Below are 72,089 nucleotides of genomic sequence, written 5' to 3' on the forward strand. Positions count from 1 at the left end.
AATGTCTGTAATAAGGCAATTTTGGTCACATTGAGGCTTTAAAAAGTAGTTATTCAAAATGAGGCACAATCCAAATGACATTTTGAATCAATTTTTCAACAGTCCAAAAAATCAATTTTCTGATGAAAAACGATGACCCGTGACCTGTCGAAATTTCTCCAGATGGTCAGAAATGGAAATTTTTTTATGTTTAATTTTTTGACTGCAAATGACTATTCCATGTAAATTATCACTTTTGGAACAAAAACAAGTGTGTTTAGAGTCACTGTAATGCCTTAAATTGGTCGAAATAAAAGCTTCTGAATAGGAGAAAAAGTCTGTAATAATGGCAATTTTGGTCACATTGAGGCTTTAAAAAGTAGTTCTTCAACATGAGGCACATTACAAATGACATTTTGAATCAATTTTTCAACAGTCCAAAAAATCAATTTTCTGATGAAAAACGATGACCCGTGACCTGTCGAAATTTCTCCAGATGGTCAGAAATGGAAATTTTTTAATGTTTAATTTTTTGACTGCAAATGACTATTCCATGTAAATTATCACTTTTGGAACAAAAACAAGTGTGTTTAGAGTCACTTTAAAGCCTGAAATTGTCGAAATAGAAGCTTCTGAATAGGAGAAAAAGTCTGTAATAATGGTAATTTTGGTCACATTGAGGCTTTAAAAAGTAGTTCTTCAACATGAGGCACATTGCAAATGACATTTTGAATCAATTTTTCTACAGTCCAAAAAATCAATTTTCTGATGAAAAACGATGACCTGTGACCTGTCGAAATTTCTCCAGATGGTCAGAAATGGAAATTTTTTAATGTTTAATTTTTTGACTGCAAATGACTATTCCATGTAAATTATCACTTTTGGAACAAAAACAAGTGTGTTTAGAGTCACTGTAATGCCTTAAATTGGTCGAAATAAAAGCTTCTGAATAGGAGAAAAAGTCTGTAATAAGGCAATTTTGGTCACATTGAGGCTTTAAAAAGTAGTTATTCAAAATGAGGCACAATCCAAATGACATTTGAATCAATTTTTCAACAGTCCAAAAAATCAATTTTCTGATGAAAAACGATGACCCGTGACCTGTCGAAATTTCTCCAGATGGTCAGAAATGGAAATTTTTTAATGTTTAATTTTTCGACTGCAAATGACTATTCCATGTAAATGATCACTTTTGGAACAAAAACAAGTGTGTTTAGAGTCACTTTAATGCCTGAAATTGGTCGAAATAGAAGCTTCTGAATAGGAGAAAAAGTCTGTAATAATGGCAATTTTGGTCACATTGAGGCTTTAAAAAGTAGTTCTTCAACATGAGGCACATTCCAAATGACATTTTGAATCAATTTTTCAACAGTCCAAAAAATCAATTTTCTGATGAAAAACGATGACCCGTGACCTGTCGAAATTTCTCCAGATTGTCAGAAATGGAAATTTTTTAATGTTTAATTTTTTGACTGCAAATGACAATTCCATGTAAATTATCACTTTTGGAACAAAAACAAGTGTGTTTAGAGTCACTTTAAAGCCTGAAATTGTCGAAATAGAAGCTTCTGAATAGGAGAAAAAGTCTGTAATAATGGTAATTTTGGTCACATTGAGGCTTTAAAAAGTAGTTCTTCAACATGAGGCACATTGCAAATGACATTTTGAATCAATTTTTCTACAGTCCAAAAAATCAATTTTCTGATGAAAAACGATGACCCGGACCTGTCGAAATTTCTCCAGATGGTCAGAAATGGAAATTTTTTAATGTTTAATTTTTCGACTGCAAATGACTATTCCATGTAAATTATCACTTTTGGAACAAAAACAAGTGTGTTTAGAGTCACTTTAAAGCCTGAAATTGTCGAAATAGAAGCTTCTGAATAGGAGAAAAAGTCTGTAATAATGGTAATTTTGGTCACATTGAGGCTTTAAAAAGTAGTTCTTCAACATGAGGCACATTGCAAATGACATTTTGAATCAATTTTTCTACAGTCCAAAAAATCAATTTTCTGATGAAAAACGATGACCCGTGACCTGTCGAAATTTCTCCAGATGGTCAGAAATGGAAATTTTTTAATGTTTAATTTTTCGACTGCAAATGACTATTCCATGTAAATTATCACTTTTGGAACAAAACACAAGTGTGTTTAGAGTCACTTTAATGCCTGAAATTGGTCGAAATAGAAGCTTCTGAATAGGAGAAAATGTCTGTAATAATGGCAATTTTGGTCACATTGAGGCTTTAAAAAGTAGTTATTCAACATGAGGCACATTCCAAAAGACATTTTGAATCAATTTTTCTACAGTCCAAAAAATCAATTTTCTGTTGAAAAACGATGACCCGTGACCTGTCGAAATTTCTCCAGATGGTCAGAAATGGAAATTTTTTTATGTTTAATTTTTTGACTGCAAATGACTATTCCATGTAAATTATCACTTTTGGAACAAAAACAAGTGTGTTTAGAGTCACTGTAATGCCTTAAATTGGTCGAAATAGAAGCTTCTGAATAGGAGAAAAAGTCTGTAATAATGGCAATTTTGGTCACATTGAGGCTTTAAAAAGTAGTTCTTCACCATGAGGCACATTCCAAATGACATTTTGAATCAATCTTTCAACAGTCCAAAAAAATCAATTTTCTGATGAAAAACGATGACCCGTGACCTGTCGAAATTTCTCCAGATGGTCAGAAATGGAAATTTTTTAATGTTTAATTTTTCGACTGCAAATGACTATTCCATGTAAATTATCACTTTTGGAACAAAAACAAGTGTGTTTAGAGTCACTTAATGCCAGAAATTGGTCGAAATAGAAGCTTCTGAATAGGAGAAAATGTGTGTAATAAGGCAATTTTGGTCACATTGAGGCTTTAAAAAGTAGTTATTCAAAATGAGGCACAATCCAAATGACATTTTGAATCAATTTTTCTACAGTCCAAAAAATCAATTTTCTGATGAAAAACGATGACCCGGGACCTGTCGAAATTTCTCCAGATGGTCAGAAATGGAAGTTTTTTTTATGTTTAATTTTTTGACTGCAAATGACTATTCCATGTAAATTATCACTTTTGGAACAAAAACAAGTGTGTTTAGAGTCACTTTAATGCCTGAAATTGGTCGAAATAGAAGCTTCTGAATAGGAGAAAATGTCTGTAATAAGGCAATTTTGGTCACATTGAGGCTTTAAAAAGTAGTTATTCAAAATGAGGCACAATCCAAATGACATTTTGAATCAATTTTTCAACAGTCCAAAAAATCAATTTTCTGATGAAAAACGATGACCCGTGACCTGTCGAAATTTCTCCAGATGGTCAGAAATGTAAATTTTTTAATGTTTCATTTTTTGACTGCAAATGACTATTCCATGTAAATTATCACTTTTGGAACAAAAACAAGTGTGTTTAGAGTCACTTTAAAGCCTGAAATTGTCGAAATAGAAGCTTCTGAATAGGAGAAAAAGTCTGTAATAATGGTAATTTTGGTCACATTGAGGCTTTAAAAAGTAGTTCTTCAACATGAGGCACATTGCAAATGACATTTTGAATCAATTTTTCTACAGTCCAAAAAATCAATTTTCTGATGAAAAACGATGACCCGTGACCTGTCGAAATTTCTCCAGATGGTCAGAAATGGAAATTTTTTAATGTTTAATTTTTCGACTGCAAATGACTATTCCATGTAAATTATCACTTTTGGAACAAAAACAAGTGTGTTTAGAGTCACTTTAATGCCTGAAATTGGTCGAAATAGAAGCTTCTGAATAGGAGAAAATGTCTGTAATAAGGCAATTTTGGTCACATTGAGGCTTTAAAAAGTAGTTATTCAAAATGAGGCACAATCCAAATTACATTTTGAATCAATTTTTCTACAGTCCAAAAAACCAATTTTCTGATGAAAAACGATGACCCGGGACCTGTCGAAATTTCTCCAGATGGTCAGAAATGGAAATTTTTTTATGTTTAATTTTTTGACTGCAAATGACTATTCCATGTAAATTATCACTTTTGGAACAAAAACAAGTGTGTTTAGAGTCACTGTAATGCCTTAAATTGGTCGAAATAGAAGCTTCTGAATAGGAGAAAAAGTCTGTAATAATGGCAATTTTGGTCACATTGAGGCTTTAAAAAGTAGTTCTTCACCATGAGGCACATTCCAAATGACATTTTGAATCAATTTTTCTACAGTCCAAAAAATCAATTTTCTGATGAAAAACGATGACCCGGACCTGTCGAAATTTCTCCAGATGGTCAGAAATGGAAATTTTTTAATGTTTAATTTTTCGACTGCAAATGACTATTCCATGTAAATTATCACTTTTGGAACAAAAACAAGTGTGTTTAGAGTCACTTTAAAGCCTGAAATTGTCGAAATAGAAGCTTCTGAATAGGAGAAAAAGTCTGTAATAATGGTAATTTTGGTCACATTGAGGCTTTAAAAAGTAGTTCTTCAACATGAGGCACATTGCAAATGACATTTTGAATCAATTTTTCTACAGTCCAAAAAATCAATTTTCTGATGAAAAACGATGACCCGTGACCTGTCGAAATTTCTCCAGATGGTCAGAAATGGAAATTTTTTAATGTTTAATTTTTCGACTGCAAATGACTATTCCATGTAAATTATCACTTTTGGAACAAAACACAAGTGTGTTTAGAGTCACTTTAATGCCTGAAATTGGTCGAAATAGAAGCTTCTGAATAGGAGAAAATGTCTGTAATAATGGCAATTTTGGTCACATTGAGGCTTTAAAAAGTAGTTATTCAACATGAGGCACATTCCAAAAGACATTTTGAATCAATTTTTCTACAGTCCAAAAAATCAATTTTCTGTTGAAAAACGATGACCCGTGACCTGTCGAAATTTCTCCAGATGGTCAGAAATGGAAATTTTTTTATGTTTAATTTTTTGACTGCAAATGACTATTCCATGTAAATTATCACTTTTGGAACAAAAACAAGTGTGTTTAGAGTCACTGTAATGACTTAAATTGGTCGAAATAGAAGCTTCTGAATAGGAGAAAAAGTCTGTAATACTGGCAATTTTGGTCACATTGAGGCTTTAAAAAGTAGTTCTTCACCATGAGGCACATTCCAAATGACATTTTGAATCAATCTTTCAACAGTCCAAAAAAATCAATTTTCTGATGAAAAACGATGACCCGTGACCTGTCGAAATTTCTCCAGATGGTCAGAAATGGAAATTTTTTAATGTTTAATTTTTCGACTGCAAATGACTATTCCATGTAAATTATCACTTTTGGAACAAAAACAAGTGTGTTTAGAGTCACTTTAATGCCAGAAATTGGTCGAAATAGAAGCTTCTGAATAGGAGAAAATGTGTGTAATAAGGCAATTTTGGTCACATTGAGGCTTTAAAAAGTAGTTATTCAAAATGAGGCACAATCCAAATGACATTTTGAATCAATTTTTCTACAGTCCAAAAAATTAATTTTCTGATGAAAAACGATGACCCGGGACCTGTCGAAATTTCTCCAGATGGTCAGAAATGGAAGTTTTTTTTATGTTTAATTTTTTGACTGCAAATGACTATTCCATGTAAATTATCACTTTTGGAACAAAAACAAGTGTGTTTAGAGTCACTTTAATGCCTGAAATTGGTCGAAATAGAAGCTTCTGAATAGGAGAAAATGTCTGTAATAAGGCAATTTTGGTCACATTGAGGCTTTAAAAAGTAGTTATTCAAAATGAGGCACAATCCAAATGACATTTTGAATCAATTTTTCAACAGTCCAAAAAATCAATTTTCTGATGAAAAACGATGACCCGTGACCTGTCGAAATTTCTCCAGATGGTCAGAAATGGAAATTTTTTAATGTTTAATTTTTTGACTGCAAATGACTATTCCATGTAAATTATCACTTTTGGAACAAAAACAAGTGTGTTTAGAGTCACTTTAAAGCCTGAAATTGTCGAAATAGAAGCTTCTGAATAGGAGAAAAAGTCTGTAATAATGGTAATTTTGGTCACATTGAGGCTTTAAAAAGTAGTTCTTCAACATGAGGCACATTGCAAATGACATTTTGAATCAATTTTTCTACAGTCCAAAAAATCAATTTTCTGATGAAAAACGATGACCCGTGACCTGTCGAAATTTCTCCAGATGGTCAGAAATGGAAATTTTTTAATGTTTAATTTTTCGACTGCAAATGACTATTCCATGTAAATTATCACTTTTGGAACAAAAACAAGTGTGTTTAGAGTCACTTTAATGCCTGAAATTGGTCGAAATAGAAGCTTCTGAATAGGAGAAAATGTCTGTAATAAGGCAATTTTGGTCACATTGAGGCTTTAAAAAGTAGTTATTCAAAATGAGGCACAATCCAAATTACATTTTGAATCAATTTTTCTACAGTCCAAAAAACCAATTTTCTGATGAAAAACGATGACCCGGGACCTGTCGAAATTTCTCCAGATGGTCAGAAATGGAAATTTTTTTATGTTTAATTTTTTGACTGCAAATGACTATTCCATGTAAATTATCACTTTTGGAACAAAAACAAGTGTGTTTAGAGTCACTGTAATGCCTTAAATTGGTCGAAATAGAAGCTTCTGAATAGGAGAAAAAGTCTGTAATAATGGCAATTTTGGTCACATTGAGGCTTTAAAAAGTAGTTCTTCACCATGAGGCACATTCCAAATGACATTTTGAATCAATCTTTCAACAGTCCAAAAAAATCAATTTTCTGATGAAAAACGATGACCCGTGACCTGTCGAAATTTCTCCAGATGGTCAGAAATGGAAATTTTTTAATGTTTAATTTTTCGACTGCAAATGACTATTCCATGTAAATTATCACTTTTGGAACAAAAACAAGTGTGTTTAGAGTCACTTTAAAGCCTGAAATTGTCGAAATAGAAGCTTCTGAATAGGAGAAAAAGTCTGTAATAATGGTAATTTTGGTCACATTGAGGCTTTAAAAAGTAGTTCTTCAACATGAGGCACATTGCAAATGACATTTTGAATCAATTTTTCTACAGTCCAAAAAATCAATTTTCTGATGAAAAACGATGACCCGTGACCTGTCGAAATTTCTCCAGATGGTCAGAAATGGAAATTTTTTAATGTTTAATTTTTCGACTGCAAATGACTATTCCATGTAAATTATCACTTTTGGAACAAAAACAAGTGTGTTTAGAGTCACTTTAATGCCAGAAATTGGTCGAAATAGAAGCTTCTGAATAGGAGAAAATGTGTGTAATAAGGCAATTTTGGTCACATTGAGGCTTTAAAAAGTAGTTATTCAAAATGAGGCACAATCCAAATGACATTTTGAATCAATTTTTCTACAGTCCAAAAAATCAATTTTCTGATGAAAAACGATGACCCGGGACCTGTCGAAATTTCTCCAGATGGTCAGAAATGGAAGTTTTTTTTATGTTTAATTTTTTGACTGCAAATGACTATTCCATGTAAATTATCACTTTTGGAACAAAAACAAGTGTGTTTAGAGTCACTTTAATGCCTGAAATTGGTCGAAATAGAAGCTTCTGAATAGGAGAAAATGTCTGTAATAAGGCAATTTTGGTCACATTGAGGCTTTAAAAAGTAGTTATTCAAAATGAGGCACAATCCAAATGACATTTTGAATCAATTTTTCAACAGTCCAAAAAATCAATTTTCTGATGAAAAACGATGACCCGTGACCTGTCGAAATTTCTCCAGATGGTCAGAAATGGAAATTTTTTAATGTTTAATTTTTCGACTGCAAATGACTATTCCATGTAAATTATCACTTTTGGAACAAAAACAAGTGTGTTTAGAGTCACTTTAATGCCTGAAATTGGTCAAAATAGAAGCTTCTGAATAGGAGAAAAAGTCTGTAATAATGGCAATTTTGGTCACATTGAGGCTTTAAAAAGTAGTTCTTCAACATGAGGCACATTCCAAATTACATTTTGAATCAATTTTTCAACAGTCCAAAAAATCAATTTTCTGATGAAAAACGATGACCCGTGACCTGTCGAAATTTCTCCAGATGGTCAGAAATGGAAATTTTTTAATGTTTAATTTTTTGACTGCAAATGACTATTCCATGTAAATTATCACTTTTGGAACAAAAACAAGTGTGTTTAGAGTCACTTTAAAGCCTGAAATTGTCGAAATAGAAGCTTCTGAATAGGAGAAAAAGTCTGTAATAATGGTAATTTTGGTCACATTGAGGCTTTAAAAAGTAGTTCTTCAACATGAGGCACATTGCAAATGACATTTTGAATCAATTTTTCTACAGTCCAAAAAATCAATTTTCTGATGAAAAACGATGACCCGTGACCTGTCGAAATTTCTCCAGATGGTCAGAAATGGAAATTTTTTAATGTTTAATTTTTCGACTGCAAATGACTATTCCATGTAAATTATCACTTTTGGAACAAAAACAAGTGTGTTTAGAGTCACTTTAATGCCTGAAATTGGTCGAAATAGAAGCTTCTGAATAGGAGAAAATGTCTGTAATAAGGCAATTTTGGTCACATTGAGGCTTTAAAAAGTAGTTATTCAAAATGAGGCACAATCCAAATGACATTTTGAATCAATTTTTCAACAGTCCAAAAAATCAATTTTCTGTTGAAAAACGATGACCCGTGACCTGTCGAAATTTCTCCAGATGGTCAGAAATGGAATTTTTTTAAAGTTTAATTTTTTTACTGCAAATGACTATTCCATGTAATTATCACTTTTGGAACAAAAACAAGTGTGTTTAGAGTCACTTTAATGCCTGAAATTGGTCGAAATAGAAGCTTCTGAATAGGAGAAAATGTCTGTAATAAGGCAATTTTGGTCACATTGAGGCTTTAAAAAGTAGTTATTCAAAATGAGGCACAATCCAAATTACATTTTGAATCAATGTTTCTACAGTCCAAAAAACCAATTTTCTGATGAAAAACGATGACCCGGGACCTGTCGAAATTTCTCCAGATGGTCAGAAATGGAAATTTTTTTATGTTTAATTTTTTGACTGCAAATGACTATTCCATGTAAATTATCACTTTTGGAACAAAAACAAGTGTGTTTAGAGTCACTGTAATGCCTTAAATTGGTCGAAATAGAAGCTTCTGAATAGGAGAAAAAGTCTGTAATAATGGCAATTTTGGTCACATTGAGGCTTTAAAAAGTAGTTCTTCACCATGAGGCACATTCCAAATGACATTTTGAATCAATCTTTCAACAGTCCAAAAAAATCAATTTTCTGATGAAAAACGATGACCCGTGACCTGTCTAAATTTCTCCAGATGGTCAGAAATGGAAATTTTTTAATGTTTAATTTTTCGACTGCAAATGACTATTCCATGTAAATTATCACTTTTGGAACAAAAACAAGTGTGTTTAGAGTCACTTTAATGCCTGAAATTGGTCAAAATAGAAGCTTCTGAATAGGAGAAAAAGTCTGTAATAATGGCAATTTTGGTCACATTGAGGCTTTAAAAAGTAGTTCTTCAACATGAGGCACATTCCAAATTACATTTTGAATCAATTTTTCAACAGTCCAAAAAATCAATTTTCTGATGAAAAACGATGACCCGTGACCTGTCGAAATTTCTCCAGATGGTCAGAAATGGAAATTTTTTAATGTTTAATTTTTTGACTGCAAATGACTATTCCATGTAAATTATCACTTTTGGAACAAAAACAAGTGTGTTTAGAGTCACTTTAAAGCCTGAAATTGTCGAAATAGAAGCTTCTGAATAGGAGAAAAAGTCTGTAATAATGGTAATTTTGGTCACATTGAGGCTTTAAAAAGTAGTTCTTCAACATGAGGCACATTGCAAATGACATTTTGAATCAATTTTTCTACAGTCCAAAAAATCAATTTTCTGATGAAAAACGATGACCCGTGACCTGTCGAAATTTCTCCAGATGGTCAGAAATGGAAATTTTTTAATGTTTAATTTTTCGACTGGAAATGACTATTCCATGTAAATTATCACTTTTGGAACAAAAACAAGTGTGTTTAGAGTCACTTTAATGCCTGAAATTGGTCGAAATAGAAGCTTCTGAATAGGAGAAAATGTCTGTAATAAGGCAATTTTGGTCACATTGAGGCTTTAAAAAGTAGTTATTCAAAATGAGGCACAATCCAAATGACATTTTGAATCAATTTTTCAACAGTCCAAAAAATCAATTTTCTGTTGAAAAACGATGACCCGTGACCTGTCGAAATTTCTCCAGATGGTCAGAAATGGAATTTTTTTAAAGTTTAAGTTTTTTTACTGCAAATGACTATTCCATGTAATTATCACTTTTGGAACAAAAACAAGTGTGTTTAGAGTCACTTTAATGCCTGAAATTGGTCGAAATAGAAGCTTCTGAATAGGAGAAAATGTCTGTAATAAGGCAATTTTGGTCACATTGAGGCTTTAAAAAGTAGTTATTCAAAATGAGGCACAATCCAAATTACATTTTGAATCAATGTTTCTACAGTCCAAAAAACCAATTTTCTGATGAAAAACGATGACCCGGGACCTGTCGAAATTTCTCCAGATGGTCAGAAATGGAAATTTTTTTATGTTTAATTTTTTGACTGCAAATGACTATTCCATGTAAATTATCACTTTTGGAACAAAAACAAGTGTGTTTAGAGTCACTGTAATGCCTTAAATTGGTCGAAATAGAAGCTTCTGAATAGGAGAAAAAGTCTGTAATAATGGCAATTTTGGTCACATTGAGGCTTTAAAAAGTAGTTCTTCACCATGAGGCACATTCCAAATGACATTTTGAATCAATCTTTCAACAGTCCAAAAAAATCAATTTTCTGATGAAAAACGATGACCCGTGACCTGTCTAAATTTCTCCAGATGGTCAGAAATGGAAATTTTTTAATGTTTAATTTTTCGACTGCAAATGACTATTCCATGTAAATTATCACTTTTGGAATAAAAACAAGTGTGTTTAGAGTCACTTTAAAGCCTGAAATTGTCGAAATAGAAGCTTCTGAATAGGAGAAAAAGTCTGTAATAATGGTAATTTTGGTCACATTGAGGCTTTAAAAAGTAGTTCTTCAACATGAGGCACATTGCAAATGACATTTTGAATCAATTTTTCTACAGTCCAAAAAATCAATTTTCTGATGAAAAACGATGACCCGTGACCTGTCGAAATTTCTCCAGATGGTCAGAAATGGAAATTTTTTAATGTTTAATTTTTCGACTGCAAATGACTATTCCATGTAAATTATCACTTTTGGAACAAAAACAAGTGTGTTTAGAGTCACTTTAATGCCTGAAATTGGTCGAAATAGAAGCTTCTGAATAGGAGAAAAAGTCTGTAATAATGGCAATTTTGGTCACATTGAGGCTTTAAAAAGTAGTTCTTCAACATGAGGCACATTCCAAATGACATTTTGAATCAATTTTTCAACAGTCCAAAAAATCAATTTTCTGATGAAAAACGATGACCCGTGACCTGTCGAAATTTCTCCAGATGGTCAGAAATGGAAATTTTTTAAAGTTTAATTTTTTTACTGCAAATGACTATTCCATGTAAATTATCACTTTTGGAACAAAAACAAGTGTGTTTAGAGTCACTTTAATGCCTGAAATTGGTCGAAATAGAAGCTTCTGAATAGGAGAAAATGTCTGTAATAATGGCAATTTTGGTCACATTGAGGCTTTAAAAAGTAGTTCTTCAACATGAGGCACATTCCAAATGACATTTTGAATCAATTTTTCTACAGTCCAAAAAATCAATTTTCTGATGAAAAACGATGACCCGTGACCTGTCGAAATTTCTCCAGATGGTCAGAAATGGAAATTTTTTAAAGTTTAATTTTTTTACTGCAAATGACTATTCCATGTAAATTTTCACTTTTGGAACACAAACAAGTGTGTTTAGAGTCACTTTAATGCCTGAAATTGGTCGAAATAGAAGCTTCTGAATAGGAGAAAATGTCTTTAATAATGGCAATTTTGGTCACATTGAGGCTTTAAAAAGTAGTTCTTCAACATGAGGCACATTCCAAATGACATTTTGAATCAATCTTTCAACAGTCCAAAAAATCAATTTTCTGATGAAAAACGATGACCCGTGACCTGTCGAAATTTCTCCAGATGGTCAGAAATGGAAATTTTTTAATGTTTAATTTTTTGACTGCAAATGACTATTCCATGTAAATTATCACTTTTTGGAACAAAAACAAGTGTGTTTAGAGTCACTTTATTGCCTGAAAATGGTTGAAATAGAAGCTTCTGAATAGGAGAAAATGTCTGTAATAAGGCAATTTTGGTCATATTGAGGCTTTAAAAAGTAGTTATTCAAAATGAGGCACAATCCAAATGACATTTTGAATCAATTTTTCTACAGTCCAAAAAATCAATTTTCTGATGAAAAACGATGACCCGGGACCTGTTGAAATTTCTCCAGATGGTCAGAAATGGAATTTTTTTTATGTTTAATTTTTTGACTGCAAATGACTATTCCATGTAAATTATCACTTTTGGAACAAAAACAAGTGTGTTTAGAGTCACTTTAATGCCTGAAATTGGTCGAAATAGAAGCTTCTGAATAGGAGAAAATGTCTGTAATAAGGCAATTTTGGTCACATTGAGGCTTTAAAAAGTAGTTATTCAAAATGAGGCACAATCCAAATGACATTTTGAATCAATTTTTCAACAGTCCAAAAAATCAATTTTCTGATGAAAAACGATGACCCGTGACCTGTCGAAATTTCTCCAGATGGTCAGAAATGGAAATTTTTTAATGTTTAATTTTTTGACTGCAAATGACTATTCCATGTAAATTATCACTTTTGGAACAAAAACAAGTGTGTTTAGAGTCACTTTAAAGCCTGAAATTGGTCGAAATAGAAGCTTCTGAATAGGAGAAAATGTCTGTAATAAGGCAATTTTGGTCACATTGAGGCTTTAAAAAGTAGTTATTCAAAATGAGGCACAATCCAAATGACATTTTGAATCAATTTTTCTACAGTCCAAAAAATCAATTTTCTGATGAAAAACGATGACCCGTGACCTGTCGAAATTTCTCCAGATGGTCAGAAATGGAAATTTTTTAATGTTTAATTTTTCGACTGCAAATGACTATTCCATGTAAATTATCACTTTTGGAACAAAAACAAGTGTGTTTAGAGTCACTTTAATGCCTGAAATTGGTCGAAATAGAAGCTTCTGAATAGGAGAAAAAGTCTGTAATAATGGCAATTTTGGTCACATTGAGGCTTTAAAAAGTAGTTCTTCAACATGAGGCACATTCCAAATGACATTTTGAATCAATTTTTCAACAGTCCAAAAAATCAATTTTCTGATGAAAAACGATGACCCGGGACCTGTCGAAATTTCTCCAGATGGTCAGAAATGGAAATTTTTTAATGTTTAATTTTTTTACTGCAAATGACTATTCCATGTAAATTATCACTTTTGGAACACAAACAAGTGTGTTTAGAGTCACTTTAATGCCTGAAATTGGTCGAAATAGAAGCTTCTGAATAGGAGAAAATGTCTGTAATAATGGCAATTTTGGTCACATTGAGGCTTTAAAAAGTAGTTCTTCAACATGAGGCACATTCCAAATGACATTTTGAATCAATCTTTCAACAGTCCAAAAAATCAATTTTCTGATGAAAAACGATGACCCGTGACCTGTCGAAATTTCTCCAGATGGTCAGAAATGGAAATTTTTTAATGTTTAATTTTTTGACTGCAAATGACTATTCCATGTAAATTATCACTTTTGGAACAAAAACAAGTGTGTTTAGAGTCACTTTATTGCCTGAAATTGGTCGAAATAGAAGCTTCTGAATAGGAGAAAATGTCTGTAATAAGGCAATTTTGGTCACATTGAGGCTTTAAAAAGTAGTTATTCAAAATGAGGCACAATCCAAATTACATTTTGAATCAATTTTTCTACAGTCCAAAAAACCAATTTTCTGATGAAAAACGATGACCCGGGACCTGTCGAAATTTCTCCAGATGGTCAGAAATGGAAATTTTTTTATGTTTAATTTTTTGACTGCAAATGACTATTCCATGTAAATTATCACTTTTGGAACAAAAACAAGTGTGTTTAGAGTCACTGTAATGCCTTAAATTGGTCGAAATAGAAGCTTCTGAATAGGAGAAAAAGTCTGTAATAATGGCAATTTTGGTCACATTGAGGCTTTAAAAAGTAGTTCTTCACCATGAGGCACATTCCAAATGACATTTTGAATCAATCTTTCAACAGTCCAAAAAAATCAATTTTCTGATGAAAAACGATGACCCGTGACCTGTCTAAATTTCTCCAGATGGTCAGAAATGGAAATTTTTTAATGTTTAATTTTTCGACTGCAAATGACTATTCCATGTAAATTATCACTTTTGGAATAAAAACAAGTGTGTTTAGAGTCACTTTAAAGCCTGAAATTGTCGAAATAGAAGCTTCTGAATAGGAGAAAAAGTCTGTAATAATGGTAATTTTGGTCACATTGAGGCTTTAAAAAGTAGTTCTTCAACATGAGGCACATTGCAAATGACATTTTGAATCAATTTTTCTACAGTCCAAAAAATCAATTTTCTGATGAAAAACGATGACCCGTGACCTGTCGAAATTTCTCCAGATGGTCAGAAATGGAAATTTTTTAATGTTTAATTTTTCGACTGCAAATGACTATTCCATGTAAATTATCACTTTTGGAACAAAAACAAGTGTGTTTAGAGTCACTTTAATGCCTGAAATTGGTCGAAATAGAAGCTTCTGAATAGGAGAAAAAGTCTGTAATAATGGCAATTTTGGTCACATTGAGGCTTTAAAAAGTAGTTCTTCAACATGAGGCACATTCCAAATGACATTTTGAATCAATTTTTCAACAGTCCAAAAAATCAATTTTCTGATGAAAAACGATGACCCGTGACCTGTCGAAATTTCTCCAGATGGTCAGAAATGGAAATTTTTTAAAGTTTAATTTTTTTACTGCAAATGACTATTCCATGTAAATTATCACTTTTGGAACAAAAACAAGTGTGTTTAGAGTCACTTTAATGCCTGAAATTGGTCGAAATAGAAGCTTCTGAATAGGAGAAAATGTCTGTAATAATGGCAATTTTGGTCACATTGAGGCTTTAAAAAGTAGTTCTTCAACATGAGGCACATTCCAAATGACATTTTGAATCAATTTTTCTACAGTCCAAAAAATCAATTTTCTGATGAAAAACGATGACCCGTGACCTGTCGAAATTTCTCCAGATGGTCAGAAATGGAAATTTTTTAAAGTTTAATTTTTTTACTGCAAATGACTATTCCATGTAAATTTTCACTTTTGGAACACAAACAAGTGTGTTTAGAGTCACTTTAATGCCTGAAATTGGTCGAAATAGAAGCTTCTGAATAGGAGAAAATGTCTTTAATAATGGCAATTTTGGTCACATTGAGGCTTTAAAAAGTAGTTCTTCAACATGAGGCACATTCCAAATGACATTTTGAATCAATCTTTCAACAGTCCAAAAAATCAATTTTCTGATGAAAAACGATGACCCGTGACCTGTCGAAATTTCTCCAGATGGTCAGAAATGGAAATTTTTTAATGTTTAATTTTTTGACTGCAAATGACTATTCCATGTAAATTATCACTTTTGGAACAAAAACAAGTGTGTTTAGAGTCACTTTATTGCCTGAAAATGGTCGAAATAGAAGCTTCTGAATAGGAGAAAATGTCTGTAATAAGGCAATTTTGGTCATATTGAGGCTTTAAAAAGTAGTTATTCAAAATGAGGCACAATCCAAATGACATTTTGAATCAATTTTTCTACAGTCCAAAAAATCAATTTTCTGATGAAAAACGATGACCCGGGACCTGTCGAAATTTCTCCAGTTGGTCAGAAATGGAATTTTTTTTATGTTTAATTTTTTGACTGCAAATGACTATTCCATGTAAATTATCACTTTTGGAACAAAAACAAGTGTGTTTAGAGTCACTTTAATGCCTGAAATTGGTCGAAATAGAAGCTTCTGAATAGGAGAAAATGTCTGTAATAAGGCAATTTTGGTCACATTGAGGCTTTAAAAAGTAGTTATTCAAAATGAGGCACAATCCAAATGACATTTTGAATCAATTTTTCAACAGTCCAAAAAATCAATTTTCTGATGAAAAACGATGACCCGTGACCTGTCGAAATTTCTCCAGATGGTCAGAAATGGAAATTTTTTAATGTTTAATTTTTCGACTGCAAATGACTATTCCATGTAAATTATCACTTTTGGAACAAAAACAAGTGTGTTTAGAGTCACTTTAATGCCTGAAATTGGTCGAAATAGAAGCTTCTGAATAGGAGAAAAAGTCTGTAATAATGGCAATTTTGGTCACATTGAGGCTTTAAAAAGTAGTTCTTCAACATGAGGCACATTCCAAATGACATTTTGAATCAATTTTTCAACAGTCCAAAAAATCAATTTTCTGATGAAAAACGATGACCCGTGACCTGTCGAAATTTCTCCAGATGGTCAGAAATGGAAATTTTTTAATGTTTAATTTTTTGACTGCAAATGACTATTCCATGTAAATTATCACTTTTGGAACAAAAACAAGTGTGTTTAGAGTCACTTTAAAGCCTGAAATTGTCGAAATAGAAGCTTCTGAATAGGAGAAAAAGTCTGTAATAATGGTAATTTTGGTCACATTGAGGTTTTAAAAAGTAGTTCTTCAACATGAGGCACATTGCAAATGACATTTTGAATCAATTTTTCTACAGTCCAAAAAATCAATTTTCTGATGAAAAACGATGACCCGTGACCTGTCGAAATTTCTCCAGATGGTCAGAAATGGAAATTTTTTAATGTTTAATTTTTCGACTGCAAATGACTATTCCATGTAAATTATCACTTTTGGAACAAAAACAAGTGTGTTTAGAGTCACTTTAATGCCTGAAATTGGTCGAAATAGAAGCTTCTGAATAGGAGAAAAAGTCTGTAATAATGGCAATTTTGGTCACATTGAGGCTTTAAAAAGTAGTTCTTCAACATGAGGCACATTCCAAATGACATTTTGAATCAATTTTTCAACAGTCCAAAAAATCAATTTTCTGATGAAAAACGATGACCCGGGACCTGTCGAAATTTCTCCAGATGGTCAGAAATGGAAATTTTTTAATGTTTAATTTTTTTACTGCAAATGACTATTCCATGTAAATTATCACTTTTGGAACAAAAACAAGTGTGTTTAGAGTCACTTTAAAGCCTGAAATTGTCGAAATAGAAGCTTCTGAATAGGAGAAAAAGTCTGTAATAATGGTAATTTTGGTCACATTGAGGTTTTAAAAAGTAGTTCTTCAACATGAGGCACATTGCAAATGACATTTTGAATCAATTTTTCTACAGTCCAAAAAATCAATTTTCTGATGAAAAACGATGACCCGTGACCTGTCGAAATTTCTCCAGATGGTCAGAAATGGAAATTTTTTAATGTTTAATTTTTCGACTGCAAATGACTATTCCATGTAAATTATCACTTTTGGAACAAAAACAAGTGTGTTTAGAGTCACTTTAATGCCTGAAATTGGTCGAAATAGAAGCTTCTGAATAGGAGAAAAAGTCTGTAATAATGGCAATTTTGGTCACATTGAGGCTTTAAAAAGTAGTTCTTCAACATGAGGCACATTCCAAATGACATTTTGAATCAATTTTTCAACAGTCCAAAAAATCAATTTTCTGATGAAAAACGATGACCCGGGACCTGTCGAAATTTCTCCAGATGGTCAGAAATGGAAATTTTTTAATGTTTAATTTTTTTACTGCAAATGACTATTCCATGTAAATTATCACTTTTGGAACACAAACAAGTGTGTTTAGAGTCACTTTAATGCCTGAAATTGGTCGAAATAGAAGCTTCTGAATAGGAGAAAATGTCTGTAATAATGGCAATTTTGGTCACATTGAGGCTTTAAAAAGTAGTTCTTCAACATGAGGCACATTCCAAATGACATTTTGAATCAATCTTTCAACAGTCCAAAAAATCAATTTTCTGATGAAAAACGATGACCCGTGACCTGTCGAAATTTCTCCAGATGGTCAGAAATGGAATTTTTTTTAAGTTTAATTTTTTGACTGCAAATGACTATTCCATGTAAATTATCACTTTTGGAACAAAAACAAGTGTGTTTAGAGTCACTTTAATGCCTGAAATTGGTCGAAATAGAAGCTTCTGAATAGGAGAAAATGTCTGTAATAATGGCAATTTTGGTCACATTGAGGCTTTAAAAAGTAGTTATTCAACATGAGGCACATTCCAAAAGACATTTTGAATCAATTTTTCTACAGTCCAAAAAATCAATTTTCTGTTGAAAAACGATGACCCGTGACCTGTCGAAATTTCTCCAGATGGTCAGAAATGGAAATTTTTTAATGTTTAATTTTTTGACTGCAAATGACTATTCCATGTAAATTATCACTTTTGGAACAAAAACAAGTGTGTTTAGAGTCACTTTATTGCCTGAAATTGGTCGAAATAGAAGCTTCTGAATAGGAGAAAATGTCTGTAATAAGGCAATTTTGGTCACATTGAGGCTTTAAAAAGTAGTTATTCAAAATGAGGCACAATCCAAATGACATTTTGAATCAATTTTTCTACAGTCCAAAAAATCAATTTTCTGATGAAAAACGATGACCCGGGACCTGTCGAAATTTCTCCAGATGGTCAGAAATGGAAATTTTTTAATGTTTAATTTTTCGACTGCAAATGACTATTCCATGTAAATGATCACTTTTGGAACAAAAACAAGTGTGTTTAGAGTCACTTTAATGCCTGAAATTGGTCGAAATAGAAGCTTCTGAATAGGAGAAAAAGTCTGTAATAATGGCAATTTTGGTCACATTGAGGCTTTAAAAAGTAGTTCTTCAACATGAGGCACATTCCAAATGACATTTTGAATCAATTTTTCAACAGTCCAAAAAATCAATTTTCTGATGAAAAACGATGACCCGTGACCTGTCGAAATTTCTCCAGATGGTCAGAAATGGAAATTTTTTAATGTTTAATTTTTTGACTGCAAATGACTATTCCATGTAAATTATCACTTTTGGAACAAAAACAAGTGTGTTTAGAGTCACTTTAAAGCCTGAAATTGTCGAAATAGAAGCTTCTGAATAGGAGAAAAAGTCTGTAATAATGGTAATTTTGGTCACATTGAGGCTTTAAAAAGTAGTTCTTCAACATGAGGCACATTGCAAATGACATTTTGAATCAATTTTTCTACAGTCCAAAAAATCAATTTTCTGATGAAAAACGATGACCCGTGACCTGTCGAAATTTCTCCAGATGGTCAGAAATGGAAATTTTTTAATGTTTAATTTTTCGACTGCAAATGACTATTCCATGTAAATTATCACTTTTGGAACAAAAACAAGTGTGTTTAGAGTCACTTTAAAGCCTGAAATTGTCGAAATAGAAGCTTCTGAATAGGAGAAAAAGTCTGTAATAATGGTAATTTTGGTCACATTGAGGCTTTAAAAAGTAGTTCTTCAACATGAGGCACATTGCAAATGACATTTTGAATCAATTTTTCTACAGTCCAAAAAATCAATTTTCTGATGAAAAACGATGACCCGTGACCTGTCGAAATTTCTCCAGATGGTCAGAAATGGAATTTTTTTAAAGTTTAATTTTTTTACTGCAAATGACTATATCATGTAAATTATCACTTTTGGAACAAAAACAAGTGTGTTTAGAGTCACTTTAATGCCTGAAATTGGTCGAAATAGAAGCTTCTGAATAGGAGAAAATGTCTGTAATAAGGCAATTTTGGTCACATTGAGGCTTTAAAAAGTAGTTATTCAAAATGAGGCACAATCCAAATGACATTTTGAATCAATTTTTCTACAGTCCAAAAAATCAATTTTCTGATGAAAAACGATGACCCGGGACCTGTCGAAATTTCTCCAGATGGTCAGAAATGGAAATTTTTTTATGTTTAATTTTTTGACTGCAAATGACTATTCCATGTAAATTATCACTTTTGGAACAAAAACAAGTGTGTTTAGAGTCACTGTAATGCCTTAAATTGGTCGAAATAAAAGCTTCTGAATAGGAGAAAAAGTCTGTAATAATGGCAATTTTGGTCACATTGAGGCTTTAAAAAGTAGTTCTTCAACATGAGGCACATTCCAAATGACATTTTGAATCAATTTTTCAACAGTCCAAAAAATCAATTTTCTGATGAAAAACGATGACCCGGGCGGGACCTGTCGAAATTTCTCCAGATGGTCAGAAATGGAAATTTTTTAATGTTTAATTTTTTTACTGCAAATGACTATTCCATGTAAATTATCACTTTTGGAACACAAACAAGTGTGTTTAGAGTCACTTTAATGCCTGAAATTGGTCGAAATAGAAGCTTCTGAATAGGAGAAAAAGTCTGTAATAATGGCAATTTTGGTCACATTGAGGCTTTAAAAAGTAGTTCTTCAACATGAGGCACATTGCAAATGACATTTTGAATCAATTTTTCTACAGTCCAAAAAATCAATTTTCTGATGAAAAACGATGACCCGTGACCTGTCGAAATTTCTCCAGATGGTCAGAAATGGAAATTTTTTAATGTTTAATTTTTCGACTGCAAATGACTATTCCATGTATTATCACTTTTGGAACAAAAACAAGTGTGTTTAGAGTCACTTTAAAGCCTGAAATTGTCGAAATAGAAGCTTCTGAATAGGAGAAAAAGTCTGTAATAATGGTAATTTTGGTCACATTGAGGCTTTAAAAAGTAGTTCTTCAACATGAGGCACATTGCAAATGACATTTTGAATCAATTTTTCTACAGTCCAAAAAATCAATTTTCTGATGAAAAACGATGACCCGTGACCTGTCGAAATTTCTCCAGATGGTCAGAAATGGAATTTTTTTAATGTTTAATTTTTTGACTGCAAATGACTATTCCATGTAAATTATCACTTTTGGAACAAAAACAAGTGTGTTTAGAGTCACTTTAAAGCCTGAAATTGTCGAAATAGAAGCTTCTGAATAGGAGAAAAAGTCTGTAATAATGGTAATTTTGGTCACATTGAGGCTTTAAAAAGTAGTTCTTCAACATGAGGCACATTGCAAATGACATTTTGAATCAATTTTTCTACAGTCCAAAAAATCAATTTTCTGATGAAAAACGATGACCCGTGACCTGTCGAAATTTCTCCAGATGGTCAGAAATGGAAATTTTTTAATGTTTAATTTTTCGACTGCAAATGACTATTCCATGTAAATTATCACTTTTGGAACAAAAACAAGTGTGTTTCGAGTCACTTTAAAGCCTGAAATTGTCGAAATAGAAGCTTCTGAATAGGAGAAAAAGTCTTTAATAATGGTAATTTTGGTCACATTGAGGCTTTAAAAAGTAGTTCTTCAACATGAGGCACATTGCAAATGACATTTTGAATCAATTTTTCTACAGTCCAAAAAATCAATTTTCTGATGAAAAACGATGACCCGTGACCTGTCAAAATTTCTCCAGATGGTCAGAAATGGAAATTTTTTAATATTTAATTTTTCGACTGCAAATGACTATTCCATGTAAATTATCACTTTTGGAACAAAACACAAGTGTGTTTAGAGTCACTTTAATGCCTGAAATTGGTCGAAATAGAAGCTTCTGAATAGGAGAAAATGTCTGTAATAATGGCAATTTTGGTCACATTGAGGCTTTAAAAAGTAGTTCTTCAACATGAGGCACATTCCAAATGACATTTTGAATCAATTTTTCTACAGTCCAAAAAATCAATTTTCTGATGAAAAACGATGACCCGTGACCTGTCGAAATTTCTCCAGATGGTCAGAAATGGAAATTTTTTAATGTTTAATTTTTCGACTGCAAATGACTATTCCATGTAAATTATCACTTTTGGAACAAAACACAAGTGTGTTTAGAGTCACTTTAATGCCTGAAATTGGTCGAAATAGAAGCTTCTGAATAGGAGAAAATGTCTGTAATAAGGCAATTTTGGTCACATTGAGGCTTTAAAAAGTAGTTATTCAAAATGAGGCACAATCCAAATTACATTTTGAATCAATTTTTCTACAGTCCAAAAAACCAATTTTCTGATGAAAAACGATGACCCGGGACCTGTCGAAATTTCTCCAGATGGTCAGAAATGGAAAATTTTTTATGTTTAATTTTTTGACTGCAAATGACTATTCCATGTAAATTATCACTTTTGGAACAAAAACAAGTGTGTTTAGAGTCACTGTAATGCCTTAAATTGGTCGAAATAGAAGCTTCTGAATAGGAGAAAAAGTCTGTAATAATGGCAATTTTGGTCACATTGAGGCTTTAAAAAGTAGTTCTTCACCATGAGGCACATTCCAAATGACATTTTGAATCAACAGTCCAAAAAATTAATTTTCTGATGAAAAATGATGACCCGTGACCTGTCGAAATTTCTCCAGATGGTCAGAAATGGAAATTTTTTAATGTTTAATTTTTTGACTGCAAATGACTATTCCATGTAAATTATCACTTTTGGAACAAAAACAAGTGTGTTTAGAGTCACTTTAATGCCTGAAATTGGTCGAAATAGAAGCTTCTGAATAGGAGAAAATGTCTGTAATAAGGCAATTTTGGTCACATTGAGGCTTTAAAAAGTAGTTATTCAAAATGAGGCACAATCCAAATGACATTTTGAATCAATTTTTCTACAGTCCAAAAAACCAATTTTCTGATGAAAAACGATGACCCGGGACCTGTCGAAATTTCTCCAGATGGTCAGAAATGGAAGTTTTTTTTATGTTTAATTTTTTGACTGCAAATGACTATTCCATGTAAATTATAACTTTTGGAACAAAAACAAGTGTGTTTAGAGTCACTTTAATGCCTGAAATTGGTCGAAATAGAAGCTTCTGAATAGGAGAAAATGTCTGTAATAAGGCAATTTTGGTCACATTGAGGCTTTAAAAAGTAGTTATTCAAAATGAGGCACAATCCAAATGACATTTTGAATCAATTTTTCAACAGTCCAAAAAATCAATTTTCTGATGAAAAACGATGACCCGTGACCTGTCGAAATTTCTCCAGATGGTCAGAAATGGAAATTTTTTAATGTTTAATTTTTCGACTGCAAATGACTATTCCATGTAAATTATCACTTTTGGAACAAAAACAAGTGTGTTTAGAGTCACTTTAATGCCTGAAATTGGTCAAAATAGAAGCTTCTGAATAGGAGAAAAAGTCTGTAATAATGGCAATTTTGGTCACATTGAGGCTTTAAAAAGTAGTTCTTCAACATGAGGCACATTCCAAATGACATTTTGAATCAATTTTTCAACAGTCCAAAAAATCAATTTTCTGATGAAAAACGATGACCCGTGACCTGTCGAAATTTCTCCAGATGGTCAGAAATGGAAATTTTTTAATGTTTAATCTTTTGACTGCAAATGGCTATTCCATGTAAATTATCACTTTTGGAACAAAAACAAGTGTGTTTAGAGTCACTTTAATGCCTGAAATTGGTCGAAATAGAAGCTTCTGAATAGGAGAAAAATTCTGTAATAATGGCAATTTTGGTCACATTGAGGCTTTAAAAAGTAGTTCTTCAACATGAGGCACATTCCAAATGACATTTTGAATCAATTTTTCAACAGTCCAAAAAATCAATTTTCTGATGAAAAACGATGACCCGTGACCTGTCGAAATTTCTCCAGATGGTCAGAAATGGAAATTTTTTAATGTTTAATTTTTTGACTGCAAATGACTATTCCATGTAAATTATCACTTTTGGAACAAAAACAAGTGTGTTTAGAGTCACTTTATTGCCTGAAATTGGTCGAAATAGAAGCTTCTGAATTGGAGAAAATGTCTGTAATAAGGCAATTTTGGGCACATTGAGGCTTTAAAAAGTAGTTATTCAAAATGAGGCACAATCCAAATGACATTTTGAATCAATTTTTCTACAGTCCAAAAAACCAATTTTCTGATGAAAAACGATGACCCGGGACCTGTCGAAATTTCTCCAGATGGTCAGAAATGGAATTTTTTTTATGTTTAATTTTTTGACTGCAAATGACTATTCCATGTAAATTATCACTTTTGGAACAAAAACAAGTGTGTTTAGAGTCACTTTAATGCCTGAAATTGGTTGAAATAGAAGCTTCTGAATAGGAGAAAATGTCTGTAATAAGGCAATTTTGGTCACATTGAGGCTTTAAAAAGTAGTTATTCAAAATGAGGCACAATCCAAATGACATTTTGAATCAATTTTTCTACAGTCCAAAAAACCAATTTTCTGATGAAAAACGATGACCCGGGACCTGTCGAAATTTCTCCAGATGGTCAGAAATGGAAATTTTTTTATGTTTAATTTTTTGACTGCAAATGACTATTCCATGTAAATTATCACTTTTGGAACAAAAACAAGTGTGTTTAGAGTCACTGTAATGCCTTAAATTGGTCGAAATAGAAGCTTCTGAATAGGAGAAAAAGTCTGTAATAATGGCAATTTTGGTCACATTGAGGCTTTAAAAAGTAGTTCTTCACCATGAGGCACATTCCAAATGATATTTTGAATCAATCTTTCAACAGTCCAAAAAAATCAATTTTCTGATGAAAAACGATGACCCGTGACCTGTCGAAATTTCTCCAGATGGTCAGAAATGGAAATTTTTTAATGTTTAATTTTTCGACTGCAAATGACTATTCCATGTAAATTATCACTTTTGGAACAAAAACAAGTGTGTTTAGAGTCACTTTAATGCCTGAAATTGGTCGAAATAGAAGCTTCTGAATAGGAGAAAATGTCTGTAATAAGGCAATTTTGGTCACATTGAGGCTTTAAAAAGTAGTTATTCAAAATGAGGCACAATCCAAATGACATTTTGAATCAATTTTTCTACAGTCCAAAAAATCAATTTTCTGATGAAAAACGATGACCGGGACCTGTCGAAATTTCTCCAGATGGTCAGAAATGGAAGTTTTTTTTATGTTTAATTTTTTGACTGCAAATGACTATTCCATGTAAATTATCACTTTTGGAACAAAAACAAGTGTGTTTAGAGTCACTTTAATGCCTGAAATTGGTCGAAATAGAAGCTTCTGAATAGGAGAAAATGTCTGTAATAAGGCAATTTTGGTCACATTGAGGCTTTAAAAAGTAGTTATTCAAAATGAGGCACAATCCAAATGACATTTTGAATCAATTTTTCAACAGTCCAAAAAATCAATTTTCTGATGAAAAACGATGACCCGTGACCTGTCGAAATTTCTCCAGATGGTCAGAAATGGAAATTTTTTAATGTTTAATTTTTCGACTGCAAATGACTATTCCATGTAAATTATCACTTTTGGAACAAAAACAAGTGTGTTTAGAGTCACTTTAATGCCTGAAATTGGTCAAAATAGAAGCTTCTGAATAGGAGAAAAAGTCTGTAATAATGGCAATTTTGGTCACATTGAGGCTTTAAAAAGTAGTTCTTCAACATGAGGCACATTCCAAATGACATTTTGAATCAATTTTTCAACAGTCCAAAAAATCAATTTTCTGATGAAAAACGATGACCCGTGACCTGTCGAAATTTCTCCAGATGGTCAGAAATGGACATTTTTTAATGTTTAATTTTTTGACTGCAAATGACTATTCCATGTAAATTATCACTTTTGGAACAAAAACAAGTGTGTTTAGAGTCACTTTAATGCCTGAAATTGGTCGAAATAGAAGCTTCTGAATAGGAGAAAAATTCTGTAATAATGGCAATTTTGGTCACATTGAGGCTTTAAAAAGTAGTTCTTCAACATGAGGCACATTCCAAATGACATTTTGAATCAATTTTTCAACAGTCCAAAAAATCAATTTTCTGATGAAAAACGATGACCCGTGACCTGTCGAAATTTCTCCAGATGGTCAGAAATGGAAATTTTTTAATGTTTAATTTTTTGACTGCAAATGACTATTCCATGTAAATTATCACTTTTGGAACAAAAACAAGTGTGTTTAGAGTCACTTTATTGCCTGCAATTGGTCGAAATAGAAGCTTCTGAATAGGAGAAAATGTCTGTAATAAGGCAATTTTGGTCACATTGAGGCTTTAAAAAGTAGTTATTCAAAATGAGGCACAATCCAAATGACATTTTGAATCAATTTTTTTACAGTCCAAAAAATCAATTTTCTGATGAAAAACGATGACCCGGGACCTGTCGAAATTTCTCCAGATGGTCAGAAGTGGAATTTTTTTTATGTTTAATTTTTTGACTGCAAATGACTATTCCATGTAAATTATCACTTTTGGAACAAAAACAAGTGTGTTTAGAGTCACTTTAATGCCTGAAATTGGTCGAAATAGAAGCTTCTGAATAGGAGAAAATGTCTGTAATAAGGCAATTTTGGTCACATTGAGGCTTTAAAAAGTAGTTATTCAAAATGAGGCACAATCCAAATGACATTTTGAATCAATTTTTCTACAGTCCAAAAAACCAATTTTCTGATGAAAAACGATGACCCGGGACCTGTCGAAATTTCTCCAGATGGTCAGAAATGGAAATTTTTTTATGTTTAATTTTTTGACTGCAAATGACTATTCCATGTAAATTATCACTTTTGGAACAAAACAAGTGTGTTTAGAGTCACTGTAATGCCTTAAATTGGTCGAAATAGAAGCTTCTGAATAGGAGAAAAAGTCTGTAATAATGGCAATTTTGGTCACATTGAGGCTTTAAAAAGTAGTTCTTCACCATGAGGCACATTCCAAATGACATTTTGAATCAATCTTTCAACAGTCCAAAAAAATCAATTTTCTGATGAAAAACGATGACCCGTGACCTGTCGAAATTTCTCCAGATGGTCAGAAATGGAAATTTTTTAATGTTTAATTTTTCGACTGCAAATGACTATTCCATGTAAATTATCACTTTTGGAACAAAAACAAGTGTGTTTAGAGTCACTTTAATGCCTGAAATTGGTCGAAATAGAAGCTTCTGAATAGGAGAAAATGTCTGTAATAAGGCAATTTTGGTCACATTGAGGCTTTAAAAAGTAGTTATTCAAAATGAGGCACAATCCAAATGACATTTTGAATCAATTTTTCTACAGTCCAAAAAATCAATTTTCTGATGAAAAACGATGACCCGGGACCTGTCGAAATTTCTCCAGATGGTCAGAAATGGAAGTTTTTTTTATGTTTAATTTTTTGACTGCAAATGACTATTCCATGTAAATTATCACTTTTGGAACAAAAACAAGTGTGTTTAGAGTCACTTTAATGCCTGAAATTGGTCGAAATAGAAGCTTCTGAATAGGAGAAAATGTCTGTAATAAGGCAATTTTGGTCACATTGAGGCTTTAAAAAGTAGTTATTCAAAATGAGGCACAATCCAAATGACATTTTGAATCAATTTTTCAACAGTCCAAAAAATCAATTTTCTGATGAAAAACGATGACCCGTGACCTGTCGAAATTTCTCCAGATGGTCAGAAATGGAAATTTTTTAATGTTTAATTTTTCGACTGCAAATGGCTATTCCATGTAAATTATCACTTTTGGAACAAAAACAAGTGTGTTTAGAGTCACTTTAATGCCTGAAATTGGTCAAAATAGAAGCTTCTGAATAGGAGAAAAAGTCTGTAATAATGGCAATTTTGGTCACATTGAGGCTTTAAAAAGTAGTTCTTCAACATGAGGCACATTCCAAATGACATTTTGAATCAATTTTTCAACAGTCCAAAAAATCAATTTTCTGATGAAAAATGATGACCCGTGACCTGTCGAAATTTCTCCAGATGGTCAGAAATGGACATTTTTTAATGTTTAATTTTTTGACTGCAAATGACTATTCCATGTAAATTATCACTTTTGGAACAAAAACAAGTGTGTTTAGAGTCATTTTAATGCCTGAAATTGGTCGAAATAGAAGCTTCTGAATAGGAGAAAAATTCTGTAATAATGGCAATTTTGGTCACATTGAGGCTTTAAAAAGTAGTTCTTCAACATGAGGCACATTCCAAATGACATTTTGAATCAATTTTTCAACAGTCCAAAAAATCAATTTTCTGATGAAAAACGATGACCCGTGACCTGTCGAAATTTCTCCAGATGGTCAGAAATGGAAATTTTTTAATGTTTAATTTTTTGACTGCAAATGACTATTCCATGTAAATTATCACTTTTGGAACAAAAACAAGTGTGTTTAGAGTCACTTTATTGCCTGAAATTGGTCGAAATAGAAGCTTCTGAATAGGAGAAAAAGTCTGTAATAATGGCAATTTTGGTCACATTGAGGCTTTAAAAAGTAGTTCTTCACCATGAGGCACATTCCAAATGACATTTTGAATCAACAGTCCAAAAAATCAATTTTCTGATGAAAAATGATGACCCGTGACCTGTCGAAATTTCTCCAGATGGTCAGAAATGGAAATTTTTTAATGTTGAATTTTTTGACTGCAAATGACTATTCCATGTAAATTATCACTTTTGGAACAAAAACAAGTGTGTTTAGAGTCACTTTAATGCCTGAAATTGGTCGAAATAGAAGCTTCTGAATAGGAGAAAATGTCTGTAATAAGGCAATTTTGGTCACATTGAGGCTTTAAAAAGTAGTTATTCAAAATGAGGCACAATCCAAATGACATTTTGAATCAATTTTTCAACAGTCCAAAAAATCAATTTTCTGATGAAAAACGATGACCCGTGACCTGTCGAAATTTCTCCAGATGGTCAGAAATGGAAATTTTTTAATGTTTAATTTTTTGACTGCAAATGACTATTCCATGTAAATTATCACTTTTGGAACAAAAACAAGTGTGTTTAGAGTCACTGTAATGCCTTAAATTGGTCGAAATAGAAGCTTCTGAATAGGAGAAAAAGTCTGTAATAATGGCAATTTTGGTCACATTGAGGCTTTAAAAAGTAGTTCTTCACCATGAGGCACATTCCAAATGACATTTTGAATCAACAGTCCAAAAAATCAATTTTCTGATGAAAAATGATGACCCGTGACCTGTCGAAATTTCTCCAGATGGTCAGAAATGGAAATTTTTTAATGTTTAATTTTTCGACTGCAAATGACTATTCCATGTAAATTATCACTTTTGGAACAAAAACAAGTGTGTTTAGAGTCACTTTAATGCCTGAAATTGGTCGAAATAGAAGCTTCTGAATAGGAGAAAATGTCTGTAATAAGGCAATTTTGGTCACATTGAGGCTTTAAAAAGTAGTTATTCAAAATGAGGCACAATCCAAATGACATTTTGAATCAATTTTTCTACAGTCCAAAAAACCAATTTTCTGATGAAAAACGATGACCCGGGACCTGTCGAAATTTCTCCAGATGGTCAGAAATGGAAGTTTTTTTTATGTTTAATTTTTTGACTGCAAATGACTATTCCATGTAAATTATCACTTTTGGAACAAAAACAAGTGTGTTTAGAGTCACTTTAATGCCTGAAATTGGTCGAAATAGAAGCTTCTGAATAGGAGAAAATGTCTGTAATAAGGCAATTTTGATCACATTGAGGCTTTAAAAAGTAGTTATTCAAAATGAGGCACAATCCAAATGACATTTTGAATCAATTTTTCAACAGTCCAAAAAATCAATTTTCTGATGAAAAACGATGACCCGTGACCTGTCGAAATTTCTCCAGATGGTCAGAAATGGAAATTTTTTAATGTTTAATTTTTCGACTGCAAATGACTATTCCATGTAAATTATCACTTTTGGAACAAAAACAAGTGTGTTTAGAGTCACTTTAATGCCTGAAATTGGTCAAAATAGAAGCTTCTGAATAGGAGAAAAAGTCTGTAATAATGGCAATTTTGGTCACATTGAGGCTTTAAAAAGTAGTTCTTCAACATGAGGCACATTCCAAATGACATTTTGAATCAATTTTTCAACAGTCCAAAAAATCAATTTTCTGATGAAAAACGATGACCCGTGACCTGTCGAAATTTCTCCAGATGGTCAGAAATGGAAATTTTTTAATGTTTAATTTTTTGACTGCAAATGGCTATTCCATGTAAATTATCACTTTTGGAACAAAAACAAGTGTGTTTAGAGTCACTTTAATGCCTGAAATTGGTCGAAATAGAAGCTTCTGAATAGGAGAAAAAGTCTGTAATAATGGCAATTTTGGTCACATTGAGGCTTTAAAAAGTAGTTCTTCACCATGAGGCACATTCCAAATGATATTTTGAATCAATCTTTCAACAGTCCAAAAAAATCAATTTTCTGATGAAAAACGATGACCCGTGACCTGTCGAAATTTCTCCAGATGGTCAGAAATGGAAATTTTTTAATGTTTAATTTTTCGACTGCAAATGACTATTCCATGTAAATTATCACTTTTGGAACAAAAACAAGTGTGTTTAGAGTCACTTTAATGCCTGAAATTGGTCGAAATAGAAGCTTCTGAATAGGAGAAAATGTCTGTAATAAGGCAATTTTGGTCACATTGAGGCTTTAAAAAGTAGTTATTCAAAATGAGGCACAATCCAAATGACATTTTGAATCAATTTTTCTACAGTCCAAAAAATCAATTTTCTGATGAAAAACGATGACCCGGGACCTGTCGAAATTTCTCCAGATGGTCAGAAATGGAAGTTTTTTTTATGTTTAATTTTTTGACTGCAAATGACTATTCCATGTAAATTATCACTTTTGGAACAAAAACAAGTGTGTTTAGAGTCACTTTAATGCCTGAAATTGGTCGAAATAGAAGCTTCTGAATAGGAGAAAATGTCTGTAATAAGGCAATTTTGGTCACATTGAGGCTTTAAAAAGTAGTTATTCAAAATGAGGCACAATCCAAATGACATTTTGAATCAATTTTTCAACAGTCCAAAAAATCAATTTTCTGATGAAAAACGATGACCCGTGACCTGTCGAAATTTCTCCAGATGGTCAGAAATGGAAATTTTTTAATGTTTAATTTTTCGACTGCAAATGGCTATTCCATGTAAATTATCACTTTTGGAACAAAAACAAGTGTGTTTAGAGTCACTTTAATGCCTGAAATTGGTCAAAATAGAAGCTTCTGAATAGGAGAAAAAGTCTGTAATAATGGCAATTTTGGTCACATTGAGGCTTTAAAAAGTAGTTCTTCAACATGAGGCACATTCCAAATGACATTTTGAATCAATTTTTCAACAGTCCAAAAAATCAATTTTCTGATGAAAAATGATGACCCGTGACCTGTCGAAATTTCTCCAGATGGTCAGAAATGGACATTTTTTAATGTTTAATTTTTTGACTGCAAATGACTATTCCATGTAAATTATCACTTTTGGAACAAAAACAAGTGTGTTTAGAGTCATTTTAATGCCTGAAATTGGTCGAAATAGAAGCTTCTGAATAGGAGAAAAATTCTGTAATAATGGCAATTTTGGTCACATTGAGGCTTTAAAAAGTAGTTCTTCAACATGAGGCACATTCCAAATGACATTTTGAATCAATTTTTCAACAGTCCAAAAAATCAATTTTCTGATGAAAAACGATGACCCGTGACCTGTCGAAATTTCTCCAGATGGTCAGAAATGGAAATTTTTTAATGTTTAATTTTTTGACTGCAAATGACTATTCCATGTAAATTATCACTTTTGGAACAAAAACAAGTGTGTTTAGAGTCACTTTATTGCCTGAAATTGGTCGAAATAGAAGCTTCTGAATAGGAGAAAAAGTCTGTAATAATGGCAATTTTGGTCACATTGAGGCTTTAAAAAGTAGTTCTTCACCATGAGGCACATTCCAAATGACATTTTGAATCAACAGTCCAAAAAATCAATTTTCTGATGAAAAATGATGACCCGTGACCTGTCGAAATTTCTCCAGATGGTCAGAAATGGAAATTTTTTAATGTTGAATTTTTTGACTGCAAATGACTATTCCATGTAAATTATCACTTTTGGAACAAAAACAAGTGTGTTTAGAGTCACTTTAATGCCTGAAATTGGTCGAAATAGAAGCTTCTGAATAGGAGAAAATGTCTGTAATAAGGCAATTTTGGTCACATTGAGGCTTTAAAAAGTAGTTATTCAAAATGAGGCACAATCCAAATGACATTTTGAATCAATTTTTCAACAGTCCAAAAAATCAATTTTCTGATGAAAAACGATGACCCGTGACCTGTCGAAATTTCTCCAGATGGTCAGAAATGGAAATTTTTTAATGTTTAATTTTTTGACTGCAAATGACTATTCCATGTAAATTATCACTTTTGGAACAAAAACAAGTGTGTTTAGAGTCACTGTAATGCCTTAAATTGGTCGAAATAGAAGCTTCTGAATAGGAGAAAAAGTCTGTAATAATGGCAATTTTGGTCACATTGAGGCTTTAAAAAGTAGTTCTTCACCATGAGGCACATTCCAAATGACATTTTGAATCAACAGTCCAAAAAATCAATTTTCTGATGAAAAATGATGACCCGTGACCTGTCGAAATTTCTCCAGATGGTCAGAAATGGAAATTTTTTAATGTTTAATTTTTCGACTGCAAATGACTATTCCATGTAAATTATCACTTTTGGAACAAAAACAAGTGTGTTTAGAGTCACTTTAATGCCTGAAATTGGTCGAAATAGAAGCTTCTGAATAGGAGAAAATGTCTGTAATAAGGCAATTTTGGTCACATTGAGGCTTTAAAAAGTAGTTATTCAAAATGAGGCACAATCCAAATGACATTTTGAATCAATTTTTCTACAGTCCAAAAAACCAATTTTCTGATGAAAAACGATGACCCGGGACCTGTCGAAATTTCTCCAGATGGTCAGAAATGGAAGTTTTTTTTATGTTTAATTTTTTGACTGCAAATGACTATTCCATGTAAATTATCACTTTTGGAACAAAAACAAGTGTGTTTAGAGTCACTTTAATGCCTGAAATTGGTCGAAATAGAAGCTTCTGAATAGGAGAAAATGTCTGTAATAAGGCAATTTTGGTCACATTGAGGCTTTAAAAAGTAGTTATTCAAAATGAGGCACAATCCAAATGACATTTTGAATCAATTTTTCAACAGTCCAAAAAATCAATTTTCTGATGAAAAACGATGACCCGTGACCTGTCGAAATTTCTCCAGATGGTCAGAAATGGAAATTTTTTAATGTTTAATTTTTCGACTGCAAATGACTATTCCATGTAAATTATCACTTTTGGAACAAAAACAAGTGTGTTTAGAGTCACTTTAATGCCTGAAATTGGTCAAAATAGAAGCTTCTGAATAGGAGAAAAAGTCTGTAATAATGGCAATTTTGGTCACATTGAGGCTTTAAAAAGTAGTTCTTCAACATGAGGCACATTCCAAATGACATTTTGAATCAATTTTTCAACAGTCCAAAAAATCAATTTTCTGATGAAAAACGATGACCCGTGACCTGTCGAAATTTCTCCAGATGGTCAGAAATGGAAATTTTTTAATGTTTAATTTTTTGACTGCAAATGGCTATTCCATGTAAATTATCACTTTTGGAACAAAAACAAGTGTGTTTAGAGTCACTTTAATGCCTGAAATTGGTCGAAATAGAAGCTTCTGAATAGGAGAAAAAGTCTGTAATAATGGCAATTTTGGTCACATTGAGGCTTTAAAAAGTAGTTCTTCACCATGAGGCACATTCCAAATGATATTTTGAATCAATCTTTCAACAGTCCAAAAAAATCAATTTTCTGATGAAAAACGATGACCCGTGACCTGTCGAAATTTCTCCAGATGGTCAGAAATGGAAATTTTTTAATGTTTAATTTTTCGACTGCAAATGACTATTCCATGTAAATTATCACTTTTGGAACAAAAACAAGTGTGTTTAGAGTCACTTTAATGCCTGAAATTGGTCGAAATAGAAGCTTCTGAATAGGAGAAAATGTCTGTAATAAGGCAATTTTGGTCACATTGAGGCTTTAAAAAGTAGTTATACAAAATGAGGCACAATCCAAATGACATTTTGAATCAATTTTTCTACAGTCCAAAAAATCAATTTTCTGATGAAAAACGATGACCGGGACCTGTCGAAATTTCTCCAGATGGTCAGAAATGGAAGTTTTTTTTATGTTTAATTTTTTGACTGCAAATGACTATTCCATGTAAATTATCACTTTTGGAACAAAAACAAGTGTGTTTAGAGTCACTTTAATGCCTGAAATTGGTCGAAATAGAAGCTTCTGAATAGGAGAAAATGTCTGTAATAAGGCAATTTTGGTCACATTGAGGCTTTAAAAAGTAGTTATTCAAAATGAGGCACAATCCAAATGACATTTTGAATCAATTTTTCAACAGTCCAAAAAATCAATTTTCTGATGAAAAACGATGACCCGTGACCTGTCGAAATTTCTCCAGATGGTCAGAAATGGAAATTTTTTAATGTTTAATTTTTCGACTGCAAATGACTATTCCATGTAAATTATCACTTTTGGAACAAAAACAAGTGTGTTTAGAGTCACTTTAATGCCTGAAATTGGTCAAAATAGAAGCTTCTGAATAGGAGAAAAAGTCTGTAATAATGGCAATTTTGGTCACATTGAGGCTTTAAAAAGTAGTTCTTCAACATGAGGCACATTCCAAATGACATTTTGAATCAATTTTTCAACAGTCCAAAAAATCAATTTTCTGATGAAAAACGATGACCCGTGACCTGTCGAAATTTCTCCAGATGGTCAGAAATGGACATTTTTTAATGTTTAATTTTTTGACTGCAAATGACTATTCCATGTAAATTATCACTTTTGGAACAAAAACAAGTGTGTTTAGAGTCACTTTAATGCCTGAAATTGGTCGAAATAGAAGCTTCTGAATAGGAGAAAAATTCTGTAATAATGGCAATTTTGGTCACATTGAGGCTTTAAAAAGTAGTTCTTCAACATGAGGCACATTCCAAATGACATTTTGAATCAATTTTTCAACAGTCCAAAAAATCAATTTTCTGATGAAAAACGATGACCCGTGACCTGTCGAAATTTCTCCAGATGGTCAGAAATGGAAATTTTTTAATGTTTAATTTTTTGACTGCAAATGACTATTCCATGTAAATTATCACTTTTGGAACAAAAACAAGTGTGTTTAGAGTCACTTTATTGCCTGAAATTGGTCGAAATAGAAGCTTCTGAATAGGAGAAAATGTCTGTAATAAGGCAATTTTGGTCACATTGAGGCTTTAAAAAGTAGTTATTCAAAATGAGGCACAATCCAAATGACATTTTGAATCAATTTTTTTACAGTCCAAAAAATCAATTTTCTGATGAAAAACGATGACCCGGGACCTGTCGAAATTTCTCCAGATGGTCAGAAGTGGAATTTTTTTTATGTTTAATTTTTTGACTGCAAATGACTATTCCATGTAAATTATCACTTTTGGAACAAAAACAAGTGTGTTTAGAGTCACTTTAATGCCTGAAATTGGTCGAAATAGAAGCTTCTGAATAGGAGAAAATGTCTGTAATAAGGCAATTTTGGTCACATTGAGGCTTTAAAAAGTAGTTATTCAAAATGAGGCACAATCCAAATGACATTTTGAATCAATTTTTCTACAGTCCAAAAAACCAATTTTCTGATGAAAAACGATGACCCGGGACCTGTCGAAATTTCTCCAGATGGTCAGAAATGGAAATTTTTTTATGTTTAATTTTTTGACTGCAAATGACTATTCCATGTAAATTATCACTTTTGGAACAAAACAAGTGTGTTTAGAGTCACTGTAATGCCTTAAATTGGTCGAAATAGAAGCTTCTGAATAGGAGAAAAAGTCTGTAATAATGGCAATTTTGGTCACATTGAGGCTTTAAAAAGTAGTTCTTCACCATGAGGCACATTCCAAATGACATTTTGAATCAATCTTTCAACAGTCCAAAAAAATCAATTTTCTGATGAAAAACGATGACCCGTGACCTGTCGAAATTTCTCCAGATGGTCAGAAATGGAAATTTTTTAATGTTTAATTTTTCGACTGCAAATGACTATTCCATGTAAATTATCACTTTTGGAACAAAAACAAGTGTGTTTAGAGTCACTTTAATGCCTGAAATTGGTCGAAATAGAAGCTTCTGAATAGGAGAAAATGTCTGTAATAAGGCAATTTTGGTCACATTGAGGCTTTAAAAAGTAGTTATTCAAAATGAGGCACAATCCAAATGACATTTTGAATCAATTTTTCTACAGTCCAAAAAATCAATTTTCTGATGAAAAACGATGACCCGGGACCTGTCGAAATTTCTCCAGATGGTCAGAAATGGAAGTTTTTTTTATGTTTAATTTTTTGACTGCAAATGACTATTCCATGTAAATTATCACTTTTGGAACAAAAACAAGTGTGTTTAGAGTCACTTTAATGCCTGAAATTGGTCGAAATAGAAGCTTCTGAATAGGAGAAAATGTCTGTAATAAGGCATTTTGGTCACATTGAGGCTTTAAAAAGTAGTTATTCAAAATGAGGCACAATCCAAATGACATTTTGAATCAATTTTTCAACAGTCCAAAAAATCAATTTTCTGATGAAAAACGATGACCCGTGACCTGTCGAAATTTCTCCAGATGGTCAGAAATGGAAATTTTTTAATGTTTAATTTTTCGACTGCAAATGGCTATTCCATGTAAATTATCACTTTTGGAACAAAAACAAGTGTGTTTAGAGTCACTTTAATGCCTGAAATTGGTCAAAATAGAAGCTTCTGAATAGGAGAAAAAGTCTGTAATAATGGCAATTTTGGTCACATTGAGGCTTTAAAAAGTAGTTCTTCAACATGAGGCACATTCCAAATGACATTTTGAATCAATTTTTCAACAGTCCAAAAAATCAATTTTCTGATGAAAAATGATGACCCGTGACCTGTCGAAATTTCTCCAGATGGTCAGAAATGGACATTTTTTAATGTTTAATTTTTTGACTGCAAATGACTATTCCATGTAAATTATCACTTTTGGAACAAAAACAAGTGTGTTTAGAGTCACTTTAATGCCTGAAATTGGTCGAAATAGAAGCTTCTGAATAGGAGAAAAATTCTGTAATAATGGCAATTTTGGTCACATTGAGGCTTTAAAAAGTAGTTCTTCAACATGAGGCACATTCCAAATGACATTTTGAATCAATTTTTCAACAGTCCAAAAAATCAATTTTCTGATGAAAAACGATGACCCGTGACCTGTCGAAATTTCTCCAGATGGTCAGAAATGGAAATTTTTTAATGTTTAATTTTTTGACTGCAAATGACTATTCCATGTAAATTATCACTTTTGGAACAAAAACAAGTGTGTTTAGAGTCACTTTATTGCCTGAAATTGGTCGAAATAGAAGCTTCTGAATAGGAGAAAATGTCTGTAATAAGGCAATTTTGGTCACATTGAGGCTTTAAAAAGTAGTTATTCAAAATGAGGCACAATCCAAATGACATTTTGAATCAATTTTTCTACAGTCCAAAAAATCAATTTTCTGATGAAAAACGATGACCCGGGACCTGTCGAAATTTCTCCAGATGGTCAGAAATGGAATTTTTTTTATGTTTAATTTTTTGACTGCAAATGACTATTCCATGTAAATTATCACTTTTGGAACAAAAACAAGTGTGTTTAGAGTCACTTTAATGCCTGAAATTGGTCGAAATAGAAGCTTCTGAATAGGAGAAAATGTCTGTAATAAGGCAATTTTGGTCACATTGAGGCTTTAAAAAGTAGTTATTCAAAATGAGGCACAATCCAAATGACATTTTGAATCAATTTTTCAACAGTCCAAAAAATCAATTTTCTGATGAAAAACGATGACCCGTGACCTGTCGAAATTTCTCCAGATGGTCAGAAATGGAAATTTTTTAATGTTTAATTTTTTGACTGCAAATGACTATTCCATGTAAATTATCACTTTTGGAACAAAAACAAGTGTGTTTAGAGTCACTTTAATGCCTGAAATTGGTCGAAATAGAAGCTTCTGAATAGGAGAAAAAGTCTGTAATAATGGCAATTTTGGTCACATTGAGGCTTTAAAAAGTAGTTCTTCAACATGAGGCACATTCCAAATGACATTTTGAATCAATTTTTCAACAGTCCAAAAAATCAATTTTCTGATGAAAAACGATGATCCGTGACCTGTCGAAATTTCTCCAGATGGTCAGAAATGGAAATTTTTTTATGTTTAATTTTTTGACTGCAAATGACTATTCCATGTAAATTATCACTTTTGGAACAAAAACAAGTGTGTTTAGAGTCACTTTAAAGCCTGAAATTGTCGAAATAGAAGCTTCTGAATAGGAGAAAAAGTCTGTAATAATGGTAATTTTGGTCACATTGAGGCTTTAAAAAGTAGTTCTTCAACATGAGGCACATTGCAAATGACATTTTGAATCAATTTTTCTACAGTCCAAAAAATCCATTTTCTGATGAAAAACGATGACTTGTGACCTGTTGAAATTTCTCCAGATGGTCAGAAATGGAAATTTTTTAATGTTTAATTTTTCGACTGCAAATGACTATTCCATGTAAATTATCACTTTTGGAACAAAACACAAGTGTGTTTAGAGTCACTTTAATGCCTGAAATTGGTCGAAATAGAAGCTTCTGAATAGGAGAAAATGTCTGTAATAAGGCAATTTTGGTCACATTGAGGCTTTAAAAAGTAGTTATTCAAAATGAGGCACAATCCAAATGACATTTTGAATCAATTTTTCAACAGTCCAAAAAATCAATTTTCTGATGAAAAACGATGACCCGTGACCTGTCGAAATTTCTCCAGATGGTCAGAAATGGAAATTTTTTAATGTTTAATTTTTCGACTGCAAATGGCTATTCCATGTAAATTATCACTTTTGGAACAAAAACAAGTGTGTTTAGAGTCACTTTAATGCCTGAAATTGGTCAAAATAGAAGCTTCTGAATAGGAGAAAAAGTCTGTAATAATGGCAATTTTGGTCACATTGAGGCTTTAAAAAGTAGTTCTTCAACATGAGGCACATTCCAAATGACATTTTGAATCAATTTTTCAACAGTCCAAAAAATCAATTTTCTGATGAAAAATGATGACCCGTGACCTGTCGAAATTTCTCCAGATGGTCAGAAATGGACATTTTTTAATGTTTAATTTTTTGACTGCAAATGACTATTCCATGTAAATTATCACTTTTGGAACAAAAACAAGTGTGTTTAGAGTCACTTTAATGCCTGAAATTGGTCGAAATAGAAGCTTCTGAATAGGAGAAAAATTCTGTAATAATGGCAATTTTGGTCACATTGAGGCTTTAAAAAGTAGTTCTTCAACATGAGGCACATTCCAAATGACATTTTGAATCAATTTTTCAACAGTCCAAAAAATCAATTTTCTGATGAAAAACGATGACCCGTGACCTGTCGAAATTTCTCCAGATGGTCAGAAATGGAAATTTTTTAATGTTTAATTTTTTGACTGCAAATGACTATTCCATGTAAATTATCACTTTTGGAACAAAAACAAGTGTGTTTAGAGTCACTTTATTGCCTGAAATTGGTCGAAATAGAAGCTTCTGAATAGGAGAAAATGTCTGTAATAAGGCAATTTTGGTCACATTGAGGCTTTAAAAAGTAGTTATTCAAAATGAGGCACAATCCAAATGACATTTTGAATCAATTTTTCTACAGTCCAAAAAATCAATTTTCTGATGAAAAACGATGACCCGGGACCTGTCGAAATTTCTCCAGATGGTCAGAAATGGAAATTTTTTTATGTTTAATTTTTTGACTGCAAATGACTATTCCATGTAAATTATCACTTTTGGAACAAAAACAAGTGTGTTTAGAGTCACTTTAAAGCCTGAAATTGTCGAAATAGAAGCTTCTGAATAGGAGAAAAAGTCTGTAATAATGGTAATTTTGGTCATATTGAGGCTTTAAAAAGTAGTTCTTCAACATGAGGCACATTGCAAATGACATTTTGAATCAATTTTTCTACAGTCCAAAAAATCAATTTTCTGATGAAAAACGATGACCCGTGACCTGTCGAAATTTCTCCAGATGGTCAGAAATGGAAATTTTTTAATGTTTAATTTTTCGACTGCAAATGACTATTCCATGTAAATTATCACTTTTGGAACAAAAACAAGTGTGTTTAGAGTCACTTTAAAGCCTGAAATTGTCGAAATAGAAGCTTCTGAATAGGAGAAAAAGTCTGTAATAATGGTAATTTTGGTCACATTGAGGCTTTAAAAAGTAGTTCTTCAACATGAGGCACATTGCAAATGACATTTTGAATCAATTTTTCTACAGTCCAAAAAATCAATTTTCTGATGAAAAACGATGACCCGTGACCTGGCGAAATTTCTCCAGATGGTCAGAAATGGAAATTTTTTAATGTTTAATTTTTCGACTGCAAATGACTATTCCATGTAAATTATCTCTTTTGGAACAAAAACAAGTGTGTTTAGAGTCACTTTAATGCCTGAAATTGGTCGAAATAGAAGCTTCTGAATAGGAGAAAATGTCTGTAATAAGGCAATTTTGGTCACATTGAGGCTTTAAAAAGTAGTTATTCAAAATGAGGCACAATCCAAATTACATTTTGAATCAATTTTTCTACAGTCCAAAAAACCAATTTTTTGATGAAAAACGATGACCCGGGACCTGTCGAAATTTCTCCAGATGGTCAGAAATGGAAATTTTTTTATGTTTAATTTTTTGACTGCAAATGACTATTCCATGTAAATTATCACTTTTGGAACAAAAACAAGTGTGTTTAGAGTCACTGTGATGCCTTAAATTGGTCGAAATAGAAGCTTCTGAATAGGAGAAAAAGTCTGTAATAATGGCAATTTTGGTCACATTGAGGCTTTAAAAAGTAGTTCTTCACCATGAGGCACATTCCAAATGACATTTTGAATCAATCTTTCAACAGTCCAAAAAAATCAATTTTCTGATGAAAAACGATGAAATTTCTCCAGATGGTCAGAAATGGAAATTTTTTAATGTTTAATTTTTCGACTGCAAATGACTATTCCATGTAAATTATCACTTTTGGAACAAAAACAAGTGTGTTGAGAGTCACTTTAATGCCTGAAATTGGTCGAAATAGAAGCTTCTGAATAGGAGAAAATGTCTGTAATAAGGCAATTTTGGTCCCATTGAGGCTTTAAAAAGTAGTTATTCAAAATGAGGCACAATCCAAATGACATTTTGAATCAATTTTTCAACAGTCCAAAAAATCAATTTTCTGATGAAAAACGATGACCCGTGACCTGTCGAAATTTCTCCAGATGGTCAGAAATGGAAATTTTTTAATGTTTGATTTTTCGACTGCAAATGACTATTCCATGTAAATTATCACTTTTGGAACAAAAACAAGTGTGTTTAGAGTCACTTTAATGCCTGAAATTGGTCAAAATAGAAGCTTCTGAATAGGAGAAAAAGTCTGTAATAATGGCAATTTTGGTCACATTGAGGCTTTAAAAAGTAGTTCTTCAACATGAGGCACATTCCAAATGACATTTTGAATCAATTTTTCAACAGTCCAAAAAATCAATTTTCTGATGAAAAACGATGACCCGTGACCTGTCGAAATTTCTCCAGATGGTCAGAAATGGACATTTTTTAATGTTTAATTTTTTGACTGCAAATGACTATTCCATGTAAATTATCACTTTTGGAACAAAAACAAGTGTGTTTAGAGTCACTTTAGCCTGAAATTGGTCGAAATAGAAGCTTCTGAATAGGAGAAAAATTCTGTAATAATGGCAATTTTGGTCACATTGAGGCTTTAAAAAGTAGTTCTTCAACATGAGGCACATTCCAAATGACATTTTGAATCAATTTTTCAACAGTCCAAAAAATCAATTTTCTGATGAAAAACGATGACCCGTGACCTGTCGAAATTTCTCCAGATGGTCAGAAATGGAAATTTTTTAAAGTTTAATTTTTTTACTGCAAATGACTATTCCATGTAAATTATCACTTTTGGAACAAAAACAAGTGTGTTTAGAGTCACTTTAAAGCCTGAAATTGTCAAAATAGAAGCTTCTGAATAGGAGAAAAAGTCTGTAATAATGGTAATTTTGGTCACATTGAGGCTTTAAAAAGTAGTTCTTCAACATGAGGCACATTGCAAATGACATTTTGAATCAATTTTTCTACAGTCCAAAAAATCAATTTTCTGATGAAAAACGATGACCCGTGACCTGTCTAAATTTCTCCAGATGGTCAGAAATGGAAATTTTTTAATGTTTAATTTTTCGACTGCAAATGACTATTCCATGTAAATTATCACTTTTGGAACAAAAACAAGTGTGTTTAGAGTCACTTTAATGCCTGAAATTGGTTGAAATAGAAGCTTCTGAATAGGAGAAAATGTCTGTAATAAGGCAATTTTGGTCACATTGAGGCTTTAAAAAGTAGTTATTCAAAATGAGGCACAATCCAAATGACATTTTGAATCAATTTTTAAACAGTCCAAAAAATCAATTTTCTGATGAAAAACGATGACCCGTGACCTGTCGAAATTTCTCCAGATGGTCAGAAATGGAAATTTTTTAAAGTTTAATTTTTTTACTGCAAATGACTATTCCATGTAAATTATCACTTTTGGAACAAAAACAAGTGTGTTTAGAGTCACTTTAATGCCTGAAATTGGTCGAAATAAAAGCTTCTGAATAGGAGAAAAAGTCTGTAATAATGGCAATTTTGGTCACATTGAGGATTTAAAAAGTAGTTCTTCAACATGAGGCACATTCCAAATGACATTTTGAATCAATTTTTCTACAGTCCAAAAAATCAATTTTCTGATGAAAAACGATGACCCGTGACCTGTCGAAATTTCTCCAGATGGTCAGAAATGGAAATTTTTTAATGTTTAATTTTTTGACTGCAAATGACTATTCCATGTAAATTATTACTTTTGGAACAAAAACAAGTGTGTTTAGAGTCACTTTAATGCCTGAAATTGGTCGAAATAGAAGCTTCTGAATATGAGAAAAAGTCTGTAATAATGGCAATTTTGGTCACATTGAGGCTTTAAAAAGTAGTTCTTCAACATGAGGCACATTCCAAATGACATTTTGAATCAATTTTTCAACAGTCCAAAAAATCAATTTTCTGATGAAAAACGATGACCCGTGACCTGTCGAAATTTCTCCAGATGGTCAGAAATGGAAATTTTTTAAAGTTTAATTTTTTTACTGCAAATGACTATTCCATGTAAATTATCACTTTTGGAACAAAAACAAGTGTGTTTAGAGTCACTTTAAAGCCTGAAATTGTCGAAATAGAAGCTTCTGAATAGGAGAAAAAGTCTGTAATAATGGTAATTTTGGTCACATTGAGGCTTTAAAAAGTAGTTCTTCAACATGAGGCACATTGCAAATGACATTTTGAATCAATTTTTCTACAGTCCAAAAAATCAATTTTCTGATGAAAAACGATGACCCGTGACCTGTCGAAATTTCTCCAGATGGTCAGAAATGGAAATTTTTTAATGTGTAATTTTTCGACTGCAAATGACTATTCCATGTAAATTATCACTTTTGGAACAAAAACAAGTGTGTTTAGAGTCTCTTTAATGCCTGAAATTGGTCGAAATAGAAGCTTCTGAATAGGAGAAAAAGTCTGTAATAATGGCAATTTTGATCACATTGAGGCTTTAAAAAGTAGTTCTTCAACATGAGGCACATTCCAAATGACATTTTGAATCAATTTTTCAACAGTCCAAAAAATCAATTTTCTGATGAAAAACGATGACCCGGGACCTGTCGAAATTTCTCCAGATGGTCAGAAATGGAAATTTTTTAATGTTTAATTTTTTTACTGCAAATGACTATTCCATGTAAATTATCACTTTTGGAACAAAAACAAGTGTGTTTAGAGTCACTTTAATGCCTGAAATTGGTCGAAATAGAAGCTTCTGAATAGGAGAAAATGTCTGTAATAATGGCAATTTTGGTCACATTGAGGCTTTAAAAAGTAGTTATTCAACATGAGGCACATTCCAAAAGACATTTTGAATCAATTTTTCTACAGTCCAAAAAATCAATTTTCTGTTGAAAAACGAAGACCCGTGACCTGTCGACATTTCTCCAGATGGTCAGAAATGGAATTTTTTTAAAGTTTAATTTTTTTACTGCAAATGACTATTCCATGTAAATTATCACTTTTGGAACAAAAACAAGTGTGTTTAGAGTCACTTTAATGCCTGAAATTGGTCGAAATAGAAGCTTCTGAATAGGAGAAAATGTCTGTAATAAGGCAATTTTGGTCACATTGAGGCTTTAAAAAGTAGTTATTCAAAATGAGGCACAATCCAAATGACATTTTGAATCAATTTTTCTACAGTCCAAAAAATCAATTTTCTGATGAAAAACGATGACCCCGGGACCTGTCGAAATTTCTCCAGATGGTCAGAAATGGAAATTTTTTTATGTTTAATTTTTTGACTGCAAATGACTATTCCATGTAAATTATCACTTTTGGAACAAAAACAAGTGTGTTTAGAGTCACTGTAATGCCTTAAATTGGTCGAAATAGAAGCTTCTGAATAGCAGAAAAAGTCTGTAATAATGGCAATTTTGGTCACATTGAGGCTTTAAAAAGTAGTTCTTCAACATGAGGCACATTCCAAATTACATTTTGAATCAATTTTTCAACAGTCCAAAAAATCAATTTTCTGATGAAAAACGATGACCCGTGACCTGTCGAAATTTCTCCAGATGGTCAGAAATGGAAATTTTTTAATGTTTAATTGTTTGACTGCAAATGACTATTCCATGTAAATTATCACTTTTGGAACAAAAACAAGTGTGTTTAGAGTCACTTTAATGCCTGAAATTGGTTGAAATAGAAGCTTCTGAATAGGAGAAAAAGTCTGTAATAATGACAATTTTGGTCACATTGAGGCTTTAAAAAGTAGTTCTTCAACATGAGGCACATTCCAAATGACATTTTGAATCAATTTTTCAACAGTCCAAAAAATCAATTTTCTGATGAAAAACGATGACCCGTGACCTGTCGAAATTTCTCCAGATGGTCAGAAATGGAAATTTTTTAAAGTTTAATTTTTTTACTGCAAATGACTATTCCATGTAAATTATCACTTTTGGAACAAAAACAAGTGTGTTTAGAGTCACTTTAAAGCCTGAAATTGTCGAAATAGAAGCTTCTGAATAGGAGAAAAAGTCTGTAATAATGGTAATTTTGGTCACATTGAGGCTTTAAAAAGTAGTTCTTCAACATGAGGCACATTGCAAATGACATTTTGAATCAATTTTTCTACAGTCCAAAAAATCAATTTTCTGATGAAAAACGATGACCCGTGACCTGTCGAAATTTCTCCAGATGGTCAGAAATGGAAATTTTTTAATGTTTAATTTTTCGACTGCAAATGACTATTCCATGTAAATTATCACTTTTGGAACAAAAACAAGTGTGTTTAGAGTCACTTTAATGCCTGAAATTGGTCGAAATAGAAGCTTCGGAATAGGAGAAAAAGTCTGTAATAATGGCAATTTTGGTCACATTGAGGCTTTAAAAAGTAGTTCTTCAACATGAGGCACATTCCAAATGACATTTTGAATCAATTTTTCAACAGTCCAAAAAATCAATTTTCTGATGAAAAACGATGACCCGTGACCTGTCGAAATTTCTCCAGATGGTCAGAAATGGAAATTTTTTAAAGTTTAATTTTTTTACTGCAAATGACTATTCCATGTAAATTATCACTTTTGGAACAAAAACAAGTGTGTTTAGAGTCACTTTAAAGCCTGAAATTGTCGAAATAGAAGCTTCTGAATAGGAGAAAAAGTCTGTAATAATGGTAATTTTGGTCACATTGAGGCTTTAAAAAGTAGTTCTTCAACATGAGGCACATTGCAAATGACATTTTGAATCAATTTTTCTACAGTCCAAAAAATCAATTTTCTGATGAAAAACGATGACTTGTGACCTGTCGAAATTTCTCCAGATGGTCAGAAATGGAAATTTTTTAATGTTTAATTTTTCGACTGCAAATGACTATTCCATGTAAATTATCACTTTTGGAACAAAAACAAGTGTGTTTAGAGTCACTTTAATGCCTGAAATTGGTCGAAATAGAAGCTTCTGAATAGGAGAAAATGTCTGTAATAAGGCAATTTTGGTCACATTGAGGCTTTAAAAAGTAGTTATTCAAAATGAGGCACAATCCAAATGACATTTTGAATCAATTTTTCTACAGTCCAAAAAATCAATTTTCTGATGAAAAACGATGACCCCGGGACCTGTCGAAATTTCTCCAGATGGTCAGAAATGGAAATTTTTTTATGTTTAATTTTTTGACTGCAAATGACTATTCCATGTAAATTATCACTTTTGGAACAAAAACAAGTGTGTTTAGAGTCACTGTAATGCCTTAAATTGGTCGAAATAGAAGCTTCTGAATAGCAGAAAAAGTCTGTAATAATGGCAATTTTGGTCACATTGAGGCTTTAAAAAGTAGTTCTTCAACATGAGGCACATTCCAAATGACATTTTGAATCAATTTTTCAACAGTCCAAAAAATCAATTTTCTGATGAAAAACGATGACCCGTGACCTGTCGAAATTTCTCCAGATGGTCAGAAATGGAAATTTTTTAATGTTTAATTGTTTGACTGCAAATGACTATTCCATGTAAATTATCACTTTTGGAACAAAAACAAGTGTGTTTAGAGTCACTTTAATGCCTGAAATTGGTTGAAATAGAAGCTTCTGAATAGGAGAAAAAGTCTGTAATAATGACAATTTTGGTCACATTGAGGCTTTAAAAAGTAGTTCTTCAACATGAGGCACATTCCAAATGACATTTTGAATCAATTTTTCAACAGTCCAAAAAATCAATTTTCTGATGAAAAACGATGACCCGTGACCTGTCGAAATTTCTCCAGATGGTCAGAAATGGAAATTTTTTAAAGTTTAATTTTTTTACTGCAAATGACTATTCCATGTAAATTATCACTTTTGGAACAAAAACAAGTGTGTTTAGAGTCACTTTAAAGCCTGAAATTGTCGAAATAGAAGCTTCTGAATAGGAGAAAAAGTCTGTAATAATGGTAATTTTGGTCACATTGAGGCTTTAAAAAGTAGTTCTTCAACATGAGGCACATTGCAAATGACATTTTGAATCAATTTTTCTACAGTCCAAAAAATCAATTTTCTGATGAAAAACGATGACCCGTGACCTGTCGAAATTTCTCCAGATGGTCAGAAATGGAAATTTTTTAATGTTTAATTTTTCGACTGCAAATGACTATTCCATGTAAATTATCACTTTTGGAACAAAAACAAGTGTGTTTAGAGTCACTTTAATGCCTGAAATTGGTCGAAATAGAAGCTTCGGAATAGGAGAAAAAGTCTGTAATAATGGCAATTTTGGTCACATTGAGGCTTTAAAAAGTAGTTCTTCAACATGAGGCACATTCCAAATGACATTTTGAATCAATTTTTCAACAGTCCAAAAAATCAATTTTCTGATGAAAAACGATGACCCGTGACCTGTCGAAATTTCTCCAGATGGTCAGAAATGGAAATTTTTTAAAGTTTAATTTTTTTACTGCAAATGACTATTCCATGTAAATTATCACTTTTGGAACAAAAACAAGTGTGTTTAGAGTCACTTTAAAGCCTGAAATTGTCGAAATAGAAGCTTCTGAATAGGAGAAAAAGTCTGTAATAATGGTAATTTTGGTCACATTGAGGCTTTAAAAAGTAGTTCTTCAAAATGAGGCACAATCCAAATGACATTTTGAATCAATTTTTCTACAGTACAAAAAATCAATTTTCTGATGAAAAACGATGACCCGGGACCTGTCGAAATTTCTCCAGATGGTCAGAAATGGAAGTTTTTTTTATGTTTAATTTTTTGACTGCAAATGACTATTCCATGTAAATTATCACTTTTGGAACAAAAACAAGTGTGTTTAGAGTCACTTTAATGCCTAAAATTGGTCGAAATAGAAGCTTCTGAATAGGAGAAAATGTCTGTAATAAGGCAATTTTGGTCACATTGAGGCTTTAAAAAGTAGTTATTCAAAATGAGGCACAATCCAAATGACATTTTGAATCAATTTTTCTACAGTCCAAAAAATCAATTTTCTGATGAAAAACGATGACCCGTGACCTGTCTAAATTTCTCCAGATGGTTAGAAATGGAAATTTTTTAATGTTTAATTTGTCGACTGCAAATGACTATTCCATGTAAATTATCACTTTTGGAACAAAAACAAGTGTGTTTAGAGTCACTTTAATGCCTGAAATTGGTCGAAATAGAAGCTTCTGAATAGGAGAAAAAGTCTGTAATAATGGCAATTTTGGTCACATTGAGGCTTTAAAAAGTAGTTCTTCACCATGAGGCACATTCCAAATGACATTTTGAATCAATCTTTCAACAGTCCAAAAAATCAATTTTCTGATGAAAAACGATGACCCGTGACCTGTCGAAATTTCTCCAGATGGTCAGAAATGGAAATTTTTTAATGTTTAATTTTTCGACTGCAAATGACTATTCCATGTAAATTATCACTTTTGGAACAAAAACAAGTGTGTTTAGAGTCACTTTAATGCCTGAAATTGGTCGAAATAGAAGCTTCTGAATAGGAGAAAATGTCTGTAATAAGGCAATTTTGGTCACATTGAGGCTTTAAAAAGTAGTTATTCAAAATGAGGCACAATCCAAATGACATTTTGAATCAATTTTTCTACAGTCCAAAAAATCAATTTTCTGATGAAAAACGATGACCCGGGACCTGTCGAAATTTCTCCAGATGGTCAGAAATGGAAGTTTTTTTTATGTTTAATTTTTTGACTGCAAATGACTATTCCATGTAAATTATCACTTTTGGAACAAAAACAAGTGTGTTTAGAGTCACTTTAATGCCTGAAATTGGTCGAAATAGAAGCTTCTGAATAGGAGAAAATGTCTGTAATAAGGCAATTTTGGTCACATTGAGGCTTTAAAAAGTAGTTATTCAAAATGAGGCACAATCCAAATGACATTTTGAATCAATTTTTCAACAGTCCAAAAAATCAATTTTCTGATGAAAAACGATGACCCGTGACCTGTCTAAATTTCTCCAGATGGTCAGAAATGGAAATTTTTTAATGTTTAATTTTTCGACTGCAAATGACTATTCCATGTAAATTATCACTTTTGGAACAAAAACAAGTGTGTTTAGAGTCACTTTAATGCCTGAAATTGGTCGAAATAGAAGCTTCTGAATAGGAGAAAATGTCTGTAATAAGGCAATTTTGGTCACATTGAGGCTTTAAAAAGTAGTTATTCAAAATGAGGCACAATCCAAATGACATTTTGAATCAATTTTTCAACAGTCCAAAAAATCAATTTTCTGATGAAAAACGATGACCCGTGACCTGTCGAAATTTCTCCAGATGGTCAGAAATGGAAATTTTTTAATGTTTAATTTTTCGACTGAAAATGACTATTCCATGTAAATTATCACTTTTGGAACAAAAACAAGTGTGTTTAGAGTCACTTTAATGCCTGAAATTGGTCGAAATAAAAGCTTCTGAATAGGAGAAAAAGTCTGTAATAATGGCAATTTTGGTCACATTGAGGCTTTAAAAAGTAGTTCTTCAACATGAGGCACATTCCAAATGACATTTTGAATCAATTTTTCTACAGTCCAAAAAATCAATTTTCTGATGAAAAACGATGACTCGTGACCTGTCGAAATTTCTCCAGATGGTCAGAAATGAAAATTTTTTAATGTTTAATTTTTTGACTGCAAATGACTATTCCATGTAAATTATTACTTTTGGAACAAAAACAAGTGTGTTTAGAGTCACTTTAATGCCTGAAATTGGTCGAAATAGAAGCTTCTGAATATGAGAAAAAGTCTGTAATAATGGCAATTTTGGTCACATTGAGGCTTTAAAAAGTAGTTCTTCAACATGAGGCACATTCCAAATGACATTTTGAATCAATTTTTCAACAGTCCAAAAAATCAATTTTCTGATGAAAAACGATGACCCGTGACCTGTCGAAATTTCTCCAGATGGTCAGAAATGGAAATTTTTTAAAGTTTAATTTTTTTACTGCAAATGACTATTCCATGTAAATTATCACTTTTGGAACAAAAACAAGTGTGTTTAGAGTCACTTTAAAGCCTGAAATTGTCGAAATAGAAGCTTCTGAATAGGAGAAAAAGTCTGTAATAATGGTAATTTTGGTCACATTGAGGCTTTAAAAAGTAGTTCTTCAACATGAGGCACATTGCAAATGACATTTTGAATCAATTTTTCTGCAGTCCAAAAAATCAATTTTCTGATGAAAAACGATGACCCGTGACCTGTCGAAATTTCTCCAGATGGTCAGAAATGGAAATTTTTTAATGTGTAATTTTTCAACTGCAAATGACTATTCCATGTAAATTATCACTTTTGGAACAAAAACAAGTGTGTTTAGAGTCTCTTTAATGCCTGAAATTGGTCGAAATAGAAGCTTCTGAATAGGAGAAAAAGTCTGTAATAATGGCAATTTTGGTCACATTGAGGCTTTAAAAAGTAGTTCTTCAACATGAGGCACATTCCAAATGACATTTTGAATCAATTTTTCAACAGTCCAAAAAATCAATTTTCTGATGAAAAACGAAGACCTGTGACCTGTCGAAATTTCTCCAGATGGTCAGAAATGGAAATTTTTTAATGTTTAATTTTTTTACTGCAAATGACTATTCCATGTAAATCATCACTTTTGGAACAAAAACAAGTGTGTTTAGAGTCACTTTAATGCCTGAAATTGGTCGAAATAGAAGCTTCTGAATAGGAGAAAATGTCTGTAATAATGGCAATTTTGGTCACATTGAGGCTTTAAAAAGTAGTTATTCAACATGAGGCACATTCCAAAAGACATTTTGAATCAATTTTTCTACAGTCCAAAAAATCAATTTTCTGTTGAAAAACGAAGACCTGTGACCTGTCGAAATTTCTCCAGATGGTCAGAAATGGAATTTTTTTAAAGTTTAATTTTTTTACTGCAAATGACTATTCCATGTAAATTATCACTTTTGGAACAAAAACAAGTGTGTTTAGAGTCACTTTAATGCCTGAAATTGGTCGAAATAGAAGCTTCTGAATAGGAGAAAATGTCTGTAATAAGGCAATTTTGGTCACATTGAGGCTTTAAAAAGTAGTTATTCAAAATGAGGCACAATCCAAATGACATTTTGAATCAATTTTTCTACAGTCCAAAAAATCAATTTTCTGATGAAAAACGATGACCCGGGACCTGTCGAAATTTCTCCAGATGGTCAGAAATGGAAATTTTTTTATGTTTAATTTTTTGACTGCAAATGACTATTCCATGTAAATTATCACTTTTGGAACAAAAACAAGTGTGTTTAGAGTCACTGTAATGCCTTAAATTGGTCGAAATAGAAGCTTCTGAATAGGAGAAAAAGTCTGTAATAATGGCAATTTTGGTCACATTGAGGCTTTAAAAAGTAGTTCTTCAACATGAGGCACATTCCAAATGACATTTTGAATCAATTTTTCAACAGTCCAAAAAATCAATTTTCTGATGAAAAACGATGACCCGTGACCTGTCGAAATTTCTCCAGATGGTCAGAAATGGAAATTTTTTAATGTTTAATTTTTTGACTGCAAATGACTATTCCATGTAAATTATCACTTTTGGAACAAAAACAAGTGTGTTTAGAGTCACTTTAATGCCTGAAATTGGTCGAAATAGAAGCTTCTGAATAGGAGAAAAAGTCTGTAATAATGGCAATTTTGGTCACATTGAGGCTTTAAAAAGTAGTTCTTCAACATGAGGCACATTCCAAATGACATTTTGAATCAATTTTTCAACAGTCCAAAAAATCAATTTTCTGATGAAAAACGATGACCCGTGACCTGTCGAAATTTCTCCAGATGGTCAGAAATGGAAATTTTTTTAAGTTTAATTTTTTTACTGCAAATGACTATTCCATGTAAATTATCACTTTTGGAACAAAAACAAGTGTGTTTAGAGTCACTTTAAAGCCTGAAATTGTCGAAATAGAAGCTTCTGAATAGGAGAAAAAGTCTGTAATAATGGTAATTTTGGTCACATTGAGGCTTTAAAAAGTAGTTCTTCAACATGAGGCACATTGCAAATGACATTTTGAATCAATTTTTCTACAGTCCAAAAAATCAATTTTCTGATGAAAAACGATGACCCGTGACCTGTCGAAATTTCTCCAGATGGTCAGAAATGGAAATTTTTTAATGTTTAATTTTTCGACTGCAAATGACTATTCCATGTAAATTATCACTTTTGGAACAAAAACAAGTGTGTTTAGAGTCACTTTAATGCCTGAAATTGGTCGAAATAGAAGCTTCGGAATAGGAGAAAAAGTCTGTAATAATGGCAATTTTGGTCACATTGAGGCTTTAAAAAGTAGTTCTTCAACATGAGGCACATTCCAAATGACATTTTGAATCAATTTTTCAACAGTCCAAAAAATCAATTTTCTGATGAAAAACGATGGCCCGTGACCTGTCGAAATTTCTCCAGATGGTCAGAAATGGAAATTTTTTAAAGTTTAATTTTTTTACTGCAAATGACTATTCCATGTAAATTATCACTTTTGGAACAAAAACAAGTGTGTTTAGAGTCACTTTAAAGCCTGAAATTGTCAAAATAGAAGCTTCTGAATAGGAGAAAAAGTCTGTAATAATGGTAATTTTGGTCACATTGAGGCTTCAAAAAGTAGTTCTTCAACATGAGGCACATTGCAAATGACATTTTGAATCAATTTTTCTACAGTCCAAAAAATCAATTTTCTGAAGAAAAACGATGACCCGTGACCTGTCGAAATTTCTACAGATGGTCAGAAATGGAAATTTTTTAATGTTTAATTTTTTGACTGCAAATGACTATTCGATGTAAATTATCACTTTTGCAACAAAAGCAAGTGTGTTTAGAGTCACTTTAATGCCTGAAATTGGTCGAAATAGAAGCTTCTGAATAGGAGAAAAAGTCTGTAATAATGGTAATTTTGGTCACATTGAGGTTTTAAAAAGTAGTTCTTCAACATGAGGCACATTGCAAATGACATTTTGAATCAATTTTTCTACAGTCCAAAAAATCCATTTTCTGATGAAAAACGATGACCCGTGACCTGTCGAAATTTCTCCAGATGGTCAGAAATGGAAATTTTTTAATGTTTAATTTTTCGACTGCAAATGACTATTCCATGTAAATTATCACTTTTGGAACAAAAACAAGTGTGTTTAGAGTCACTTTAATGCCTGAAATTGGTCGAAATAGAAGCTTCTGAATAGGAGAAAATGTCTGTAATAAGGCAATTTTGGTCACATTGAGGCTTTAAAAAGTAGTTATTCAAAATGAGGCACAATCCAAATGACATTTTGAATCAATTTTTCAACAGTCCAAAAAATCAATTTTCTGATGAAAAACGATGACCCGTGACCTGTCGAAATTTCTCCAGATGGTCAGAAATGGAAATTTTTTAATGTTTAATTTTTTGACTGAAAATGACTATTCCATGTAAATTATCACTTTTGGAACAAAAACAAGTGTGTTTAGAGTCACTTTAATGCCTGAAATTGGTCAAAATAAAAGCTTCTGAATAGGAGAAAAAGTCTGTAATAATGGCAATTTTGGTCACATTGAGGCTTTAAAAAGTAGTTCTTCAACATGAGGCACATTCCAAATGACATTTTGAATCAATTTTTCTACAGTCCAAAAAATCAATTTTCTGATGAAAAACGATGACTCGTGACCTGTCGAAATTTCTCCAGATGGTCAGAAATGAAAATGTTTTAATGTTTAATTTTTTGACTGCAAATGACTATTCCATGTAAATTATTACTTTTGGAACAAAAACAAGTGTGTTTAGAGTCACTTTAATGCCTGAAATTGGTCGAAATAGAAGCTTCTGAATATGAGAAAAAGTCTGTAATAATGGCAATTTTGGTCACATTGAGGCTTTAAAAAGTAGTTCTTCAACATGAGGCACATTCCAAATGACATTTTGAATCAATTTTTCAACAGTCCAAAAAATCAATTTTCTGATGAAAAACGATGACCCGTGACCTGTCGAAATTTCTCCAGATGGTCAGAAATGGAAATTTTTTAAAGTTTAATTTTTTTACTGCAAATGACTATTCCATGTAAATTATCACTTTTGGAACAAAAACAAGTGTGTTTAGAGTCACTTTAAAGCCTGAAATTGTCGAAATAGAAGCTTCTGAATAGGAGAAAAAGTCTGTAATAATGGTAATTTTGGTCACATTGAGGCTTTAAAAAGTAGTTCTTCAACATGAGGCACATTGCAAATGACATTTTGAATCAATTTTTCTGCAGTCCAAAAAATCAATTTTCTGATGAAAAACGATGACCCGTGACCTGTCGAAATTTCTCCAGATGGTCAGAAATGGAAATTTTTTAATGTGTAATTTTTCGACTGCAAATGACTATTCCATGTAAATTATCACTTTTGGAACAAAAACAAGTGTGTTTAGAGTCTCTTTAATGCCTGAAATTGGTCGAAATAGAAGCTTCTGAATAGGAGAAAAAGTCTGTAATAATGGCAATTTTGGTCACATTGAGGCTTTAAAAAGTAGTTCTTCAACATGAGGCACATTCCAAATGACATTTTGAATCAATTTTTCAACAGTCCAAAAAATCAATTTTCTGATGAAAAACGATGACCCGTGACCTGTCGAAATTTCTCCAGATTGTCAGAAATGGAAATTTTTTAATGTTTAATTTTTTTACTGCAAATGACTATTCCATGTAAATCATCACTTTTGGAACAAAAACAAGTGTGTTTAGAGTCACTTTAATGCCTGAAATTGGTCGAAATAGAAGCTTCTGAATAGGAGAAAATGTCTGTAATAATGGCAATTTTGGTCACATTGAGGCTTTAAAAAGTAGTTATTCAACATGAGGCACATTCCAAAAGACATTTTGAATCAATTTTTCTACAGTCCAAAAAATCAATTTTCTGTTGAAAAACGAAGACCTGTGACCTGTCGAAATTTCTCCAGATGGTCAGAAATGGAATTTTTTTAAAGTTTAATTTTTTTACTGCAAATGACTATTCCATGTAAATTATCACTTTTGGAACAAAAACAAGTGTGTTTAGAGCCACTTTAAAGCCTGAAATTGTCGAAATAGAAGCTTCTGAATAGGAGAAAAAGTCTGTAATAATGGTAATTTTGGTCACATTGAGGCTTTAAAAAGTAGTTCTTCAACATGAGGCACATTGCAAATGACATTTTGAATCAATTTTTCTACAGTCCAAAAAATCAATTTGCTGATGAAAAACGATGACCCGTGACCTGTCGAAATTTCTCCAGATGGTCAGAAATGGAAATTTTTTAATGTTTAATTTTTCGACTGCAAATGACTATTCCATGTAAATTATCACTTTTGGAACAAAAACAAGTGTGTTTAGAGTCACTTTAATGCCTGAAATTGGTCGAAATAGAAGCTTCGGAATAGGAGAAAAAGTCTGTAATAATGGCAATTTTGGTCACATTGAGGCTTTAAAAAGTAGTTCTTCAACATGAGGCACATTCCAAATGACATTTTGAATCAATTTTTCAACAGTCCAAAAAATCAATTTTCTGATGAAAAACGATGACCCGTGACCTGTCGAAATTTCTCCAGATGGTCAGAAATGGAAATTTTTTAAAGTTTAATTTTTTTACTGCAAATGACTATTCCATGTAAATTATCACTTTTGGAACAAAAACAAGTGTGTTTAGAGTCACTTTAAAGCCTGAAATTGTCAAAATAGAAGCTTCTGAATAGGAGAAAAAGTCTGTAATAATGGTAATTTTGGTCACATTGAGGCTTTAAAAAGTAGTTCTTCAACATGAGGCACATTGCAAATGACATTTTGAATCAATTTTTCTACAGTCCAAAAAATCAATTTTCTGAAGAAAAACGATGACCCGTGACCTGTCGAAATTTCTACAGATGGTCAGAAATGGAAATTTTTTAATGTTTAATTTTTTGACTGCAAATGACTATTCGATGTAAATTATCACTTTTGCAACAAAAGCAAGTGTGTTTAGAGTCACTTTAATGCCTGAAATTGGTCGAAATAGAAGCTTCTGAATAGGAGAAAAAGTCTGTAATAATGGTAATTTTGGTCACATTGAGGTTTTAAAAAGTAGTTCTTCATCATGAGGCACATTGCAAATGACATTTTGAATCAATTTTTCTACAGTCCAAAAAATCAATTTTCTGATGAAAAACGATGACCCGTGACCTGTCGAAATTTCTCCAGATGGTCAGAAATGGAAATTTTTTAATGTTTAATTTTTCGACTGCAAATGACTATTCCATGTAAATTATCACTTTTGGAACAAAAACAAGTGTGTTTAGAGTCACTTTAATGCCTGAAATTGGTCGAAATAGAAGCTTCTGAATAGGAGAAAAAGTCTGTAATAATGGCAATTTTGGTCACATTGAGGCTTTAAAAAGTAGTTCTTCAACATGAGGCACATTCCAAATGACATTTTGAATCAATTTTTCTACAGTCCAAAAAATCAATTTTCTGATGAAAAATGATGACCCGTGACCTGTCTAAATTTCTCCAGATGGTCAGAAATGGAAATTTTTTAATGTTTAATTTTTCGACTGCAAATGACTATTCCATGTAAATTATCACTTTTGGAACAAAAACAAGTGTGTTTAGAGTCACTTTAATGCCTGAAATTGGTTGAAATAGAAGCTTCTGAATAGGAGAAAAAGTCTGTAATAATGACAATTTTGGTCACATTGAGGCTTTAAAAAGTAGTTCTTCAACATGAGGCACATTCCAAATGACATTTTGAATCAATTTTTCAACAGTCCAAAAAATCAATTTTCTGATGAAAAACGATGACCCGTGACCTGTCGAAATTTCTCCAGATGGTCAGAAATGGAAATTTTTTAAAGTTTAATTTTTTTACTGCAAATGACTATTCCATGTAAATTATCACTTTTGGAACAAAAACAAGTGTGTTTAGAGTCACTTTAAAGCCTGAAATTGTCGAAATAGAAGCTTCTGAATAGGAGAAAAAGTCTGTAATAATGGTAATTTTGGTCACATTGAGGCTTTAAAAAGTAGTTCTTCAACATGAGGCACATTGCAAATGACATTTTGAATCAATTTTTCTACAGTCCAAAAAATCAATTTTCTGATGAAAAACGATGACCCGTGACCTGTCGAAATTTCTCCAGATGGTCAGAAATGGAAATTTTTTAATGTTTAATTTTTCGACTGCAAATGACTATTCCATGTAAATTATCACTTTTGGAACAAAAACAAGTGTGTTTAGAGTCACTTTAATGCCTGAAATTGGTCGAAATAGAAGCTTCGGAATAGGAGAAAAAGTCTGTAATAATGGCAATTTTGGTCACATTGAGGCTTTAAAAAGTAGTTCTTCAACATGAGGCACATTCCAAATGACATTTTGAATCAATTTTTCAACAGTCCAAAAAATCAATTTTCTGATGAAAAACGATGACCCGTGACCTGTCGAAATTTCTCCAGATGGTCAGAAATGGAAATTTTTTAAAGTTTAATTTTTTTACTGCAAATGACTATTCCATGTAAATTATCACTTTTGGAACAAAAACAAGTGTGTTTAGAGTCACTTTAAAGCCTGAAATTGTCGAAATAGAAGCTTCTGAATAGGAGAAAAAGTCTGTAATAATGGTAATTTTGGTCACATTGAGGCTTTAAAAAGTAGTTCTTCAACATGAGGCACATTGCAAATGACATTTTGAATCAATTTTTCTACAGTCCAAAAAATCAATTTTCTGATGAAAAACGATGACTTGTGACCTGTCGAAATTTCTCCAGATGGTCAGAAATGGAAATTTTTTAATGTTTAATTTTTCGACTGCAAATGACTATTCCATGTAAATTATCACTTTTGGAACAAAAACAAGTGTGTTTAGAGTCACTTTAATGCCTGAAATTGGTCGAAATAGAAGCTTCTGAATAGGAGAAAATGTCTGTAATAAGGCAATTTTGGTCACATTGAGGCTTTAAAAAGTAGTTATTCAAAATGAGGCACAATCCAAATGACATTTTGAATCAATTTTTCAACAGTCCAAAAAATCAATTTTCTGATGAAAAACGATGACCCGTGACCTGTCGAAATTTCTCCAGATGGTCAGAAATGGAAATTTTTTAATGTTTAATTTTTCGACTGCAAATGACTATTCCATGTAAATTATCACTTTTGGAACAAAAACAAGTGTGTTTAGAGTCACTTTAATGCCTGAAATTGGTCAAAATAGAAGCTTCTGAATAGGAGAAAAAGTCTGTAATAATGGCAATGTTGGTCACATTGAGGCTTTAAAAAGTAGTTCTTCAACATGAGGCACATTCCAAATGACATTTTGAATCAATTTTTCAACAGTCCAAAAAATCAATTTTCTGATGAAAAACGATGACCCGTGACCTGTCGAAATTTCTCCAGATGGTCAGAAATGGACATTTTTTAATGTTTAATTTTTTGACTGCAAATGACTATTCCATGTAAATTATCACTTTTGGAACAAAAACAAGTGTGTTTAGAGTCACTTTAATGCCTGAAATTGGTCGAAATAGAAGCTTCTGAATAGGAGAAAAATTCTGTAATAATGGCAATTTTGGTCACATTGAGGCTTTAAAAAGTAGTTCTTCAACATGAGGCACATTCCAAATGACATTTTGAATCAATTTTTCAACAGTCCAAAAAATCAATTTTCTGATGAAAAACGATGACCCGTGACCTGTCGAAATTTCTCCAGATGGTCAGAAATGGAAATTTTTTAATGTTTAATTTTTTGACTGCAAATGACTATTCCATGTAAATTATCACTTTTGGAACAAAAACAAGTGTGTTTAGAGTCACTTTATTGCCTGAAATTGGTCGAAATAGAAGCTTCTGAATAGGAGAAAATGTCTGTAATAAGGCAATTTTGGTCACATTGAGGCTTTAAAAAGTAGTTATTCAAAATGAGGCACAATCCAAATGACATTTTGAATCAATTTTTTTACAGTCCAAAAAATCAATTTTCTGATGAAAAACGATGACCCGGGACCTGTCGAAATTTCTCCAGATGGTCAGAAGTGGAATTTTTTTTATGTTTAATTTTTTGACTGCAAATGACTATTCCATGTAAATTATCACTTTTGGAACAAAAACAAGTGTGTTTAGAGTCACTTTAATGCCTGAAATTGGTCGAAATAGAAGCTTCTGAATAGGAGAAAATGTCTGTAATAAGGCAATTTTGGTCACATTGAGGCTTTAAAAAGTAGTTATTCAAAATGAGGCACAATCCAAATGACATTTTGAATCAATTTTTCTACAGTCCAAAAAACCAATTTTCTGATGAAAAACGATGACCCGGGACCTGTCGAAATTTCTCCAGATGGTCAGAAATGGAAATTTTTTTATGTTTAATTTTTTGACTGCAAATGACTATTCCATGTAAATTATCACTTTTGGAACAAAACAAGTGTGTTTAGAGTCACTGTAATGCCTTAAATTGGTCGAAATAGAAGCTTCTGAATAGGAGAAAAAGTCTGTAATAATGGCAATTTTGGTCACATTGAGGCTTTAAAAAGTAGTTCTTCACCATGAGGCACATTCCAAATGACATTTTGAATCAATCTTTCAACAGTCCAAAAAAATCAATTTTCTGATGAAAAACGATGACCCGTGACCTGTCGAAATTTCTCCAGATGGTCAGAAATGGAAATTTTTTAATGTTTAATTTTTCGACTGCAAATGACTATTCCATGTAAATTATCACTTTTGGAACAAAAACAAGTGTGTTTAGAGTCACTTTAAAGCCTGAAATTGTCGAAATAGAAGCTTCTGAATAGGAGAAAAAGTCTGTAATAATGGTAATTTTGGTCACATTGAGGCTTTAAAAAGTAGTTCTTCAACATGAGGCACATTGCAAATGACATTTTGAATCAATTTTTCTACAGTCCAAAAAATCAATTTTCTGATGAAAAACGATGACTTGTGACCTGTCGAAATTTCTCCAGATGGTCAGAAATGGAAATTTTTTAATGTTTAATTTTTCGACTGCAAATGACTATTCCATGTAAATTATCACTTTTGGAACAAAAACAAGTGTGTTTAGAGTCACTTTAATGCCTGAAATTGGTCGAAATAGAAGCTTCTGAATAGGAGAAAATGTCTGTAATAAGGCAATTTTGGTCACATTGAGGCTTTAAAAAGTAGTTATTCAAAATGAGGCACAATCCAAATGACATTTTGAATCAATTTTTCTACAGTCCAAAAAATCAATTTTCTGATGAAAAACGATGACCCCGGGACCTGTCGAAATTTCTCCAGATGGTCAGAAATGGAAATTTTTTTATGTTTAATTTTTTGACTGCAAATGACTATTCCATGTAAATTATCACTTTTGGAACAAAAACAAGTGTGTTTAGAGTCACTGTAATGCCTTAAATTGGTCGAAATAGAAGCTTCTGAATAGCAGAAAAAGTCTGTAATAATGGCAATTTTGGTCACATTGAGGCTTTAAAAAGTAGTTCTTCAACATGAGGCACATTCCAAATGACATTTTGAATCAATTTTTCAACAGTCCAAAAAATCAATTTTCTGATGAAAAACGATGACCCGTGACCTGTCGAAATTTCTCCAGATGGTCAGAAATGGAAATTTTTTAATGTTTAATTGTTTGACTGCAAATGACTATTCCATGTAAATTATCACTTTTGGAACAAAAACAAGTGTGTTTAGAGTCACTTTAATGCCTGAAATTGGTTGAAATAGAAGCTTCTGAATAGGAGAAAAAGTCTGTAATAATGACAATTTTGGTCACATTGAGGCTTTAAAAAGTAGTTCTTCAACATGAGGCACATTCCAAATGACATTTTGAATCAATTTTTCAACAGTCCAAAAAATCAATTTTCTGATGAAAAACGATGACCCGTGACCTGTCGAAATTTCTCCAGATGGTCAGAAATGGAAATTTTTTAAAGTTTAATTTTTTTACTGCAAATGACTATTCCATGTAAATTATCACTTTTGGAACAAAAACAAGTGTGTTTAGAGTCACTTTAAAGCCTGAAATTGTCGAAATAGAAGCTTCTGAATAGGAGAAAAAGTCTGTAATAATGGTAATTTTGGTCACATTGAGGCTTTAAAAAGTAGTTCTTCAACATGAGGCACATTGCAAATGACATTTTGAATCAATTTTTCTACAGTCCAAAAAATCAATTTTCTGATGAAAAACGATGACCCGTGACCTGTCGAAATTTCTCCAGATGGTCAGAAATGGAAATTTTTTAATGTTTAATTTTTCGACTGCAAATGACTATTCCATGTAAATTATCACTTTTGGAACAAAAACAAGTGTGTTTAGAGTCACTTTAATGCCTGAAATTGGTCGAAATAGAAGCTTCGGAATAGGAGAAAAAGTCTGTAATAATGGCAATTTTGGTCACATTGAGGCTTTAAAAAGTAGTTCTTCAACATGAGGCACATTCCAAATGACATTTTGAATCAATTTTTCAACAGTCCAAAAAATCAATTTTCTGATGAAAAACGATGACCCGTGACCTGTCGAAATTTCTCCAGATGGTCAGAAATGGAAATTTTTTAAAGTTTAATTTTTTTACTGCAAATGACTATTCCATGTAAATTATCACTTTTGGAACAAAAACAAGTGTGTTTAGAGTCACTTTAAAGCCTGAAATTGTCGAAATAGAAGCTTCTGAATAGGAGAAAAAGTCTGTAATAATGGTAATTTTGGTCACATTGAGGCTTTAAAAAGTAGTTCTTCAACATGAGGCACATTGCAAATGACATTTTGAATCAATTTTTCTACAGTCCAAAAAATCAATTTTCTGATGAAAAACGATGACTTGTGACCTGTCGAAATTTCTCCAGATGGTCAGAAATGGAAATTTTTTAATGTTTAATTTTTCGACTGCAAATGACTATTCCATGTAAATTATCACTTTTGGAACAAAAACAAGTGTGTTTAGAGTCACTTTAATGCCTGAAATTGGTCGAAATAGAAGCTTCTGAATAGGAGAAAAAGTCTGTAATAATGGTAATTTTGGTCACATTGAGGTTTTAAAAAGTAGTTCTTCAAAATGAGGCACAATCCAAATGACATTTTGAATCAATTTTTCTACAGTACAAAAAATCAATTTTCTGATGAAAAACGATGACCCGGGACCTGTCGAAATTTCTCCAGATGGTCAGAAATGGAAGTTTTTTTTATGTTTAATTTTTTGACTGCAAATGACTATTCCATGTAAATTATCACTTTTGGAACAAAAACAAGTGTGTTTAGAGTCACTTTAATGCCTAAAATTGGTCGAAATAGAAGCTTCTGAATAGGAGAAAATGTCTGTAATAAGGCAATTTTGGTCACATTGAGGCTTTAAAAAGTAGTTATTCAAAATGAGGCACAATCCAAATGACATTTTGAATCAATTTTTCTACAGTCCAAAAAATCAATTTTCTGATGAAAAACGATGACCCGTGACCTGTCTAAATTTCTCCAGATGGTCAGAAATGGAAATTTTTTAATGTTTAATTTGTCGACTGCAAATGACTATTCCATGTAAATTATCACTTTTGGAACAAAAACAAGTGTGTTTAGAGTCACTTTAATGCCTGAAATTGGTCGAAATAGAAGCTTCTGAATAGGAGAAAAAGTCTGTAATAATGGCAATTTTGGTCACATTGAGGCTTTAAAAAGTAGTTCTTCACCATGAGGCACATTCCAAATGACATTTTGAATCAATCTTTCAACAGTCCAAAAAAATCAATTTTCTGATGAAAAACGATGACCCGTGACCTGTCGAAATTTCTCCAGATGGTCAGAAATGGAAATTTTTTAATGTTTAATTTTTCGACTGCAAATGACTATTCCATGTAAATTATCACTTTTGGAACAAAAACAAGTGTGTTTAGAGTCACTTTAATGCCTGAAATTGGTCGAAATAGAAGCTTCTGAATAGGAGAAAATGTCTGTAATAAGGCAATTTTGGTCACATTGAGGCTTTAAAAAGTAGTTATTCAAAATGAGGCACAATCCAAATGACATTTTGAATCAATTTTTCTACAGTCCAAAAAATCAATTTTCTGATGAAAAACGATGACCCGGGACCTGTCGAAATTTCTCCAGATGGTCAGAAATGGAAGTTTTTTTTATGTTTAATTTTTTGACTGCAAATGACTATTCCATGTAAATTATCACTTTTGGAACAAAAACAAGTGTGTTTAGAGTCACTTTAATGCCTGAAATTGGTCGAAATAGAAGCTTCTGAATAGGAGAAAATGTCTGTAATAAGGCAATTTTGGTCACATTGAGGCTTTAAAAAGTAGTTATTCAAAATGAGGCACAATCCAAATGACATTTTGAATCAATTTTTCAACAGTCCAAAAAATCAATTTTCTGATGAAAAACGATGACCCGTGACCTGTCTAAATTTCTCCAGATGGTCAGAAATGGAAATTTTTTAATGTTTAATTTTTCGACTGCAAATGACTATTCCATGTAAATTATCACTTTTGGAACAAAAACAAGTGTGTTTAGAGTCACTTTAATGCCTGAAATTGGTCGAAATAGAAGCTTCTGAATAGGAGAAAATGTCTGTAATAAGGCAATTTTGGTCACATTGAGGCTTTAAAAAGTAGTTATTCAAAATGAGGCACAATCCAAATGACATTTTGAATCAATTTTTCAACAGTCCAAAAAATCAATTTTCTGATGAAAAACGATGACCCGTGACCTGTCGAAATTTCTCCAGATGGTCAGAAATGGAAATTTTTTAATGTTTAATTTTTCGACTGAAAATGACTATTCCATGTAAATTATCACTTTTGGAACAAAAACAAGTGTGTTTAGAGTCACTTTAATGCCTGAAATTGGTCGAAATAAAAGCTTCTGAATAGGAGAAAAAGTCTGTAATAATGGCAATTTTGGTCACATTGAGGCTTTAAAAAGTAGTTCTTCAACATGAGGCACATTCCAAATGACATTTTGAATCAATTTTTCTACAGTCCAAAAAATCAATTTTCTGATGAAAAACGATGACTCGTGACCTGTCGAAATTTCTCCAGATGGTCAGAAATGAAAATTTTTTAATGTTTAATTTTTTGACTGCAAATGACTATTCCATGTAAATTATTACTTTTGGAACAAAAACAAGTGTGTTTAGAGTCACTTTAATGCCTGAAATTGGTCGAAATAGAAGCTTCTGAATATGAGAAAAAGTCTGTAATAATGGCAATTTTGGTCACATTGAGGCTTTAAAAAGTAGTTCTTCAACATGAGGCACATTCCAAATGACATTTTGAATCAATTTTTCAACAGTCCAAAAAATCAATTTTCTGATGAAAAACGATGACCCGTGACCTGTCGAAATTTCTCCAGATGGTCAGAAATGGAAATTTTTTAAAGTTTAATTTTTTTACTGCAAATGACTATTCCATGTAAATTATCACTTTTGGAACAAAAACAAGTGTGTTTAGAGTCACTTTAAAGCCTGAAATTGTCGAAATAGAAGCTTCTGAATAGGAGAAAAAGTCTGTAATAATGGTAATTTTGGTCACATTGAGGCTTTAAAAAGTAGTTCTTCAACATGAGGCACATTGCAAATGACATTTTGAATCAATTTTTCTGCAGTCCAAAAAATCAATTTTCTGATGAAAAACGATGACCCGTGACCTGTCGAAATTTCTCCAGATGGTCAGAAATGGAAATTTTTTAATGTGTAATTTTTCAACTGCAAATGACTATTCCATGTAAATTATCACTTTTGGAACAAAAACAAGTGTGTTTAGAGTCTCTTTAATGCCTGAAATTGGTCGAAATAGAAGCTTCTGAATAGGAGAAAAAGTCTGTAATAATGGCAATTTTGGTCACATTGAGGCTTTAAAAAGTAGTTCTTCAACATGAGGCACATTCCAAATGACATTTTGAATCAATTTTTCAACAGTCCAAAAAATCAATTTTCTGATGAAAAACGATGACCCGTGACCTGTCGAAATTTCTCCAGATGGTCAGAAATGGAAATTTTTTAATGTTTAATTTTTTGACTGCAAATGACTATTCGATGTAAATTATCACTTTTGCAACAAAAGCAAGTGTGTTTAGAGTCACTTTAATGCCTGAAATTGGTCGAAATAGAAGCTTCTGAATAGGAGAAAAAGTCTGTAATAATGGTAATTTTGGTCACATTGAGGTTTTAAAAAGTAGTTCTTCAACATGAGGCACATTGCAAATGACATTTTGAATCAATTTTTCTACAGTCCAAAAAATCCATTTTCTGATGAAAAACGATGACCCGTGACCTGTCGAAATTTCTCCAGATGGTCAGAAATGGAAATTTTTTAATGTTTAATTTTTCGACTGCAAATGACTATTCCATGTAAATTATCACTTTTGGAACAAAAACAAGTGTGTTTAGAGTCACTTTAATGCCTGAAATTGGTCGAAATAGAAGCTTCTGAATAGGAGAAAATGTCTGTAATAAGGCAATTTTGGTCACATTGAGGCTTTAAAAAGTAGTTATTCAAAATGAGGCACAATCCAAATGACATTTTGAATCAATTTTTCAACAGTCCAAAAAATCAATTTTCTGATGAAAAACGATGACCCGTGACCTGTCGAAATTTCTCCAGATGGTCAGAAATGGAAATTTTTTAATGTTTAATTTTTTGACTGAAAATGACTATTCCATGTAAATTATCACTTTTGGAACAAAAACAAGTGTGTTTAGAGTCACTTTAATGCCTGAAATTGGTCAAAATAAAAGCTTCTGAATAGGAGAAAAAGTCTGTAATAATGGCAATTTTGGTCACATTGAGGCTTTAAAAAGTAGTTCTTCAACATGAGGCACATTCCAAATGACATTTTGAATCAATTTTTCTACAGTCCAAAAAATCAATTTTCTGATGAAAAACGATGACTCGTGACCTGTCGAAATTTCTCCAGATGGTCAGAAATGAAAATTTTTTAATGTTTAATTTTTTGACTGCAAATGACTATTCCATGTAAATTATTACTTTTGGAACAAAAACAAGTGTGTTTAGAGTCACTTTAATGCCTGAAATTGGTCGAAATAGAAGCTTCTGAATATGAGAAAAAGTCTGTAATAATGGCAATTTTGGTCACATTGAGGCTTTAAAAAGTAGTTCTTCAACATGAGGCACATTCCAAATGACATTTTGAATCAATTTTTCAACAGTCCAAAAAATCAATTTTCTGATGAAAAACGATGACCCGTGACCTGTCGAAATTTCTCCAGATGGTCAGAAATGGAAATTTTTTAAAGTTTAATTTTTTTACTGCAAATGACTATTCCATGTAAATTATCACTTTTGGAACAAAAACAAGTGTGTTTAGAGTCACTTTAAAGCCTGAAATTGTCGAAATAGAAGCTTCTGAATAGGAGAAAAAGTCTGTAATAATGGTAATTTTGGTCACATTGAGGCTTTAAAAAGTAGTTCTTCAACATGAGGCACATTGCAAATGACATTTTGAATCAATTTTTCTGCAGTCCAAAAAATCAATTTTCTGATGAAAAACGATGACCCGTGACCTGTCGAAATTTCTCCAGATGGTCAGAAATGGAAATTTTTTAATGTGTAATTTTTCGACTGCAAATGACTATTCCATGTAAATTATCACTTTTGGAACAAAAACAAGTGTGTTTAGAGTCTCTTTAATGCCTGAAATTGGTCGAAATAGAAGCTTCTGAATAGGAGAAAAAGTCTGTAATAATGGCAATTTTGGTCACATTGAGGCTTTAAAAAGTAGTTCTTCAACATGAGGCACATTCCAAATGACATTTTGAATCAATTTTTCAACAGTCCAAAAAATCAATTTTCTGATGAAAAACGATGACCCGTGACCTGTCGAAATTTCTCCAGATTGTCAGAAATGGAAATTTTTTAATGTTTAATTTTTTTACTGCAAATGACTATTCCATGTAAATCATCACTTTTGGAACAAAAACAAGTGTGTTTAGAGTCACTTTAATGCCTGAAATTGGTCGAAATAGAAGCTTCTGAATAGGAGAAAATGTCTGTAATAATGGCAATTTTGGTCACATTGAGGCTTTAAAAAGTAGTTATTCAACATGAGGCACATTCCAAAAGACATTTTGAATCAATTTTTCTACAGTCCAAAAAATCAATTTTCTGTTGAAAAACGAAGACCTGTGACCTGTCGAAATTTCTCCAGATGGTCAGAAATGGAATTTTTTTAAAGTTTAATTTTTTTACTGCAAATGACTATTCCATGTAAATTATCACTTTTGGAACAAAAACAAGTGTGTTTAGAGCCACTTTAAAGCCTGAAATTGTCGAAATAGAAGCTTCTGAATAGGAGAAAAAGTCTGTAATAATGGTAATTTTGGTCACATTGAGGCTTTAAAAAGTAGTTCTTCAACATGAGGCACATTGCAAATGACATTTTGAATCAATTTTTCTACAGTCCAAAAAATCAATTTGCTGATGAAAAACGATGACCCGTGACCTGTCGAAATTTCTCCAGATGGTCAGAAATGGAAATTTTTTAATGTTTAATTTTTCGACTGCAAATGACTATTCCATGTAAATTATCACTTTTGGAACAAAAACAAGTGTGTTTAGAGTCACTTTAATGCCTGAAATTGGTCGAAATAGAAGCTTCGGAATAGGAGAAAAAGTCTGTAATAATGGCAATTTTGGTCACATTGAGGCTTTAAAAAGTAGTTCTTCAACATGAGGCACATTCCAAATGACATTTTGAATCAATTTTTCAACAGTCCAAAAAATCAATTTTCTGATGAAAAACGATGACCCGTGACCTGTCGAAATTTCTCCAGATGGTCAGAAATGGAAATTTTTTAAAGTTTAATTTTTTTACTGCAAATGACTATTCCATGTAAATTATCACTTTTGGAACAAAAACAAGTGTGTTTAGAGTCACTTTAATGCCTGAAATTGGTCGAAATAGAAGCTTCTGAATAGGAGAAAAAGTCTGTAATAATGGTAATTTTGGTCACATTGAGGTTTTAAAAAGTAGTTCTTCATCATGAGGCACATTGCAAATGACATTTTGAATCAATTTTTCTACAGTCCAAAAAATCAATTTTCTGATGAAAAACGATGACCCGTGACCTGTCGAAATTTCTCCAGATGGTCAGAAATGGAAATTTTTTAATGTTTAATTTTTCGACTGCAAATGACTATTCCATGTAAATTATCACTTTTGGAACAAAAACAAGTGTGTTTAGAGTCACTTTAATGCCTGAAATTGGTCGAAATAGAAGCTTCTGAATAGGAGAAAAAGTCTGTAATAATGGCAATTTTGGTCACATTGAGGCTTTAAAAAGTAGTTCTTCAACATGAGGCACATTCCAAATGACATTTTGAATCAATTTTTCTACAGTCCAAAAAATCAATTTTCTGATGAAAAATGATGACCCGTGACCTGTCTAAATTTCTCCAGATGGTCAGAAATGGAAATTTTTTAATGTTTAATTTTTCGACTGCAAATGACTATTCCATGTAAATTATCACTTTTGGAACAAAAACAAGTGTGTTTAGAGTCACTTTAATGCCTGAAATTGGTCGAAATAGAAGCTTCTGAATAGGAGAAAAAGTCTGTAATAATGGCAATTTTGGTCACATTGAGGCTTTAAAAAGTAGTTCTTCAACATGAGGCACATTCCAAATGACATTTTGAATCAATTTTTCAACAGTCCAAAAAATCAATTTTCTGATGAAAAATGATGACCCGTGACCTGTCGAAATTTCTCCAGATGGTCAGAAATGGAAATTTTTTAATGTTTAATTTTTTTACTGCAAATGACTATTCCATGTAAATTATCACTTTTGGAACAAAAACAAGTGTGTTTAGAGTCACTTTAATGCCTGAAATTGGTCGAAATAGAAGCTTCTGAATAGGAGAAAATGTCTGTAATAATGGCAATTTTGGTCACATTGAGGCTTTAAAAAGTAGTTCTTCAACATGAGGCACATTCCACATGACATTTTGAATCAATTTTTCAACAGTCCAAAAAATCAATTTTCTGATGAAAAACGATGACCCGTGACCTGTCGAAATTTCTCCAGATGGTCAGAAATGGAAATTTTTTAATGTTTAATTTTTTTACTGCAAATGACTATTCCATGTAAATTATCACTTTTGGAACAAAAACAAGTGTGTTTAGAGTCACTTTAATGCCTGAAATTGGTCGAAATAGAAGCTTCTGAATAGGAGAAAATGTCTGTAATAATGGCAATTTTGGTCACATTGAGGCTTTAAAAAGTAGTTATTCAACATGAGGCACATTCCAAAAGACATTTTGAATCAATTTTTCTACAGTCCAAAAAATCAATTTTCTGTTGAAAAACGATGACCCGTGACCTGTCGAAATTTCTCCAGATGGTCAGAAATGGAATTTTTTTAAAGTTTAATTTTTTGACTGCAAATGACTATTCCATGTAAATTATCACTTTTGGAACAAAAACAAGTGTGTTTAGAGTCACTGTAATGCCTTAAATTGGTCGAAATAAAAGCTTCTGAATAGGAGTAAAAGTCTGTAATAATGGCAATTTTGGTCACATTGAGGCTTTAAAAAGTAGTTCTTCAACATGAGGCACATTCCAAATGACATTTTGAATCAATTTTTCAACAGTCCAAAAAATCAATTTTCTGATGAAAAACGATGACCCGTGACCTGTCGAAATTTCTCCAGATGGTCAGAAATGGAAATTTTTTAATGTTTAATTTTTTGACTGCAAATGACTATTCCATGTAAATTATCACTTTTGGAACAAAAACAAGTGTGTTTAGAGTCACTTTAATGCCTGAAATTGGTCGAAATAGAAGCTTCTGAATAGGAGAAAAAGTCTGTAATAATGGCAATTTTGGTCACATTGAGGCTTTAAAAAGTAGTTCTTCAACATGAGGCACATTCCAAATGACATTTTGAATCAATTTTTCAACAGTCCAAAAAATCAATTTTCTGATGAAAAACGATGACCCGTGACCTGTCGAAATTTCTCCAGATGGTCAGAAATGGAAATTTTTTAAAGTTTAATTTTTTTACTGCAAATGACTATTCCATGTAAATTATCACTTTTGGAACAAAAACAAGTGTGTTTAGAGTCACTTTAAAGCCTGAAATTGTCGAAATAGAAGCTTCTGAATAGGAGAAAAAGTCTGTAATAATGGTAATTTTGGTCACATTGAGGCTTTAAAAAGTAGTTCTTCAATATGAGGCACATTGCAAATGACATTTTGAATCAATTTTTCTACAGTCCAAAAAATCAATTTTCTGATGAAAAATGATGACCCGTGACCTGTCGAAATTTCTCCAGATGGTCAGAAATGGAAATTTTTTAATGTTTAATTTTTCGACTGCAAATGACTATTCCATGTAAATTATCACTTTTGGAACAAAAACAAGTGTGTTTAGAGTCACTTTAATGCCTGAAATTGGTCGAAATAGAAGCTTCTGAATAGGAGAAAAAGTCTGTAATAATGGCAATTTTGGTCACATTGAGGCTTTAAAAAGTAGTTCTTCAACATGAGGCACATTCCAAATGACATTTTGAATCAATTTTTCAACAGTCCAAAAAATCAATTTTCTGATGAAAAACGATGACCCGTGACCTGTCGAAATTTCTCCAGATGGTCAGAAATGGAAATTTTTTAAAGTTTAATTTTTTTACTGCAAATGACTATTCCATGTAAATTATCACTTTTGGAACAAAAACAAGTGTGTTTAGAGTCACTTTAAAGCCTGAAATTGTCGAAATAGAAGCTTCTGAATAGGAGAAAAAGTCTGTAATAATGGTAATTTTGGTCACATTGAGGCTTTAAAAAGTAGTTCTTCAACATGAGGCACATTGCAAATGACATTTTGAATCAATTTTTCTACAGTCCAAAAAATCAATTTTCTGATAAAAAACACGATGACTTGTGACCTGTCGAAATTTCTCCAGATGGTCAGAAATGGAAATTTTTTAATGTTTAATTTTTCGACTGCAAATGACTATTCCATGTAAATTATCACTTCTGGAACAAAAACAAGTGTGTTTAGAGTCACTTTAATGCCTTAAATTGGTCGAAATAGAAGCTTCTGAATAGGAGAAAAAGTCTGTAATAATGGCAATTTTGGTCACATTGAGGCTTTAAAAAGTAGTTCTTCAACATGAGGCACATTCCAAATGACATTTTGAATCAATTTTTCAACAGTCCAAAAAATCAATTTTCTGATGAAAAATGATGACCCTTGACCTGTCGAAATTTCTCCAGATGGTCAGAAATGGAAATTTTTTAATGTTTAATTTTTCGACTGCAAATGACTATTCCATGTAAATTATCACTTTTGGAACAAAAACAAGTGTGTTTAGAGTCACTTTAATGCCTGAAATTGGTCGAAATAGAAGCTTCTGAATAGGAGAAAATGTCTGTAATAAGGCAATTTTGGTCACATTGAGGCTTTAAAAAGTAGTTATTCAAAATGAGGCACAATCCAAATGACATTTTGAATCAATTTTTCAACAGTCCAAAAAATCAATTTTCTGATGAAAAACGATGACCCGTGACCTGTCGAAATTTCTCCAGATGGCCAGAAATGGAAATTTTTTAATGTTTAATTTTTCGACTGCAAATGACTATTCCATGTAAAGTATCACTTTTGGAACAAAAACAAGTGTGTTTAGAGTCACTTTAATGCCTTAAATTGGTCGAAATAGAAGCTTCTGAATAGGAGAAAAAGTCTGTAATAATGGCAATTTTGGTCACATTGAGGCTTTAAAAAGTAGTTCTTCAACATGAGGCACATTCCAAATGACATTTTGAATCAATTTTTCAACAGTCCAAAAAATCAATTTTCTGATGAAAAACGATGACCCGTGACCTGTCGAAATTTCTCCAGATGGTCAGAAATGGAAATTTTTTAATGTTTAATTTTTTGACTGCAAATGACTATTCCATGTAAATTATCACTTTTGGAACAAAAACAAGTGTGTTTAGAGTCACTTTAATGCCTGAAATTGGTCGAAATAGAAGCTTCTGAATAGGAGAAAAAGTCTGTAATAATGGTAATTTTGGTCACATTGAGGTTTTAAAAAGTAGTTCTTCAACATGAGGCACATTGCAAATGACATTTTGAATCAATTTTTCTACAGTCCAAAAAATCAATTTTCTGATGAAAAACGATGACCCGTGACCTGTCGAAATTTCTCCAGATGGTCAGAAATGGAAATTTTTTTAAGTTTAATTTTTTTACTGCAAATGACTATTCCATGTAAATTATCACTTTTGG

Source organism: Triturus cristatus, chromosome 10 (assembly GCF_964204655.1).
Source record: "Triturus cristatus chromosome 10, aTriCri1.1, whole genome shotgun sequence".
In the NCBI taxonomy this organism is placed as follows: domain Eukaryota; kingdom Metazoa; phylum Chordata; class Amphibia; order Caudata; family Salamandridae; genus Triturus; species Triturus cristatus.